The 55,733-nt window shown below is 38.6% G+C and overlaps 1 protein-coding gene across 1 annotated transcript; it reads left to right on the forward strand.

The window, feature by feature from the left end:
- Nucleotides 1-17,490: 17,490 nt before the first annotated feature.
- On the forward strand, nucleotides 17,491-40,001 carry EIF3E (eukaryotic translation initiation factor 3 subunit E). The gene is made up of 13 exons (XM_050305796.1): nucleotides 17,491-17,600; nucleotides 19,283-19,397; nucleotides 22,362-22,479; nucleotides 25,672-25,714; nucleotides 26,159-26,263; nucleotides 28,210-28,335; nucleotides 29,764-29,888; nucleotides 31,014-31,140; nucleotides 33,135-33,236; nucleotides 33,645-33,754; nucleotides 38,413-38,515; nucleotides 38,986-39,120; nucleotides 39,830-40,001. Exons 1-13 carry the CDS (start codon nucleotides 17,511-17,513, stop codon nucleotides 39,866-39,868), a joined length of 1,338 nt encoding a protein of 445 aa, XP_050161753.1. The 5' UTR covers nucleotides 17,491-17,510; the 3' UTR covers nucleotides 39,869-40,001.
- Nucleotides 40,002-55,733: the final 15,732 nt, after the last annotated feature.

A 55,733-nucleotide genomic window follows, 5' to 3' on the forward strand; every position in this document is an offset into this window, starting at 1 on the left:
TCATATTTCTCATGAGTTCAGCAGTTCCTTAAGTTTGATACATAGAAAGGTCTTGTTGCACTGATTATAGGCTGGTTGCCAGAAAGATCAAATAAGATATTTCAAGCTCCAACCACATGGATGTGCCTTATTATTTTAGAGGATGTACTTTTTTTTTCTCTGAGGATTTCCAGAATTTTAAAATTCTACTATATTAAGTAGATTTTTTTAATAATTTCAGATAAATTTGGGATGACTATGAGACTCAAGACAGAAGCCCACAAAACTGACACTCATTGTCTAACAGTGCTAAGTTCTTTGATATTAAATTTCTTTACCTTGTGTGACTATATATTCATAGAATGGCTAAGGTTGGAAGAGACCACAGTGGGGCATCTGGACCAGCCTCATCCTAGAGCACAGTGCACAGGATTGTGTCTAAAGTGTTCTTGAGGGAGACTCCACAACCTCTCTGGGCAATCTGTTCTCCAGTGCATGGTCAACTGCACAGTAAAGAAGTTATTCCTCATGTTCAAGTGCAACTTTTTGTGCATCATTTTCTGCATATTGTCTCTTTTCCTATTGCTCAGCATCACTGAGAAGAGCCTGGATCCATTCTCTTGACACCCTCCCTTCAGTTACTTACAGACATTGCTGAGGAGCCCTCTCAGTTGTCTCTTCTCAAAGCTGAGCAGGCCCAAGTACCTCAGCCTTTCCTCATAAGAGAGATGCTCCAGATCCTTAATCATCACCTGGACTGGCTCCAGGATCTCCAAGTCTCTCTTGTAGTGAGGAGTCCAGAACCGGACAGAGCGTTCCAGATGTGGCCTCACCAGGGCTGAGTAGAGGGTACATTTTCAACTGTAGATACATTAGATAGCAATTATTAATAAAATAGTGTTCAAGGTTTATTGCACACTTGATTAGCTGCAATCAATTATTTCTTGAAAAGAAAAAAATTATTTTTTTTGTCTCATGGATGAGCACCAACAGCCCACGTCTGCCCCTTAACACACACACATTTTGCAGTTGTATCTTCAAGTCTTCCTTATCTACTTGTACTTATTTTCTGTTGGACATACCATATGCTCTACATTTTGTCACTATTTACATAGCTGATGGGCTGGCTAACACATAAGTGTTGCTCTATTTGGCTGCCAGGAAATCCAGATGAAAATCAAATCTCTCATTCTCTAGCAGATGAACAAATAGGTTCAGGGGCTGTCTTCCATCCCTGGAATTATTGCAGATGATTCTTCCTTCTGGGGACTTTTTTTAAACTTTTAAACTTGACTTGGCCTGCAGGTTACAAAGGAACTAACAGGGTAAGAACTTGCACTTCTTCAGAGAACCGCTTAAAAACTGACTCACACGTGATCCCAGAAACAACTGCATGTGACAAAATGGCTTTTGCATGCAAGAATAACTGTTCATCTGGGAAGTTTAACTAAGGTTTTGCCACATCATGCTTACAGGAAGCAAAAGGAGGTAGCTCTAACAACCCACCTATCTTAGTACCTCACAACTTCTGCTATTTTAAATTCTTTAAAGCCAGTGAATTCCCCTGCTAAAGGCTCCACAACAGGATGCCAGTTCAAAGCTCCAGCAAGGAATAATCCTCCTTCAAGTCCTCCCTATCCACACATGAAGGGAGAATGTGATAAATAGAACAAGATATTTATCTCTTGTACAGTGCTACTAAAAATTGTAAATTAGGAATTTCTCCTAAAATAGAAAAATGTCCTGAAAACATTCTAAATTTTAGGTAGAAAAACAGAAAGATAAAATACTACAATAATACAACACAATGAAAAGCAGCCCTTAAAACAAAGCCGCTTAATCCTCTAGAGAAAAATATATATTAAGTGCATGATGTATTTCTTCAAAATGTGTGATCTGAGTAATCTCAAAGAGGATGACAGTGCTACAGAATCTAGACTATTATCTCCAATAATCTCCAATAATATAAACTATATAAACAAAAATATAATGTAAAACCAATGCTGTGTTCTTGCTTGTGTGCCATATGTGCACAGGAACTCTGAGTGCCACAAATAAATGATAGGAAAAACTGCAGTTTCTATTACTTCACAGCAACTTCAGAGCACGTAAACAGCACAGGATCAATGCCACAGTCTATTTTCTTTAGCAATGGCATCATTAACAATATCTTCAAAGGAGATGCTGGCATACACAACTCTATTTCAGTCCCTGAAAAGTCTCCCTATAACTTCCAAGAGATCTGGGCATTGTTTCATAAGAATTATATTTCCCTTGTAGACTGATTTGCATTTTATGCCCAAGTTAAACAGTATCAAAACCCCTTAGAGACACAAAATTTCCTAGAAACTATGTCCTGCTCTGCCTTTATTCACCAAAAGCATTTCTGAGTAGAGGCATACAAATATAATAAACTAAATTTTGGCAAGTTTTGCCCACCAGTTAATACCTTTTAAAGTAAAACAAGAGGGTTGGACTTGATGATCTCAGAGGTCCTTTCCAATCCATCTGATTCTATGATCCTAAGTGTGTTCAATTAGAACTGAAGCACTTCTGGGAATCTGAAAGGTCTACTGCTGAAACACCAGCACCTTTTTGTAGTAACTGCTAATTTATTGCACCACACAAGTTTTTCTTGGAGGAGCACAGAGAACAAAAATTTGCAACTCAGTTATATTTTTAATGAAGTATCAGCAAGACTTAGGGTTAACTCTTACTGGATGAGCAATGTGATGCAACATACACACTTCAGGAATGGCCATCCCTGTGCACGGCCTCCCCCGTCCCACCCGTGGCTGCATTTGGCACAGAGACAAAACAGTGTTGGCAAAGGCAGAAGTCCAAGAGGAAACTTGGACTCTCTAAAGCCTCTCTAAAGCCTCTCTAAAGAGCAGAATGAGCAGCCCCCAGAAACAAGTGCACAGGTACAGGCCATCCACAGAAGCAAGTATACGGTATAGAGCACACATACATTTGTAGATGCAAACCTCTTCCCATGCATGAACACAAAAACCTTTCAAATCCTTCCCCTGCTTGTTCTGTTCTGTTCAGAGCTCATCCTTCTCTTAGCAGACAAAACTTCAACGTAAAGCTCTACTTATATATGATCAAAAAGAAGTTTACTGTTAAAAGTGTTACCTGCATGCATGAACCCCTGCTAGTTTCATTACAGGAAGAAACCAGTGAGCATCATCTGCTCTCTTAGGTAACTCCACATGCATAAACATATATGATGCCCACTGCAACAACTACACTTTATTGAAAGTGTATGCCACGGCTTTTAGATGTAGATGTGCTTATACAATTTGAAATGTAATGTAAAAATATTATTGCTGTAGTTGTGCTGTGCTTCCTGACCAAATTTCCTTAAAAGGTGACACACCACTGACAGGATTTCCCTCCCCTCCACCAGGGATATATTCAATATCTTGGGAACACACTGCTATAGGCAATGGTTATTTTTGATAACAATATACAAGAATATATCCCAGAGTTTTCACTATCTGGATTTGTTCCCAGAATAATTTCAGGAAATTTCTAGGCCTTTCTCTACAAGTAAGCTTTTCTAAAATACTCTTTGGGATTGGACTCTAGAAGCAGATGGATCAGAAACACTGGAGTCCAGCAGGAAACAGATTATAAGCAAAGTCAGCATTTGCACACTTGTACTTCCTTAGGACTTTTTGTTAAAAACTGATGAGTTGTTGCTGAAAAAATAATGTCATCCATTTTGGTCTTCTGAACAGTCTCTTAGTTATATCCATGGTATCCAACTACATTTGTCCAATACCTTCATCCTTACCTTCACGATGTTTCCTGAGTTTGTGCTACTGATACAATGCTCTGCCTCATTTGATTATATAAAGAATTAAATTTCACATCACTTTCTTGTCCATGTTGAGAACACCAAAATGATTCCTGAACAAAAATGTGGCTCATTTTTTATCTGGAAAACGTAACTGCCCTCAGAGATGCAGTGAATGGGCTATTGCAGAAAATCAAGTCAGTGATGTACCAAAGGCTTATTAATTCCACTTCCCTCAGGAACTGTACCGTGTTTTGCTTGACATTACAAAAGATTGATAGGTGTGATTTATACTCTCCTGGAGGTGAATAAGGAAGCATATTTAAAAGCAGTACCATTTTCCAAGTCCCGCCCACTGAATTCTTCTATCTCACATATGTTTATCAAAACTTTTCAACACTGAAATAAAAGGATGGAAAATACAAACAGGAAAATGGACTGGCCAATATTTGGGGAATAGGTCTTTGGTTCTTACTTATTTCTGAAAGACTGTAACAAAAAGCAATTTTTTAAAGTATTTCATATTAAAATAAAATACTTATTTACTATATTGGGCTTAAACTTATTCTGTAACTACAGTAAATTCTTATTTACATCTGATGTAACTACAGATCAAGATTTACATGGAAACATTTGCTTGAACATAATTGCACTTTCAGGCATTCTCTCCCACTAATATTCAAACTTTAATCTCACAGTATTCTGACACAAACCACTGATGTAAAGCTAAGCAACTTGGCAGGCAGGAAAAGCAATATTTCAACAGTTCTTCAACTTCTTGTTGTCTCAGCACAAAAAAGCCCGTAGTTACTTTATGAAAAATATTATAAATCTCTAGGGTGTATAAAACAAATTGGTTTTAATGCTTTTAATGTTTTGGCTCATATTAAAAGCATGTGGAGATTAATTTCTTTCTTTCCGAGGGAAAAATGATTTAAGTCTGCCAACACTTATAGAAAAAGTTCTAATGCTCTTACACACTCCATAAAAACACTCAGACCCCAAAGTTATCTTTTAGCAACAATGTAGGTATCATGTGAAACACTAAACACCTAATAATTAAAATTTATATACTAGATTATTTTTGCAATCTTTGAGGTACTTTCATTCTAAATAAGTCCTTTTCATAAACCGACATTATTTTTAGGATACGATCATCCAGTTTGATCTGACATTAGAAGAAAAGTGTCAATAAATATATGCATTTTTATACTGTTTTACAAATGAATATTGAATAGAATACTGCCACCTTTTGGTTATGATCTGGCCTTAAAAATGAGTCCTCTTGGTAAAATTTCTAAAAACATTTGACATACAATGACTGTTCTGAAGAAATCAGTCTGTCAACAGGCTAATGTTATGCTTATCATTAACATATTGTTGATGTAAGAATAAAACTTGTCATACTTAACTGCATAGTATCCTATTATTTCTCGATAATGAGCAAGCACTTTCACAAGGGCTTTTGTCTTTCACAGAAAAGACGCGGGCATAGCTTTGACAGCAAGCTAATGGAATTACTACTTTACAATCATGGCAATTCTTCTACTGCTTAGAGTAAAATAATAATACCTTTGTGCAACTCGTACACTCGGCTTCATAAATATTGAATCACAAACTAATTCTCAGAAAATTCTTACTGGCGAATTGTTGAGTCCAATTATAACATATAAGCATTTTAAAATGCTTATATGGTGAAAGGTGAAAGGCTCATAAGTCTTTCAGTAACCTCTAAAAGAAGGACTCTAAAGTCTCTTACCGTGAACAAATGATGCTACTAGAAAAGGCAGTGCAGAAGAATACAGTGCCTGGGATTTGGGGTTAATCCCTAGCAAGTGTTCCAAGTCATTGTAGAGATATTCTCCCAACTGTGGGCTAATCAGGTTTCAATTTAATTCATTTATGCTGAATAAATTAAAAAAAGAGGATTTGATCCATCTTTAGGGAAGAGTTTGTTGATTAAAAAGTTCAGGAAAATAAGCACTGCCTTTTTTGGTTTCAGTATTTATGAACTGGGGTGACTGGTTATCAAGTTACACAGAAAGACTATCACTTTTCTAATGGCTACTTTAAATCAGATTTTATAAGCCTGCGACAGGTTTACTGTGAATTCAACTATCTAAACTCTCCAGTTTTGCACTGTCAGAAAAATAACTAGTAACTTGATGAAAAATACAAAGAAAAACCTAGATTGCTCTAATTAAAAGGAGAGAGGTTCTTACTCAACTCCCTGTAAAATGTTAATGCTGTAGTTAAGGGGAATATGATTTTCATTTGTAAATATTTTCATACAATTATGCTTTAAAGAACATGTTAAAGGGCAATAACCACAAATCATTTTGCTACTGCAAAGGCAGAGTTCTTGTATCAGCCTTTTCCCTACTATTGGAAATACTTTGCATATGGAAACTTTATTAAATCCTAACACAGCTAAGTAGGGGGAATTCACTAGACTGGAAGCTTAATTTCCATCTACAAGTATAAACATTTGAAACATATACTGACAACATTTTGGAATTGCAAAACATCATTAGCATCTAGAGAACAAACAGCAGGATACACAGTTTCCTATACTTTTAGCCACCAATACTGTAGTTTCCCCTTTTAAACCAATCTGATTTAAAATACCTGCATTTTTTCCAAGTATTGGCTTTTGGCACAGAGTTTTCATATAGAGACAATCCTAATTTTTTGACTAAAACTGTGCAAGCTCAATTGAAACTATTTATACCCAAAATTAGTTCTTCATAATTAAGGATGCATAGGAACAATTCACTTTAGATACCTTCTTCCCCATCTACCCTATTCAAAACTATTTTTAAGAAGATAATCTGAAGAGGACAACCAGGAATATTTACAAAACGCTTGCTTTTTCGAAGAAAAATTTTAAGCAGCATTTAACTGTGACAAATAGCCCTTGCTAACCTTTACAAATTTGCCTGTAGGGATAAAATGACAAATGACTCTCACAATGGGACTTATTAAACTCTTAGAATATTGCTCTAGCAGGGCCCTTCAGGAAATACTATTTCAGATTATATCAGCACTTCCATTTTTCAGGGCCTAATAACTAAGCTTGAAAAAAACAACCAACCAAAAAAAAAACAAAACAAAAATCCCACACACACCTTCCCTAGGGGACAAAACCTAATACATAACCTTATGAATGCACATTGCTTCAAAATTTAAAATCTTTAAGTTACACAACAGTCTTTGCCTGTATGTAGCTCGTGCTGCCTGTATTTCTGAAATAACAATATTGTAAAAGATTAGCATAGGCAACTGAAACGTTTTCAGTATTTTGGGAAGGGAAGAAAAATTGAACCTCTGTAAATATCTTAAGGTGATTTAGTATAGTGGGGAAAATGCTGTGCTGGCTGCAGGCAGTATTATCTGTTATGCTAATGCTCTGGTCCAAATCCTCTGTTTCTGACCCTCTGAAAACCACTGAAGTCAACTGACACATCCCATTGGCTTCAACAAGTCTGGATGAAACTCCATAAGATTGTATCATGCCACAGACGACTAGTCTACAGGATATAGCAGACATTTAGAAATACAAGTCTTGTTAGGCAAGGAGGGAAAAATTACTGAGATCTAAGACATCATGGTCTGTTTACTGAAAACAGTAATATCAATTGTACAGATCAACATTGTATTAGAAGTACAACAGTGAGAAAGGAAAGTCAGCTTTCCCTTCACCTTCCTGGCTGAGGCTGCTTTTAGATGGGGATTTTGAGCCAGCTCAGAGAGGCGACCACAGCACTAATGTGTAGCTATTGTTCTCAGAGAGAAGAGAAGCCCATGACTACAGGGTGATCATTTAACAACTGTGCCTAAACCGTTTCTCCTTCAACTGCATATTCCTAAAGCAGCCATGTTTGTTAGACATCTGCTAAAAAACTTAAGTGGCAGATGGATGTTATTAACAAGTTACTATCTTCTCTTCAGATACTCCTTTAGTAGCAATAATTTCTCCTCACTGCAGGCTGCATCTTCCCTTTTCTATACACTCTTTTAACTTGTTACAAATTTTTTCAAGATGCTCTTAAAACTAAGTTCGTTGAGAGTTCCAACTGTCGAGGCCATACAGTATGACTGATAAATAAGGAGAATAGAAGAGTTGGAAAATGTAAGAAAGGCTTAACATGGAGCTGGTAACAAATTTATAAAGTGTGCCTCAAAAATAAAATAAATAAATAAATAAAAAATCAAACTCATACTGAACTTTGCCTGCTCACTGCTTTCTGTATCCTACACCTTGCAGGTGGATACACACAAATGTGCTCTGCTTCGAAAACATTGAGTTTACCTCAGATTTTATAAGGCAGCAATCTTTCTACTGTGGCATCTTCTTGCCTCCTTGGATGTGTCCAGACTGGTCTGTAAGCTTTGTGGTGTCTCTCAGTCCCAGCTGTCTAAATATCCAGACTCTGCCTGTACACCTGTATTTCCTACTAAGGGAAAAAAATGCGCTTAACACCTTCTTCTGATATGGGAAAAAGATGACCAGGTGTGTGGAGAGTACAAAGCTCTTCATGAGCACATAGAATTTGTTTCCTTTTCTGCCCATGAGCTACTTACACCTATCTGTAATACTTCCACTCATGTCCTGTTATGTGACTTGCTCCAGCAAATGTTTTAGTTGCTGTTTCTCTTACTCATTTTCATCCCTATTTGGATCTGCTGTACCATCTCCCACATTGTACCCCACTAAAATTGTCCTTAGGTTATTTCTCTGAGCTGTCCTTGTGTAATTTATTATCTCCATATGATCGTCTAGTAATACTCTTACACAACTTTATCTCATGTATCAATCATCCATTCTACGTATTGTCCCACAATTATCACAATGAATGTAGGCTACTGCAGCTGTGGAAGAACAATGCCTTCAAAGACAGCTCTTGAACAAAAGGAGAGAAATGAACATCTTCACCACAACCCCCGCCCCCGTGAGAAATTGTGCTTTCCACTGTCTTAGACTCATTACCGACTGGAGGCCCCTACAACAATTAAGTACTCCAAGAGACCAGAGTGAGGTCAGATCTTTTCCTCTTTCCCTGGTCCTGCCACCAATCTATTGTGCTAGCTCTCAGTAAGTCTTTATCATCTCCCTGCTTCAATTTTCCTCCTCAACAAATGCGCCTAAAATGTTATCCCTCCTAGAGAAGTTAATTTGAGATGAGTACAGGGAACACTGTAAGACTGGAATGTTTTTCTTGTGGTTAGCATGGTGACGCAGTCCACTTCCCATGGACAAAGCCCGAGAACAGTGATGGTTTCTTTTTGTATTTTCAGGCATCTCTGGTGTGTTATTGTTGTAGGAAAAAGAAGAAAAAAAAAAACGAGTAAGCACTAGGAGGCAGGTGGTAACTGTGTCTATACCTGTGTGTATATCTGAAACTGAATTTTTGAACCCTCAGGAAGACTGCTGCTTCCTACTGGCAACCAGTACAGTCTGGCTACAAATTTTGATAACACTGTGACTGAAGAGTGGCACAACCCAACTGCTTCAATTAATGCAGAGACAGAACCCCCAATTAGGAGGCTGATCATGCATTGTGTTTCTACACAAACTACTTGAGAAAATAGGAGGCTAGGGGCCTCAAAGAAGGCTTCCCTGAAAAAAAAGACATGGCTTTGGAGAGAAGAAAAGGGCCTGGAAAGAAGGCAGTGGAAATCCCAGCTGGAGGAAAGATCCCAGGGGTCAGGGGGTATGTGTGGAAACAACTGCCAGGGGGTGCTCAGGCACCTTGGTCTGTAACGCCTGAGGCCAGCAGCCATGAGGAGCAGCACACCACAATCCAACATGACTTTGTCCCCAGCATTCCTGGACCAGCCATGATCTCTCTTCCGGGAAGGGAAGCCAAGACATACTGAACATAATGCTGTGGGCAAGCAAGTACGTGTGAGATAACCTACCAGAGTACAACCACTAACCCTGTTGGTTCTTGAATGAACCCAAGCAACCAGATCCACTATGGGCTGTTGGTTCCTCTCCTTGCCCATGAACCTGCAGCCTGCAGCAGAGTCCCATCCTTTCTGAGCAAATGCTGTCTGACACTGATGCACAAGGCCGTGGATTTGAATGATTTGAATACAGTTTCTTGTAGAATTTCCCATGGTGACTGTGACCATTACCATGACCTCCTGAAGACAGGTACAATAAGGCACCCAAACATGAAATACACTGCATTATACAGCATGCTCATCTGATGTCTCCAGATTGCCCTTAAATCCACATTATATACGCCAGAGGCTCCCACAGCAAAGGCACCTAGCACTACCTACAAGTATTCGCCACCACCCTTTCCCAAGCTACTCACTTCTGTGAAGCTACTGCGAGCAGGCAGAACTAGAATTGCCAGCCCCCGTCCTGTCCTACAACAGAATGGGGAAGGAGAATGGACTCCAATTAACTGAGCAGGCTGACAGCAGAGTGATTAACAACAATCCTCAGAAACGACCAATTATTCCTTCAGTAAATGCAGGTAAATATGCAGCTGTCAGGGAAACACACCTAAAGAGTGCCTCTGTTTTTAACTGTAAGTTCTTCCTAAGTTACCCAAAATGAATGTCCAGACCATTTGTCCACAACACCACACCTGCCTTGCCCACTTGCCCGGACAGAAACTCCACAACTCTCTTCTCTTAAAATTTAGTCTTCGTGCAAGAGAACACTACCTCATCCTTCTGGGAGATTAAATGACCCATTTGGCAACCTAAGCCAGTGGGCAGGTTTATTAAAAAAAGAAAAAAAAAGTTGTATGAGGAAAAACAATGAGAAGTAGAAGATACAACTCCCTTGCACTTTGTTCTGATTCTGAACTGGCTTTTGACGTGAAGTTTTTGGCCAGATCCACCACCTGATTACAAAGCTATGGATTTTGAACCTGAAAAAGATGGAATATGTATGAAGCATTAGAAATCTCTGTTTCCCTATTTATCCCCCTAAGCTCTTGGGGCAACTTACTTGAGCATTAGTTTATTGTGGGATTGATCCAACTATTTGTGCTCCAGTTAGTAGGGCTTCCATGGCTTATGCCATGCTTCTGTTAAGAGCTGTAGACCTCTGGGTTGGAGCTGACTGGTTCCTAATGAATCTAGATGGCAAGCAGGGCAGACAGTGTTTAAATTTGGATACTTTACAATCCTGTACTTATGAGCCAAATTCAAGGCTATGAATGTTACATATTTGCAGCCCTTATTAGAGCAATATAGTCTCCATAATGTGCATAATTACTAAAAGAAAGATGACCAATAATGCAGTAATGAAATAAAGAAACTAATGCAGTACTAAATAAAGCAGCAATAAAAAATTTACAATATAATCAAAGATGAAAACACAATGAAAATTATTTCCTTGCAAGCTTGTAAACTTCTGCAGGTACTACCTCACATACGTGAATGTGACAAAAAATTGTTTTACTCTCCCTTACTCAGAAGAAGCTCAAAGAAAATCTTTCAAGAAATGCACCCACTTGCTACATAATGCCTGAAGTTCACAACTTCACTTTTACTGAAGTCCTCATGAAACAAACATCCTATTGATTTTCTATGTATTAAAAAAAAATTTAAAATATTTTAAAACACTATAACTTGGAGATAAATATCTTAAGCTAAGACGGTTTCAAGCTACATATCCTGTGCAATGAAAAGGAAAGCAGATTTTTTAATCCAGTCAGAAAATGTATCTGAGACAAAAAAAAAAAGAGCACTTAATAGAAATAGAGGTCATGAAACTCATGGTTACAACCAGGTTTATGTCAACTTCAGATGGTTTTTAACTGATTGTTTAAAAAAACTTGGTAATACAAATATCTGTATCACCTTCAACTCAGATTTTCATGTACAATCATTCCACAAATGTTTAATATTTCATGACTGAACCTAAACTGATCCAATGGTCAAGGACAGAGAAAGAATATACAGTAAGACCTGCTGGCTGTTCATCGGCATGTAGTGTTCTTTCCATATGTAACTTATAAAATAATATTCACTACAAGTTGTTGCTCACTCATATATTGAAACTGTTTCAAAATAGCCTACTATTTTTCCCAAATACTTCCTAGAGATATAAAATATAAAAATATTTCCCACTGGGAAAATTTCCCTTTTTTCCTCTCCCTTTTATTTCGCTTATCTTTTTTTTTTTTTTAATAAATCAAAGGAGCAACAATTTCAAATTACTTAATGTATGAATAATTGCACCCCTTAATGTATAAAGTTATTTTGAAAAATAACCTTAGAACATGCTTATTTTGAAAAGCCTCATTTTTTCTCTGATCTCCAACTCAAGAATGCCTGAACTCCAATGGTTTTTCTCCAAATCTTTCTCCTGTGAACAACTTGGGATTGGAAAGCAAAGCTGTTTTTTTCATGCTCGTCCATCATCACCAACAATAAAGATCTGAGATTAAATTATGCCCCTTCCTCACTGATTCCAATACTCTGGGATAAAAAGCTTTACTTACAATTTCCTTTGACTTGTTTTGTATATTTAAAGTATACTATATCATACTTACAGAGCCAAATTCATTTATTCCTTAGCAATCCATCTAAGCTCACTGAAGTATTCTCTAATTCCCAGACACAGTTCTGCCTTACAACAAGCCTTTAAAGTCTCTCTTGAAAGCACAGAATTGGACAAGCTGGTAACACTGAAGATGCATTCGTTATTTTCAAATAAAATTATACTTCCTTCTACCTTTTCTTGTTAACTTGACAAATAGAATCAAAATTGTACCACAGGGTGGAAAAGTAGAGACTATTTCTGTGTAAAAGGTTCCCCCTTCCATTTCTTTGATATTACTGCATTCTCTAAAAAAATCACAGTAATAGACCAAGAACAAGCCCAAAGCCATGGAACAGATGGTTTTCTTCACAATTATAATTTTAACCCTATCATGTGTCAGTACATTATGATACATGATGTAATCTTTAAGAGGATGTCAGTCAGCAGAGACATCTACATGTGTAAGAGATTCACCTCTTTTATTCTGACAGTTACCTTTTATCTATGAGGTATGAGAATATTTTTCTCTACAAGAACATTTTTCCCTAGAAGTGCAATGTAAACGTGAAACCCCTTTCCCTATGAAATAACTATCTCATTGCTTTGTCTGTTCTTCCCAACCACCTTGGTGGAGGGTAGGGGAAATTGTTTCATTTACCTGTTTTACAAAAGCCTAAGTTTGGCTGAAACATTGACAAAGAATTTATTAGAATTGACTGACTGACTTCTATTCAAATGTTCACTTGATTCAAATTATCAGTGAACCTTGCAACACAATAGTTTCATAAACTGTTTGGGATTTTTTATAAGGGAAATATTTCCAAAAATACAGAAAATATCACATTGAAGGTTGAAGATATAGCCTAACACCACTCACTGGTAAAGTACCACCAGGTAAGCATTGCTGCCCTCAGCTTCTTAATATGATTATACTTTCAAGTAAGGAAAATCTGCTTATACACATTCCACTAGTACAAATGCAGAGTAACTCCACTAATTTATTTATAACTCCATTAGACAAGTTCTTTACTAATATCCTTAAACACTAATATCCTTAAACCAGAAAAAGTGTATCAAATAATTAAAAAGTTTTAATGTGGTACAGAATCATAGAATCAATTAGGGTGGAAAAGATCTCTGAAATCATCAAGTTTAACCAATGACCAAACATCACCATGGCACTGAGTGCCACACCCAGTCCTTCCTTAAATGCCTCCAGAGACAGTGACTCCACCAACACCCTGGGCAGCCCATTCCAATGTCTAACCACCCTTTATGTGAAGAATTTCCTTCTAATGTCCAACCTAAACCCCCCCCCCCCTTCCCTGGTGCAGCTTAAGACTGTGTCCTCTTGTCCCACTGTTTGTTACCTGGGAGAAGAGACCAACCCTCACCTGGCTACAACCTCCTTTCAGGTAGAGAGTGACGAGGTCACCTCTGAGCCTCCTCTTCTCCAGACTAAACAACCCCAGCTCCTTCAGCCACACCCCAAAGGACATGTGCTCCCCAAAGGGCATGTGCTCCAGATCCTTTACCAGCTTTGTTGCCCTTCTCTGGACCTGCTTCATCACCTCAATGTCCTTCCTGAACTGAAGGGCCCAGAACTGAAGACAATACTCCAGGTGTGGCCTCACCAGCACTGAGTACAGGGGAAGGATCACTTCCCTCATCCTGCTGACCACCCTGTGCCTGATGTAGGCCAAGATGCCATTGGCCTTCTTGGCCACCTGGACACACTGCTGGTTTGTGTTCAGCTGACTGTTGACCAGCTCCTCCAGGTCTTTTTCTGCTGGGCCCCTTTCCACTACTTGTATTTTGAATTCTTGTGTTTCCTCAGTATTTTTTTTTCTAAATAGTTTGAAAGCACATCAACATAATAATTTTTTTTTGACAATGATTCAGTGGAATTATGAGATACCCTTAATGTAAATTTGAGTACTATCCAGAAACAGTTGACAGCAATGAATTCTTGTAGATGTCACATTCTGGATTTTAGAAATATTTCTATTTTAACCAGTGTAAAAATTCTTATGGTATGCAGGATTTAAAACTCTTTTTCAGATATAAACAAAGTCAAAAGAAAAAAGACAGAAATATAATTTCTGAAAACAAACAGAATAAATAAAAAATGAAACAAGTTAGATAAGACTTGGATCATATCAAAGGATGTGGAAGAACATAATAGATGCAATTTCCCTTTGATAATGTGAGACAGAAATATATTTTATTATGATTTCCTAGTGATTATTTACTTCTAACAATTCAAAGAATGTTGGATTCCACTGCTGTGTTAACAATAAGATAAATGACAACCAATTATGTAAATGGAATTCTTTAGACAAAATTTCCTTGCTATTTAAGAATTATGAAATCAAAAAACCCAGCTCAAGCAAGATACATTCCTGTTGACTTTCTTAAAATGTTCTTCTAGATAATTCTAGCTAAGTGGCTTTTAATTCATGAACCAAACCAGAAATCTGAAGTACAGTGAACCAAATTTCCAGAAGGTAAGCACTTCACTAGGTTAAAGCACTTCAATCTCAATCCTGGTCAAAAATAAAATTTGGCCTAGAGGTTACTATAACTTCTATAATTCCTCAGTCAGGTGTCTGTGCAAGAGTTCAAAATAAACTCAATTTTCCTGCTATTCAATTAAGTCTGGCTAAGACTGTTTTACCATGAAAGCTTAAATGTACTTCAGAACAATTTTCACCAAGAGGGCTATAGCTATTTCACTAGATCATATGGCTAAAGCAGTTTAGACAAGCTCTTTTCCCAGAACAGTGGTCCTCAGCACAGAGTATATTTCACTTTGGGAATTTACAACAGTTTTCCTGACACTTCCCCTTGGTACAATATTGTAACAATCCTTTTCTAACAGCCTCTCCCCAGCTAGTTATTTACACCTTTTCTCTCGGTACTCGTTTCTTGCAGAGAGTCACTCACCAACTGGAACTGAGCACTGCCTGGTGCCTTGGATGCCTCAGCCTTTTGTGGTGCTGAGGGTCCTCCACTGGCAACTCCACAGCCCGAGTTCCACTGGCAGCTCTGTAACTTCACTGCCATGAGGAGGAACAACCAACAGCAAGTTTGGACAGGCCTTGGTGCAACCCATATAAGCTGCAATGGGCAAAGTAACACAGGGGGATAGTTTTCACGTCAGAGATGATGTATGTCATCAGCAATATGTAGGTACCTTTTCAAGTTCAGTGGTATCTACAATTACTATGAAAAATACAAGGTTGTCTTGCAGATAAAAGAGGGATTCTTTCTTACAGATGATGTTCCAAAAAGAGCATTACTAATACAAAATTCCATACACCACAGATTTACACACTAGTGTTAATAAGTGGAGTCATGTGAAGAACAGAATTAATTCACTCTGCCTACTTTTTTTTTCCCTTATGGGGCACCTTCTACCACTGTAATCATTGAGCTGCAATGAAGACTTACCCCTAAAAAAACAGCCTGTCATATCCTTAATTCTGTAGCCTTTACATCTTTCTGTTGAGATAGGGAGAACATCACTAGCTGCCTGAAGAATGGCCTCTAAAATGTAAGGCCTCCTTATTTCTCATCTCCCATTAACATTAAAAGAAACCAGCTAAGTTTAGAACTAACCTGTACTTCAACTATACTAACTCACTATTCTGCATAAACAGCTACTGTAGCTACCATAGGCAGAGTCTGTAGTTATATGAATCACTAAGCAAATTATTTAATGCCTCTGCCCAGGGAAGGAAAAGTTTCCTTGTGACAAAGGTTTTAGTCATGCTTAATGTGTAAAGAGATGAAGCCTGACTCACCAGAACAAACTATGTGTCCTTACAAAAATCAGTAGAAAATTTATCAAGTATAAAAGCAAAACATACCTTTTATATCTTTCAGCATTCTGGTGAGTTAACAACATAGTGAATGGCAAAATCATTTAGGTTGAAAAAGACCTCTTAAATCTAGGCCAACCTCACCAAATCCACTATTAAACCACGTCCCTAAGTGCCACATCCACTTCTTTAAGTACCTACAGGAATGGTGACTCAAACACTTCCCTGGGCAGCCAGTATTAATGCTTCCTTACTCTGACTACAAGAAATAGGCGAGTTATCATCAATATTAGCAATTCTTCCATTTCTGTTGCTAAACTCAGTAATACATTTCTGCACTTGCCCGGATTTCCCTGGGTAAGCCCCTGCTCAGCAGCTTCCCAGCCTCCTGACTGCAGCTCATCTGGCATGGCCTCACCACCGAGGGCCTGGAAAAATGGCCAACATGAACCAATACTTAATAACCTTTTCACTTGGTGCCAAGGAGAGCTCAGACGCCTTTTCAGACCCTCTTTACCAGATTAAACCAGTCAAGCTCCCAGACGGAGCACAAAGTGGGGGGGCGGGAGGTTGGACTCACACCTCACAGCTCTTCTATAACGCTTTCACGAGACATTCACCTCTCCAGAAATCCCTCTCTACTGAGCTTGACCTGCCACAGGACGCAAAACCTTTCTCCGCACCTGCTCACATTCCAGCCCGAGGTGCGGGCAGGGCTCTGCCCCGGCCCGACAGGGCCCCGGCCCTACATCACGCACCGGGACGGGCCCTGCAGCCGCCGGGGGCACAGGAGCGGGGCCGTCTGACCGGGACCGGGCAAGATCCGGCCGCTCCATCGCCCCCCTCCTCTGGCTCCTCACGGGATCCGGCAGGATCTAGCCCCTCCATCGCCCCCCTCCTCTGGCTCCTCACAGGAACCCGGCAGGATCCAGCCCCTCCATCACCCCCTCTCTGGCTCCTCACGGGACCCAGCAGGATCCAGCCCCTCCATTGCCCCCTCTCTGGCTCCTCACGGGACCCGGCAGGACCCAGCCCCTCCATCGCCCCCTCCTCTGGCTCCTCACGGGACCCGGCAGGACCCAGCCCCTCCATCGCCCCCTCCTCTAGCTCCTCACGGGACCCGGCAGGATCCAGCCCCTCCACCGCCCCCTCTCTGGTTCCTCACGGGACCCGGCAGGACCCAGCCCCTCCATCGCCCCTCCTCTGGCTCCTCACGGGACCCGGCAGGACCCAGCCCCTCCACCGCCCCCTTTCTGATTCCTCACAGGAACCCTGCGAGCCCCCCCTCCCCGTCACCCACACGGACCGCACTGCGCAGGCGCCGCCGACCCGCGCGGGCGCCGCGCGCACAAGAGGCGCGCCCCGCCCCCCCGCTGCCGCTGCCAAGATGGCGGAGTACGACCTGACCACCCGCATCGCGCACTTCTTGGACCGGCACCTCGTCTTCCCGCTGCTCGAGTTCCTCTCCGTCAAGGAGGTGCGTGGCTGTCTCAGGGGCGGGAGAGTCGGCTGCGGTAGCGGGAAAGCGGCAGGCTCTGCAGCAGCTGACGGTGTCTGCCGTGGGCCTGGCGCGCCTTCCTCCGGCGCCGCGCGGGCCGGGCCGGGCCCGTGGGGGACTCGGAGCTTCCGCGGGGAGGAGCTCGGGGCTCCTGCGCCTCGTGGGCCGAGGGCGAGGCGTGTGGGGCTGCCCCGGGCGGGACGGGAGCAGGGCCGACAGGGTCCTGGGGGGGCCGGTCCCTGATCCCGCTGCCCCGGCCGCCCGTGTGCGGGCAATGCTGAGCTCCCTCTGCGCCTCCTTCCCCGGGTTTAGCGCTGTGTCTTTGCCTCTCTGATGTTTGGGGAGGGAAGAGCCAAAACTCTCCCTCGCCGTGGCAATTGTACTCCCACAGCGAGGGACACCCCTGGGGCCGCGGAGCTCAGGGCGGTCTGTGGGCCTGCACCAGTGTCGCTAATTAACTCCAATTTGAAACCCTTGTCGTCACAAATTTGTGTTAAGAACAAATGCAAGTCCATTCTAGAATTATCTCTTGATGGTTTTCTTATATGTATTTTGAAGGTTTTATTGCTACAAAGAACCCAGTAATGCTGAAGGTAGTGTAGACTTATAAGAGCTTAGGCTGAAGTATCCGAAGTGCTCGTCTGAGCTGCTTTAAAATGAAAGCAAAACGTGTAAAATGATCTGAGTTTTGAATTTAAAATAGATGTTATTTTAGGGTTCAGAAATGAACTGGTAGACCATGCCTATACTGAGACTTAGTCTAACCGGTTCTCATGTCTAGCACGTGGACTTTCCTTAGTGTCTGTCATCTCGGGAGTATTTGTGCTATTTTAGCATTTGTAAGTCAGCTCAAGTTAGTTAAACAGCGTTATTTTTTAGTGTTAATCTTGAACAACACAGTGTTCAGAGCCCAGTTAAACTTGTAGGTCCTGTGTTTGGGATGTCCATAAATGTGGTGTCCTGAGCTGTAATACAGCTCTTGTGCGAACATACTTTGAGGAATGCTCCGCATCTGGCCCTCACCTTCATCTTGAAGACCTAACAGCAGTTTGCAACTCACTGCTAAATTATGGGATAGGATCTCTAAAAAACAGTTTGACAAATATAAAAGCACACCATCCAGTTATACAGCTACTCTAAATTTGTTCTTATGCTTTAGACCTAGCAACATATTTTAGATTAATCTGCGCTACAATTAAATTGTAAATTTAATTTTGAGCATCTCTTCTGAGATCCGCTTTAAATAATTTAACTTGTCTGCACTGTTCAGCATTTTATTTTGTGGAAACAATTCAATACTTTGAAAGAAAAATCTGACAAAGGTTTTATTATTTTTTAAAAATATATATGTAATTTTCTCAATAGGAATTACTATTCCTGTTAATAGAACATGTTACATTAAGTTAATGTTACTTAACTTCTAACTAGTCTTTGAAGTTCCTGCTTTCATAAATAACAGGAAGGTTTTGGTATACTGCCAAGATGGAAAATGTAAAAAGGCTTTATAGTAAGCACACTTAATGACAGAGGTGTGAGATTTTGCGTTTAAAACAATTCAGGTGTAAAAAACTCCACAAACTGTGCTGTAGAAATAATGACATAATCTGAATTGAAACTCTTTAATGCTATTCAAATAAATCTGTTAATAATTCCTGTTTCAGATATACAATGAAAAAGAACTACTCCAAGGAAAATTGGATCTCCTTAGTGATACCAACATGGTGGATTTTGCCATGGATGTGTACAAGAATCTTTATTCCGATGAAATTCCACATGGTAAGCTGCTCATTTAGATGTAAAACTTGTTTTACAACCTTTCTATCTAAAATAATAGATAACTAGTGGTAGTTTGCTTCTTGCATTCAAAAACTAGAATGCTGTTTAACTTTGGCCTGAACAAAAGGAGGTGCAATACTGAGATAGAATTACCTAATCCTGGGAAGTTTGGGTTTGTTGGTCTGTTAGGAACTTAATCTTTGAGTGATGTCTGAAGTATTTCAATGCTGAATTGGTAATTTCAGGCACTTGAAAGGTATAGCCTAATGTTGCACTGCACTAACTTTTCACCTGTCAGATTAAACACTATTGCACGATGATTTTGTGTCATTAGACTTATTCTTTAAAGCATCCAGTATGTTAAGACTAGAGTTCCTTTGTAAGGAGCTCCATTAATCTGTCTGTCTGTGGCTGATTTTTAAACTTGGGAGAGAAAAAGATGTTTCTGAAGATGCTTTTCTGAAGATGTTTCTTCAATTCTGTCAATGTATAGATTTCTGTTTGTCTAGAAGAAAATCAATTGTATATAAGATTATAATGAATATGAAATTTAATCTCTTACTATTTTATCCATGATTTTGGGAACTTTCCTATTTATGTCTTAAATTTCTGTCTTCTTGAGGAGCATCTTGGGAGGGGGAGAAAATAATGTTATCTTGCTTTCTCTAATTTCTATCCTTCATGAGTGTTTTGGGTTTTTTCCTGTTGTTCCTTTTTTCTAGGTTATTTTTTTTGTTTGTTTTGGTTTTTTTCCTGACCTAGTCTTTGAATATCCACCGTCTTTTTTTTTTTCATTTTGGGCAATTCCTCACCTTTTTCTGAACTAGTGGGACTACAGTCTGCCTTGCCTGCAGCTTAGGAGGAAGAAACTTGGCTGCTTTTGCATTCTGCTTCTGGGTCTTGCTCTTTAGACTGCAGAGATGGCAGTTCACCTCTTTGGAAAGACATGAAGAGAACTGATAGCCAGTGGGATGTTGGAGTCAATGATTTGACCAAACCTTTGCTGGCATTAGATGTTGTACTGAGCATATATTTAGTGGTGCATGGACTTGTGCTGAGAAGCAGTTGTAAGGATTCCTTCACTGTCAGGTTACTTATCAGTTCTGCTGATTAAAAAAAGGCCATATCAGGGCTGTAAAATCTTGAAGCTGAATATCACAGAGTCACAGAATGTGCTGAGTGGGAAGGTACCCACAGGGATCATCGAGTCCAACTCCTGGCTCTCCTCTTTCTTTCCCTGCTTCAGCTTTTCTACACTGTTAAAGAACATTACTGTTATCAGTAGTAAATAAGTGGTAAATTAGGAGTAAAATACTAAAGTAGTAAACAGCACAAGAAATAGCAAACCTATGTCTTTGCTATTCTGATTACAACCAATTACTTAAGCAGGTTGCCTAAGGTTGTAAGGTCACAACTGCAAGAAAGTTGAATGAATTTGGTCCCTGGGAGAGCTCTGCCTTCATTATAAACCAGCAATTTCCACACTTGTATTGTTTTTCTTATGCTCTTTTCAAACATCTCTAAGACTTTACATCATCAGTTTGGCAGGATTTTCTTATGTGATGACTTACCATTGTTTGGTCTGTGCCTTTTAGTCAGTTAACGTAAGCAGAGCTAGTTCTTGCACATGGAGTCAGTTATTCAAGGTGCTTGCTTGCACAGCTTCCTATGCAAAGGCCTTAACTTACTCTGGGATCTCTCTGGCATGTGCCATCCTCATGTATCAACACATCAGAATGTGTGTACAGGCAGGTGGTTCTTATTTGTGGAATCACTGGCTTCATTAGAAGTTTATGCTGATTTTATTTTTTTAAGGCTTCACTGTTTAAAGTACTCAAGGCTAAATTCACTTAACACAGTTATACTTAGAAATGTCCCTGTGCAATTTATAGTTGCTTTTGTCTTGTCTTCCATGAGATCAACTTACAATTACACACCCAGGAGATGTCGCAGGAAAACATTTTCGTATTCTTAGTAAGTCAACTGAATGTTTTTTCTTTCATCTGTTTTCCCTTCCTCTTTTATAATCTCAAGAGTCAACTGAAGTTGGAGATAATTTCTCCTTATTGGAACACTTCCTATCAGGCAAGTCATTCTTAGATTTAGGTTGGATCACCATTATGGTGTTGGCCACTTTGGATGTCCCGTTCAGATATCTGGGTAGTCAAATCACAAAAGAAATGTCTGATAGGTGCACCATAGCATTGAATTTTCTGGTGTGTGGCTTACTTTCACATTTTCCTGCATTTTTCTCCTGGGATTTGGTCTTGGCTTCTCTGATCCCATATGTTTTTTGGGTCACATAGCCAGTGTCAGGGGGATTTTTCCTTATTTTTTTTTTAACATATAGACTTTTCTGAATTTTATTTAAATCTTTATTTTACTACATTGATAGCACTTGGTCAGGAAGTTTATTTTACACAGATCCTTATTTCCTGCCAATTTTTCATAAGAGGCTTAATGTTCCCATTAGGCATGCAGAGTGTTGAAAATCATAATTTTGCAGATTGAGCTGCTTGAAATTTTTCCTGACAGTTTTCAGTTTAGTATTCTGGAAATGTGCTTTCAGAACCTGATCATCAGTCAGAAGAAAATCAATCTTAATGGCATCATGGGACTGTTTACTTTATCCCAAGTTTACGTGGGATAAGTGAACTTTAGTTAAAAAATTGGTTTTGCGTTAGTGGAAGCCTGAGGATTCCTTGTCTAATACAGACTCTGTTCCAGTTGTACCTGCTCTTTAGTGGTCTTATTAGAGCTCCACACAGGAGGAAAAGAACCAAATATTAGAAGCTTTTTATTAAGTCAAAGAATAGTGAGATACCTCTGGGTTTGTGACTTGACTAAGAGGACAACCGAGGTAGGAATAGGGAAGATGTGTTCAAAAGTCAGCACCATGTAATTACAGGTTCAGTCCTGTAACAACTTAAGACATTACATTAAAATATTTTTGTTTGTGTTTAGCTTTGCGTGAGAAGAGAACAACTGTTGTTGCACAGCTGAAGCAGCTTCAGGCTGAAACAGAACCTATTGTGAAGATGTTTGAGGATCCAGAGACCACGAGGCAAATGCAGTCCACCAGGTAACTTCTAACATGGTTTCTCAGTGCAGCTTTTTGGTACTCCTGAGGTGTTGATGATAGAAGTGCTTTCTGTGTAGCAACTGCAGAGAAGGACACTTATTTCCAGACAGTGTTTAAGCAGTGCTTGTGGTCAGATACTGAAATTGCTGGACACAATTTGCTCTTTTCAGTGCTTTTACCTGCTGTATAAAAGACATGTGTTGGTCTTAATGTTCAGGAATCAACTTGGGACCAGTGACAGTCATCGTTCAGTGCAGTCCAATCACAAGATTGGTTTTGGGGAGCTTGAGAGGCTTTTTTGTTTAAGTTTTGAAGGGATTTAGGCTTTTTTGAGGGGAAATACAGGGTAAAACAATTCACAGAATCTCTTTTCTGCCTTCCACAAAGGGTTATGGAGTGCCGTCTTAGTCTGGGAAGCCTCATGGATAAGCATCCATTAAGCCTCAAAGCACATACTTCTTTCAGGAGTTATGTCCTTTTGCCCCTTACCCTCCCCACCCCCAAATTGTTCCAACTTGTTGGTGATAGGTGGTGCTCATAACATCCAATTTCTTCTTAATTGGGTTATGGCAGTAATTAAAGTAGAATGAGTTGCCTGTACATTATATCTAAGGTGTATGAGAGTTCTGTCACGGTTAATCTTGAATTGGGTTCTGTAGGAATGAGTTCAGCTGTAATCACTGAGGAGCAGAGGGGTGGGCGGGTATTTGGCATAAATTACTGCTTGTTGCCTGTATGTAGGAAACATTGTTATTACTGTTGTAAATGTGTCTGACAAACTCTGGAATATTAATCGGATCCTTTCTTCAACCTCACCTGCCCTAAGGTTTCAAATAGAGCATACTGCACCAGGTAGAGCACCTATGACTCAACTTGAATTTGAATAAACTCGGGTTTACTGGCTTAGAAAAATATTGAATACACAGACTCTTCTTTCTAGTCTGCAGAAATCTTTATGAGTATACCTTTGTTTGGGAATAAACCCCCTGAAGAATATGGGTCCCTGGAGGGAGAGGTACTTGATTAGAATTTACTCTTTGTTTCAAACACAGATTATCATCCATTTTTTTCTTTCCACTCTTTTCTTTTTCTCCACAGTGTTTTCTCCACTCTTTGCATTGTTTTCAGAATTTGTTACAGAATAATTTAGAACTTGGTCAGTGCCGAAATGGTGAGGTGCAGTGTATTGTCTCGATTTGCACATGAACAACATGTCAGTAGGAATCATGAAATCTTAGCTTTGCAGCACATCAGAAAAAGTTTATTTTCTATTCTGATATCACCAGAATGTACTCAAGCTTCTGCTGTAAAAAAAGTTATCTTAGTAAGCTGCCTTTGTATGTAATTTGAGAATGGCTATTCATGTCAGATAATTACATTAAGAAAAGGAATTGCATTTACTTTATGGCTTGGGGTTGTGCAAAGCCAGGAGCCACTCACTTTTGAAAGTGTAGCTTTGAAAGTGAAAGGCCCAATCGCCATGAGTTAACTGCCTTGAAGTTATTAACTGGGACTGTCTTAAAGGAACAAATTTTTGGTATTATCACAGCTATTCAAATCTAATTGAGTATATAGAGATTTTGTACAATTCTTCCTTTGCCTTCAGCCAGTTTTCATAATAATACTTGACCTAGGAGAAAAATTACTAAAGTACTGTCATTTCTTGGGAAATGTGTTCTGTTACTTGACTTTTGATTCACGCAAGTTGGTCAGTGGTACTTCTTTCAAATTAAAAATGCCATTTTTGAAAGCTAGAGATACTGTCAATAAATACATGAAATAAAACTTGCCTAATGCTATAGCATATTAGCTCTACTACTCATATGCAGCAAGTTGGTTTTTTTTAGAACTGGTATGTGATTTTTGTTTGTAAAATGCCTGGAAACTTTGTAGTCCAGAAATTGGGGTTTTGGTTATTGGGCAGTAATTCTAATCCAGATAATTTGGGTTAGATAATAGTGGGTAGAGTCAGGCTGATAGATCTCCAGCTGCCTAGACCTTGAGCAGTGTGTTGTAGATAGGAGAAAGCAATTTTTGATTCTTTACCTTTTGCGAATTTCTGCTGGTGATTTGGAATCTGTATCAAATTCAGGGCTGCATATTATCAGGACTTTAGATCACGGCTTTTGACCCATGACAGCACTGCTTGGAATATCAAAGTTTGGGAAATGATGTATAAAGGAGACTTAGCAGGTGAAGTTCTTTCATGAATAAGCCAAAATATGTCACTTTTCTAAGTACCTGTTGGAGGACGTTGACTTGAGCATTGTAGAGGAACAGTCAGTATTCCTCATTCTTGAGATATCTTCTGGAACAAATCCATGAGATGACTTAATTGCTTTCACAAGTATTATTGGGGATTGTCATTCTTGGCTCACTTGGCAATGTGCCATTTCCTTATATAATCTCATACCATAAGTTCTAATTAAACAAACATCTTTGCAGTCAATTGATTTCAGAGTAAATGGGAAAATACTCCCTTGCACACACTTTTTACTGTATCTTTGTACCAATAGCTTGCCTCCTGGAGACTCAAAGTTTCCTTTGATCTAGATAATACTTCTTGTCCTTTTAGCATTAATGTTGAATAAAAGTTAGCCTTCGGAGATGTGATCATGGGTGAATTAGATGTTTAGGACTTACTAGTATGATTATTTTTTATAGTTGTGTTCTGCAGGTATTTGCTGTGGTAGAGGTATTCTTGCTAACCACTGTGCCTCAGTGCTATCAATGGGATAAGTTTCCTTTCTATTTCTATGTACTTCAGTGTTAGCTGGTTTTTCCCTGTCTCCTGCTAAAATCAAGGCTGTCTGGAGTAACTGCTCTGGAATGAGAACCTAAAAGTGGGAAGAGCTCTGATCCAGAATTTAACTTTCATACTGAAGGCTAAGGAAGCTGTCAAATCTAAAACAGCCTTCCATCCTTTCTTAGCTGTAGTTATTGTTGCAGGTGGCATTCTTTATTTAAATTTAGAATAATTTTAAGATTTTGAAGCTTCTTTGTGACACTTTAGGAATAGATAACTCGATGTTTCTGCAGCTGCTTTTGACCAACCACTGGAGAAGTATCACATAAAATTTATGCTCAGTTTTGTGCATTTTACCTTTAAAATTAGGTTGCATTGTGTAGTGTGTTGCATGGTGACTATCAGTTTGCTTTGAAAAAACAGCATTTTCTATCCTTTTATTCTAGAGATGGTCGGATGCTGTTTGATTATTTAGCTGAGAAGCACGGGGTAAGTGTTTTGTCTGTTGAGTTCAGTTGGAAGTATCTCCACTCAACTTCTCTCACAGCTGACACCTTTGAGCAATTATGGACTCGCATTTTGCCCTGTATCCTCTCAGTGTAGCTAATAGGCAGAATTCCTAGTGCTAACATATCTATGCCTTTGAAGTTCTAATTTTTATACAAACAAAGCTGAAATTTAGTGTTAGCTGCACCTGTGTAACTAAGATGGGCTTTACTTTGTAATACTTTTGTAATACCTTTTTCTGATATTGGTATAATCGTTCAGTCTGTGACATGGATTGAGAGCATAATAGTTTTTGACTATCTTTTTCTGTGTACAATGTCTTTGGAAAAACTACAGATTTTGAAGCTTATTCTATTATTGAAGTTGACTGTGACAGTATGTTTCTTTTTTCCTAGTGAATAAACCTTTTACTGTATTCCTTTTCAGTTTAGGCAGGAGTACCTAGATACACTCTACAGGTATGCCAAATTTCAGTACGAGTGTGGTAATTACTCTGGAGCTGCAGAATATCTCTACTTCTTTAGGGTTCTGGTAAGTTTTGGTTGTTTGTTGATTTGGGGTTTAGTTTTGGAGTTTGTTTGCTAGGTGGGTTTTTTTTCAATGCAATACTTAAACCAGTAAATTGTCTATATTAATTCTTAGAATGTAATACTTTTGAACTTTTCAAGGCAATTACTGTACACCAAAGTTGACAATAATTGTAAAAATTTTCAGTATTGTCCAGCAGTTGTGTTATTTTTCAAACTGAATTCAGAATTGTTCTTTAAATTTGTAGGTTTTGTGGTAACAATTACAGAATACAGCAAAATGAATACTTGTTTTTGTGCACAGACGTAATCAACAGTAGTGAAAAGCTGGCAGGTGGATTGAATGTAATTGGTGGTAGTGGTGAACTGCCAACTTCTTATCTGAACTTTCATCTGTCTTCTCTTGAATTTTGTGATGGATTTAAGCATATAAGTCATCTCCCTAGGAAATGTAAACAGCTTAAATGAAAAATGTAGAGCCAGATCCATCATCTCTGAAACAACTCTTCTCATGTTGTTGTAACCCATATCATTTGTTACTGCTGGGAGTGAATTTTGAGAATGAAGATTTAATGTCTTGTAAGAATCTCAACACAATAAAGTTATTGTTGGTGGTCAGTGAATGTGCTGTTTTACTAACAAATGGAAATTTAACGTAACTGCTTGAAAATCCAGATACTGTAGCTAGAACAGCTGCAGTACCTAAAAGCAGTTATTGTGAATAGCTTAGCTGTAGTTATGTGATTTGGAACCAGCACAGAGCATGTGAACCTGCTAAACTAAAAGTATCTGCTAAATTGGCACCTTGGTTGTCTGGAAGATACAGACTTAGAAGCTCTGTTTCCCATGGATATGTGGAGTGATTGCTGAAAACGTGTGGTGGTTCATCTGTTGAGGCTGTCTAATCTCTATTCCCATCCACAAGTAATCTTGACTCTGAGATACTGCTAGAGTAAGCCGCAATAATTCCTGTAATTAACTATCATTAAAGAAGAAAAATTGGGAAATGTGTCTTTAATTAGAAGAATAGGGTTTAAAGTAGGAACAAGTTGAATTCTTAGTCTAAATTTTGATGCTAAAGCTGACTTTCAGTGTTATAGGTTCATGTTATGTGCTGAGAGGGGAAATGAAAGTTAGATATGTAGGTTTGTGGGCAGCTGTCCTTAATTCTGGGCTCAGCATTATGTTCTTCTATGTCAAGTAACTAATTTCAGAAAGTGAAGTGTTGGTTTTGTGCTGGTAATAGCTTGGTATAGGACTTTGTTACTAATTCTGGTGGGAGAAGATTTGTTTAAAGTTCTAAGTGATGTAACATAATCTATGAAAGAACTATTGTAACCAGTCTGAGAACAGAATTTGACACTGTGAATGACCTAGTGTAATTCATTCCTGTATAAAACTAACACAGCTTGACCTCAGGGCTACCCTTCCAGGAAATAGAGTCACTGCTGCAAAGTTGCAGTTTCACTGGACATGTCTGTAACAAGGATGCCTTTGGGCACAGCATTACCAGAAAGGACTTGCAATGCTAGCTTTTTTTTTAGGTGGTTACCTACTATCATGAGTTCTTGAGGAACCTGCTTTGTAATAACCTCGTTTTAGTAGTTTAGAAGTGTTTTTATATGGTGGAAAAAAATACTTTTGGAACCAGTGTGTCACCTGGTGCTCAACCATTTCATTTTTTTTAAAACTTAAAATGCAGCAGTATGAAGCTTTATCTTACTTTGACAGCATTTCCTAGTTTCTACTTCAGAAGTTTTACTGCTGTTTTCTCTGCCTAAACTGCCTTTTTTTTTAAAAAAAAGGCACTTAATTTTGGAATGTTAGGACCATGCAAATTTGATACTTTGTATATTAAAAATACAGCCAGAAAATATCTTTAATTTTAAATGTAAATAATGATATTAAAAAATACTAGTAGTGTGACTTTGTTGCTGTTGTTGAAAATAGGTTCCAGCAACAGACAGAAATGCTTTGAGTTCCCTTTGGGGAAAACTGGCATCTGAAATACTGATGCAGAATTGGGATGCAGCCATGGAAGATCTCACAAGACTAAAGGAGACCATAGATAATAATGTAAGTAAAATCTTGGTCATGTTAACAAGGTGAAATGTTAGATGTGCTAGTATTCAAGTTTTATTATAAATCATTTACAGTCTTTTTTAGAAGTATTCACCACCTTTTCACTTGATACTCCTTATTAGCAGTGGGAGAGTCAAAGGGTGCTCATGGAGAAATAGTGAAGCCTTCTTTTTCAAATTACTTTCTTCTTAACACCGTAAAAAGAAGCTATATTTTCAAAGGTATTTCAAATATATTTCCAATAAACCAAAGAAATTATGAGGATGAGTTTGAGGGCAAGATACTTCTACAATTCATTTTCTGTTAAGAATAAAATGCATGTGAGTAGGCAGTGCTGTTATCTCATGAAGGCAGTGCTTTTGACAAAAATAGGAGACAGCTTGTTTTGAAAACAGTTCTCAGCTATTCAGCTTTCTTACCAGCTTCTGAGTTAGATGAGAACTAAGAACATAAGGGGAGAATAGGACTGCAGTACTAATTAAGAGCAACTGAGGGGATTAGGGATCTCTCAGTCTTCTTCTTTGCTCATGGGCCTTCACTGGCCAAAAATGGGAGTTTTACTCTCCTGAACCAAAAGCTTGAAAAGGTGTTTGGTGTTTTAGTTTTTGGTGTCCCCCGATTGTTTTTTGTCTATGTGGCAGATAACTAATGTTAATAAATTTTCTTCTGTAATTTTTTCACCTTTATGATTCTATATGGTTATAATAGACTACTTGACTGATGCATTAAACTCCCAAGATTTTTTTTTTTAGGATAGAATCATAATAGTTAGTTGTCATGCTCTTTGGAGTGATGATTACTTGCTATGTCCATTCATTCTTAACATGTTGCTTTGCAGTCTGTTTGAAGTGCTGTTGAAATTTGGAGCTAGTAACAGCTACTTGGTCCAGCTTGGAGCTGAACCCTTATTTGTGCGTTATCAGCTGGTTTAAATGAAGATATGTTCTTATTTCTTGGCTGAAAGCAATTATGGCATTTCATCATTGTCTGAGGGTGAGGGCAATAAAAAGCTTTTATGAGGCTTTAAAAAGTAAAACAGAAAAACTGGAGAAGCCAAGTAGTTTCTCAAATCACATCTGAAGAGGGAATACAAGAAAAAAATTCAGAATTAAAAATGGAAGTCAGAACTTAGGTTAGTATGGTGGCCTTGGAGAGCTAAAATTTCTGCTTTTGCCATAAGAATGCAAACTTTGGCAAATAATTTGGAATATAATATTGGAGAATTTATCTTGCTTATAACTTTCAGTAGATTTATTTGAGATGACAAGGTAAAAAGCTGGAGGTCAAAGTCAGCCTGAGAGTGGGGATAGTTAAAAGGAGGTCGTGGAAAATCACAATATTTTGAGCAATTAGAGGTTTCCATGGGTTAGTGTTCAAGCAAACTTTGTGTTGTATTTGACTTAAACTAATGTTTTCTTTCAGTCTGTCAGCTCTCCACTGCAGTCTCTTCAGCAGAGAACGTGGCTCATCCACTGGTCTTTGTTCGTGTTTTTTAATCATCCTAAAGGGAGAGACAATATCATTGACCTTTTTCTCTATCAACCACAGTAAGTTCTGTTGTACTATATGGGGGGAGTGTCTTTAAATCAAAATAAAGGCAGGTGATTGAATATGCAAGCTTGTTGACCTTAGAACTGCAGGGGAAAGTACTGTCCTATTACAATTTTATAAAAGGTATTTCAGAAGTATTCTTGAGGAAAAGCTGAGACTAAAAATGAAAATTGAAACACTCAATTTGTGAGAGGACTGACTTACTTTATGTAGATCTAGAAGTCTTGAACAGCTTAACACTGAGAAATTAGAATCATAGAGTGTCCTGAGTTGGGAGGTACTCCTAAGGATTATAGTCGATTCCAACTCCTGGCTCTGTACAGGACAGCCCCAAGAATCACACCATGTGCCTGAGAACATTATCCAAACCCTTCTTGAATTCTGTCAGCCTTGGTACTGTGACCACTTCCCTTGGGAACCTGTTCAGTGTCCAACCAACCTCTGGATTAAGAATCTTTCCCTAATATCCCACCTTAAACCTTCTGTGACACTGCTTCATGCTGTTTCCTTAGGTCCTGTTGCTGGTCACAAGGGAGCAGATGTCAGTGCCTTCTGCTCTCTTTCCACTCATGAGGAAACCATGGACTGCAATAAGGTCTTCCCTCAGTCTCCTCTTCTCTAGGCTGACCAGACCAAGTGCCCTCAGCCATTCCTCATCCAGCTTCCCCTCTAGAACCTTCACCATCTTCCTTGCCCTTCTTTGGACACTCTCTGAGACCTTAATCTTTAATATTGTGGTGACCAAAACTGTACACAGTACTTGAGGTGAGGCTGTTCCAGTGCAGAGACAATCCCCAGCAGGATAGTCCCCTCCCTTGACTGGCTGGTGATGCTTTGCCTGATGCCCCCAGGACATGGTTGGCCCTCCTGGCTGCCAGGGCACTGCTGACTCATGTTCAACTTGCCATCTACCAGGACCCCCAGGTCCCTTCTGGCTCTTCAGCCTCTCATTCCCCAACTTGTACATATATCCAGGGTTCCCTGTGGTTACCCAGGCTTTTCATTTGTGTGTCAGGATCCCTCTGCCTTTGAGGGGATCAACAGCTCTTCCCAGTTTAGAGTCATCAGCAAACTTAAGAATACCTTTGAGTCCTCCATCTTATCTGTAATTTATTTTCTAGGTATCTCAATGCAATTCAGACAATGTGCCCACATATCCTCAGATATCTGACTACTGCAGTCATAACGAATAAGGATGTTCGTAAACGGAGACAAGTGCTGAAAGATCTGGTCAAGGTTATTCAGCAGGTAAAGTTTGAAATATCTGATACTTTCTACCATTTTAATGAGACTTCATAATAACTTTCTTCTAATAATATATGCCTGGGTTAGGACTTCAGGTATTTTGATACTTGTTTTTTGTCAGTGAACTGATTTTTCACTGAAGTAAAATACACGTCAGTCAGTGGGAGCACAGTATAATTTTTCCCTCCTTTCATGTAAATGAGCAATGAGTAAAATACAGTAAGGACTCTATTTTCTTTCTGTATTGTTAAATGCAGAAAATTCAGTGAGGTATGTGAAATGGCTTTGCATCTGATTCTTCTTTTTGAGCTATCCCTACAAGGAATTGTTGTGTGAATAAGGGTTCTTTTTGCATTTTAAAACCACTAGATTGTGTGTGTTGATTTGCATTCACATGCATTTTCTTGAAATGGGTTCTGTTGTCACAGTTACATGAGGATGTAGACATGGACAAGAGCAGTAAAAGAATTGTGCTTGATAGCGATCAGTGGGGTTGTGGCCACGATTTTTAGCTGAAATCAGCATGCAACTTGTATAAAAGCCATCATGCTTGTATCCAACTTGATAATGTTGTGAATAATAATTATATATATATATGCATATACATGTGTGATGGTGCAGTTATTACAGTTAAATTCATTTCTATCATTGAGGTAACTACCTATGCAAAGCCCAGTCAGTGCAAGGATCAAATTTTAAGCAAACATTAACCTTTTCTTAAGCATTAGTGTTCACAAAGGAAGTAACATGAGAAGCTATAAATTGGTGTTAAGAGTCATATCTAAAATCTGATTGTAGCATCAAGCTTCTAATGTAATGTGAACTTCTAATACTTAAATCATGTTTTACAACTTCTTTCTTTTTTGTTTATTTTGTACAATTGGCATGAATAAAAAAGGTCATTAGTGTTCCTCTTGAAAATACCAACTTGAACTTTGTTTTTGAAATTTCTTACCAGATATTTATTTCTTAGTACTGTTCTACTCTGTATGGTTCATTATATTAAATCATGATGTGGTAGAGATTTTATACATGGAAAGTGGATCAGACAGGATAACTATTTGTGTGGTAGGCTGTTTGCAATAAGAGATTGTTTATACTTGGAATATCTTTGAATATCGAACTGATAGGTAAGCAGTTTGTTGTTCATCTCTGTTAAATTTAAAAGATTATTAATCCAAGAGTATTTTGGGTATTAGGTGTTAATTATTACTTATTAATGGTTAACAAGTATAGTTTTGATGCATAAAACACCCTTAAAACTGAATTTTAAAACTAAATAATCAGACCATAAATGCAGTTTTGTGGAGAAGGAAAAATAACTTTCATCCATAAAGAAAAACATCTTACTCAATAATTCCTTTAATCTGCTGATCTTACTGTATGCTAAAGCAGATATTGACAGATATTGATTTAAGCTGTCTTAAAATATGCATTAAAGACACTTAAGGGGATGTTTAATTACATCTATCCACAGTTGTGTATAGATCTAGTGTTGTCTCTGCCTGGTAATTTAGAATGTTGAGTAACTTCTGTAATGCCAAAATAAATTAGGAGCATTTTGTGTATAAAAAGTAACATTTTTACTAGCTATGTTGTCCCTGTAAATCAATAATCATTCAGTTTAAAGAATGAAGGATTTGGCACTGGAGTTGTCTTTGAGATCAGAATCTAGGAAGACTCTTCTACCATATTTTAGAAATTTGGAGGTTTGATAACAGGGCTGGTTCTAGTCTCTTCACACTTTACTAACCCAAAGATTGCAGCATTAAATGCTGAAGGTGGAACTACACCTCTGGTTGTTTACCCAGACTACTGGGAGGAGGCACATTGTTGCAACTTTTAGAAAAGGAATTGGGAATTTCAGGTGTTGTTTTTTTTTTTAAGGTGCTGTATGGACTTCTTTCTACTATTAATTTTTTTAAATAATATAAGGAATACTTGAGTGACAATATGGCCTTGATTTCTAATATTGTTCCAATTTTTTTTCTTGACAGGAGTCCTACACATACAGGGACCCTATCACAGAGTTTGTGGAATGCTTGTATGTTAATTTTGATTTTGATGGAGCACAGAAGAAGCTGAGAGAGTGTGAAACAGTAAGATTTAAAACATTTATAGGACTCCTTTTCCTTTAAGTAAAGACCTTTAAAATTCACAATGGCCAACTAATTTGTGTGAAGGGGTATTTGATTCCATTGCCTGTGTTTTCTAATGAATTTTAATTCATGATTGTTTGGCAGGGGATTTTTTGACGACTCATTTTGTAACACTTAAACAAGACTTACTGGTACAGATATAGTTTTAACATTATATTTAAGAAGTTCTAGAACAAGGAGCAAATGGGTCGTCATGCATTTGGCTGAGCTTCAGGCTTTCCACATCTTGGAGTATAGCAATAATTTTTTCAGATGTACTGTAACTAATCTTAGTTATTGACTGTGTCTGCCAGCAAATTACCACTTCCATGTTTGTTCTCAGTGTTCCCTTTCTGCTTACACTTGCAGGTGCTTGTGAATGATTTCTTCTTAGTGGCCTGCCTTGAGGACTTCATTGAGAATGCCCGTCTCTTTATATTTGAGACTTTCTGTCGCATCCACCAGTGTATCAGCATTGGGTAAGAGAACGCCTTAATTTGTCAGTGCAGAAAAATCACTCGTGGATGACAGTTTGACAGTGTAAACTTTAGTAGTAAAATATTCAGTTGTCATATAAAAATCCTAACTGAAATCTCATTTGGATAGTTTCCTTCATAGTTTTATAGCTCTGATGTGATTATACTTAAATTACAACAATCGTATTTCAAAGTTAAATTATTGTGTTTAACTTCAAAACAACTTCCCTCCACCACTCCCAACCGCCCCAAACAAGCAGTGCTTTCAAGATAAAAATTGGCCATGGTGTTAAATTGGATTAATGGGAACTTTTGTACCCAGTGTCACCCACGTCCTCATTCAGTGTCTTCATTTCGAGCTCAGTTCCGCACATCGATGTAGAATGTTAATATTAAATAAATGCAAATTGCAAATACAGTAATTGCATAAATGTATTTGTATTTGGTTGATACAGATACTCATGTCTGTCTTATTGGTATGTTCTTGGAAAATTACAAGAATCGTATTACTTTTTCCATTAATTAAATAGAAAACTATAGATCTTATTCTCTGGGGCACAAAGCGAGTGATCCAGCTGTAAGAATTATATTCTAATTAGCAAATATGTCTGTTGTTCACTCAGATAAATTTTATAAATGCAGACTTTTCAGATAGATCAGCTCTGATGCCTCTCTTACAAAAAACTCCCCTAAGCAGGAAGATGCTATGAGTACTTGAGCTCTCTTTCCACTTGGCCTTTGCTGCGTTCCCCATATTTCCACATCCCCTTAAATTAAAAAGGAAAAAGTGAAGTGAAAAACTCTGAATGCTGTAAAAATCTCAGTGGTAGAGAACAGTGCAGAGATCCTTGAGAAACAGAAATGAAGGCTACTGAATTGATCAAACTCAAGGGAGTCTTGTTACCGACTTGCATCCAGAGCAGATGTGTGTGTGTGTCTAGCCCTCTGAGCAAGTGAGTTAACACTGCATGATTTCAAAAGACAGGGACTTGAGAGGAAATTGTCTTAGTTTTGCAAACTTGCTGAAAGGATTGCTTTTTTTATGTATAGGTATGGTTGGAGAAAGGATTGATTCTTACTACTTTTAATCTCTAGTCAGTGGGTGACGTTTGTCATAAGTGCCTTTGGAAAATACTTTTTATCCTTTGTATCAGCTTAAGGTAGTCAATCTCTTTGATGTAAAAGGGAAACAGTGAATTTTGAGCATTTTAGTCAGCGGGGTGTATTGGGTTTTAAGCACAGTCTTAATAGTAAATGAAACTAGATGCTGTGAATAGAACTCTTCCATACTTAATGTTCATTTTTATAGGGAGGCTAATGCTTAATCTAAAATGACTTTAAGGAGAGTACTGCACATTTGGGCATAAAGGGTTTTGGATAAGCATTTGGAAGAAAAAAATCTAAATATACTTCTCCTAAGGATGGGATTTCGGGAAATAGAAAACCCAGTAGTGTCTTGCTGTTCTCTGAAAATTATTTTTAGTGCTGTGGATGCTGCTCATATTCAGGTACAAGTTTGCAATGAAACTAGGTGTTCAAGCTTTTTTAACTGGATACTAGGTATCTTTCTAAGAAGTCTGATTCTCCATCCCTCTCCAGTCAATGAGTAAAGAGTCTGGAGTATGTGTGTTAGGTATTTTTCAAGTCTCTGTCAAGATATTGATAATTGTGTGCAGCATACCAGTGATTCATTATGGCAGAAATAGCAAGCTTTATTTAACAAATCAAAGTTTATGGTAGATGATTGTCACTTACTTAGTGTGTATCACTTATTATACAGTTCATATTTTTTGTACTATCTGTGGTATTTCAGCTTTAAGTGTGATAGAAGATGGTGTAGTTGGCTGTCCTTGTTAGTGTGTGATTCCCAAATATAGGTAGCAATGTCCTTATTTTAGAAGCATTATAGTGTGTTCTGAGGAAAGTGATAGATTTTTTGTTGAGACATTTATCTCAGACTGACATGGGTATTCCTGCCACGTATCACTGAGGTAATTGCACATGGAATCAATCTTCAGTAATGAGGTGATTCTCAGTAGGTCATTCTGCTTTCAGTGATGGACATGAGCCTTAAATTTCTTTGCAAGCTGTAACAATCATTAGATTTGGGCTGATTAGGGCGCATAAGTATTACTTAGTGCATTTCAGACTTGCTTTTGAAGAAATTAGCCAGCTGAAATGCTCTTAATTGGATGTTTGACTGAGGCATCATTCTTGTATTTCTTTGTCCACAAGTGATTTCCACTACTGTTCCTGGAGCTGAAAACTAGGCAGTTATACCACAGTGCTTGATAAGTACTGTTTAACTATTCAGAAAGAATTTGAAAACAATTAGTGGGAAACCTATTCCTTATATTAAATGGAAAATAAATGCCTGTTTAATTTTTTAACTACTTAACATCTGCTAGGCAGCTGACATTTTTCCAAAGAACAAAGCTTTATCGGTTGTAAGTAAAATTTTATACATCTCAAATCATCATGCAGTTGGTTTGTTTGAAATATCATGTTTAATAGGGAGTAGTAGATGAAGTTAATTCTGTTTTGGTTAGTTTGATATGCCTGTATTTAATTGAAGAGCTTCCTTCTTTTGTGCTGCACACACAAGAAAACTATATAGAAGATGGGCTTGTTTGTATATGAACATGTGTGATGCTCGGTAACATTGCCTTTTAAGTAAGGGAAAGTAACAGGTGCCCTAGCATAACCCAAATAAGTGATTTTCCTTATAAAACAGAGGGACAGAAATTATTTAAAAACTATTTTGCAACTGTTTTGGAGAAACTACCCTTTGAGATTAACTGTAATTTGAAATGGTAGAGTAGTCTTTGCATATTTATAAAATTATTCCATTTTTATTGAATTATAGTGGCAACCTTTATAAACAGTGGTAACTTATTATCTACTGGGCGATATAAAATACTTTGTAGTTTCTAACTTGGAATGCCTCTCTAGAAGTCTGTGCCCTCTTTCCCTCCAGTTACACAGGGACTTTATGATAAGAAAAAAGTAAAATACAGGTGCAGTAGGTTGGAAGAGACCTCTGGAAGTTATCCATTTTAATCCTGTGTACCCAGTTACAACTTTGAGCAGGACCCACTGCAGTGTTCCATTATGCTGCTAGTTGATTCTTGACTGTGTCCAAGAATGGAGGTTCCACACTAATCCCAAAGCTATGTTGCTGACATAGTGTAGTGGCAGTAGCCTTCTGGAGGAGGTGTTACTTTATTTCAATCTTATTGGTGTTTCTAAAAGAGAAGTATGAGAATTACACGCACCGCATTCTTTCAGTGTGAAATTTCTTCCATTTTCAAGTCAAGTGCTTAACATCACTGATTTGGGGTAGTAAAGCAATTTGTAGCTTCTTTCTATTGAAATACCTCCTTTTCTGCCTAGGTGACTGATAATTCTGGAAAAATTTACATCCCTGGTAATTTTTGTTCTTGCCTGACTTTACAATTGTTAATTCAAACTCAGATTAACAATTAACTGGAACAGTATCAACTGAGGTTGGATTTTATTTCTTCTTATTTTCCATTAGCTCAGAGGCTTTGTTACCCATTTGTTGTGTTATTTTGCTGAAGTGACTCAATGCAAGTCCAGTACTTTTTTTTTTTTCTGGTCACCTTTCTTCATGTTTATCTGTGACAAAAAATTGAATTTGCTTTTATAGTTGGGAGAAGGGTGAGAGATCAAGGCCACATAAGAGAGATTATTGCATAAAGAAGAGTATGTAGATACTCAAGCCAGGTAGATGAGGTAACAGTTGATAGATCATAAAGTATTTCCTTGACACAAATAATCGTCAAGAAGTAAATCACTTGAATTGGAGGAAAATATGTTCAAGCAGGATCTTGTAAAATGGTAAGAAATTGACCTCTTGTGCAGCTCAGCGTAGCCAGCTGGCTCTGTGGTCACGGCCGTCGCCCTTACCTCATGTTTGTTACCTTAGTCTGAAAGCTGATGGAAGAATGAGCGTTACAAATGCCCTGTATGAGCCAACTGCCAGCAGGAAGCTACAGGAGTTAGCTGGAAAGCCACAGGAAATGCTATTAGAAGGAATTATTTCTGGACAAGAGTGCTTGTTTCATTAAGAATTTTTCCTTTCTCGGTTTTCCCCCACCTTCCTTCCTTGAAATTGCAAGAAGTCTGAAGTTTTCTTGCTAAACATTTTCCTGGACTAATTAGTCAAAACTTTCTTGACCACTGACTGCATTTAAATAAGAATAAAAGCAGTTCTGCTGTTTGTTTTATAATGATGGTGGTGGTTTTATGTTAGTGATGAAATTACTGAAATGGAAACGAAGAATGTTCATGTAGGCAAGGTTTAATAGGAGTATGTGAAATTGTGCAGGTCAAGATTTAAATACCATTTAAGTATGATGTAGTTCAGACTAAGTATATACTTCAGGATATGAATTTCTTCCTTGCAGTGTAAAACAGTGTAAAGCAGTGGAGGTGAGAGATGTGCAGGAGAGCATGTATTTAAGTTTTAAAGTCATTTCAGTCAATAAAAGCTTTCTAGCTATGCAGTATTTATTGAATACAAATCTTGGACTGTGCCAAATTTTGTGTGTGTTTACCTGTATTCCATAGTCCCTAGTCATGTTTACCAACATCAGAGAGGTTCTGTTTCACCATTTGATAAGTTTGTTATCTTTTAGAATGTTGGCAGATAAACTAAATATGACTCCTGAAGAAGCAGAAAGATGGATTGTCAATCTAATTCGAAATGCACGATTGGATGCCAAATTGGATTCAAAGCTGGTAAGACTGTACATGGAATCACAGAATCATAGAATAGTTTGGGTGGGAAGGAATCTTAAAGATCATCTAGTTCCAACCTCCTGCCTTGGGTAGGGACACCTCCCACTGTACCAGATTACTCAGAGCCCTATCCAACCAGGTCTTGAATACTTCCAGGAATGGGGCATCCACAGCTTTTCAGGGCAGCCTGTTCAAGTACCTTACCACCCTCATAGTAATCTAAACTAAACCTCCTCTCTTTCAGTTTAAAGTCAGATGGATACAAATGAATTTTTCATTAGATTTTTTCATGGGCAAAGAAAAACAGCAGAAAACAGAACTGTCCTATATAAAGTGTGTTGGACTTCATTTGTTGTGTTTTGATCATGTGTGTAAGATGAGCTGTGAAAGTTCTGAAAGCAGAGCATTACATTCAAAGCTTTTGCATTCTGTGTGATTGTTGATTTTATTCTGTCTTTGCTGGGTTCTAGGGCCATGTGGTCATGGGCAACAATGCAGTCTCACCTTACCAACAAGTGATTGAAAAGACCAAAAGTCTGTCTTTTCGTAGTCAAATGTTGGCTATGAACATTGAGAAGAAACTGAATCAGAGTGGGAGATCTGAGGTTGGTATAAGCTGTTTTTCTGAATTTCTGCTATCTTCCTTTTGTGAGAGATAAATTTAAGTATAATTCTTAATTATATTCTAGAGAATATAATGAATCATCAAAAGGTTTAAGTAGAACCACTGAAAATAAAGTTGGCAGGATGACCTGGTTTTGCCTCCTTCCACATTGCTATATGGGAAGCTCTCTGAGGGAGAACACCACTGTTAAGGTGATCCACTAGGGACCCAACCATACATCTTTAAAACAAACAGAAAACCAGCCAGACAAAACAAACCACACAGTAAAAGAGCTTAAACATAAAAGTCTTATTGGGCTTCCTCACTGCTTGGCTGAAATACTGATGGAAGTTGAACAAGCAGTGGTGCAATAGTTCATTCTGTTAATGGGAAGTCACGTGAAACTTATGTGCTACTGTTTTCTTTTAAAAATATAGCTACAAAATTATACTTAGATTTATATTGGAATCTTCTAGAACTTTTCCTTTTTGAAACTACTAGCTTGGAGAACTCTAGCTGTACAACTCAATTCAGTATGCATTTCTGCTATATCAACACTTGCTTTAAACTTACAGGGTATCCTTCACTAGTTACCAGCATTCCCACTTCATAGCCATATACAATGTTAGAAATCTTAAATTAGTGTCTTATACATTTTAGTAACTATTAGATAACACAGTAATTTATTCTAATCCTTATTCATTTTTTAGGCACCTAACTGGGCTACTCAAGACTCTGGCTTCTATTGAAATACTTCTGCAGTGAGGAGAAATCAGTTTATTTGACTGAAAAGCACATAAATATGTAACTTTTTTGAGAAAAGGTAACTGTGTTAAATTTGATTTAACATAATCTGAATAAAATTGGCTACTTTTAACAGTCTGTGTGTCTCTGACTTAAATACATCCTTATGTTTTATAGGGGCTTTTCAGCATCATATTATTCTACAACATTTTGGGTCACATTTTGCAAATTTTATATGTCAGTTCTGTTAGATTTGTTTGTACCAAAGGACGCTTTTGCTTTCAGAGCTGTCTGAGTTTGGAAGCAGGAATTTATAGCTTTTTATTATCTACTGCAAATGTTGCGTTTTAAAAAAAATAAAAGTGGGTACTGCAAACAAATGGATCCACACTGAACATTTGGTCAAACCAAAATCATCTTCTATATTTCATGGGTTTGTTTGTTAACAGAAGAATCTTCAAAGAGCAAAGGCATGTGTAGCCTGTATCTTTTATGAAACTTAATATACTCTACACATAGAGTAATTTGGGGAGACCTCTGTGTCCATGCTTTGGAATTTTTCATGTTTGAAATCTCATTTTTTATCTTACCCAGTGTTGTAAGCTTTATGGAGTAGAGTTTTTTTGGTTGGGAGGGGGTTATAAAAGGCCTGATGAATGAGCTGCATGTGGTTTAAATATTTTATTCTGAAATCTGAAGGTCTTAAGATTATTGATGCCAACACAAGGGAACAAAACTCTTGTTCAACTGTTGGAATTAGAAGGGACTGTGTGAGTTTCTGGGGTTTTCAGCTACTGTTGCACTGCAGAACATACCATAGCATCTTTAAGAGAAAATCAAAGATCCCTTTTTAGAATTCTGTGAACTCAGCAAGGGACCACTGAGATGAATGAGGATGTTGTAAAGTTGTCTCTGCATGAATGTTCTGCATTTAAGGTTGAGAGGAAAAATCAGTTACTCATCTTTGCCTTATTTCACCTGTGTACCTGTTTCCCTTTTCATTCCTTAAGTTCTGGGATTCATCTACATATGTAAAGTTGTTTTAACTCAGTAACCCTCCTGCTTACTGTCTGAAATTACATGTTGGCTGGGAAAGGAGAAACTGAGAGAGCTCAGTAATGTTCAGGCTTAAGAAGGCCAAGACCAGTTTTTACTGTTGTCTTCAGTCCCTTCAATGGGAGCGTTCACAGCAAAACTGGTCTTCAAGGTGCATGGAGTCAGGATGAGTGGTAGTGGGCATAAATTGACACATGGGAAAACTCCAATTAGATCTAAGTGGGAATAAAAAAATATTTTTAGTTTTATACATTGAAGATGATAAAGCACTGGTATAGGTCACCCAGAGAGGATATGGAGTCTCCACCTTTGGAGATGTTCAGTTTAATAAGTACCTGACCATCCCAATAGACTTGGAGCTGCTTTGAGGAGGGAGTTGGACTCTGACCTTCAAAGGTCCCTTCCAGCCTAAATTAATTTATGATTTAATGTCTTATATTAAAATGCATACTCATAATTTATTCAAAAATGTAATACAGCATAGTAATGGTTTCTAGCACGTGATTTAATCTGTCTTCTCATTGTGTGACTATTGTATGTCTAATTCTGTAATGCTCTCAGTTTTAAAAGGAGAACAGGGAGGAAGGGGCAAAAAATCATACCTTCCTAACTTAGAAGGTAGTAGATGTACAGGGCATCTGCAAGAATTGTTCTACCACTACCTAAAGGACTGTAGAAGAATAGGTAAAACAGGTATTTTTGGGGTGGGGATGTAATTAAGTATTGTTTCTCTAAACCTTTTTCCTAGGAAGCATTAAGTCTCGGTAACCAGCACATTCAGTAGGCACTCTGGTTCTACAGGCAGCTTCGCTGACACTTTTTTTTCTGTGTAAGCTCCTAGGCCAGTTGTTCTTGCTATCACACAACACTTCTTTTGAACAAACCCCTTCTGCTGCAAAACTGTACTTTTGAAGAACTGATCTAGCTATAATAAACTGGAGCTTTTGTACTTAAATTATGTCTTTTGTCTTATGACTGTCAAAGCAGTTGTGTTGCCTGAGCAGTTGGAGTTTAGGAAGTGGAAATAAGCAGTTAAAGTAGATTGCTGCTGAACTACAAACACCAGAGCAAAAAAACTGGTTTACAGCACACGGAATCACTGTATTTATGGATAGGATTGGTTCCTTTGATGGGGATGAAGACTGAATTGGAGGTGAAGTTAAAAAGTTGCTTTTGGAGAACAGTTTCCTAAGGCTGAGCATGCTTTATGCCAAGTTTCTTATTGTTCCTCAGGTTTTCTCTCAAGGGGATTGACTAAATTTCAAACTAGATTCAGTAGATCGTTACAACCCCAAAACACTCAGTTTAGAACAATCCAGATTGCATAATAGCCATGATCCCTGGTAACACAATCACAGAAGTGTGGTTGTGTAACAATTAAAGAATTTTTAAATGAGATAAAATTGGAATGTTTCTTTGTAAACAACAAGGAATGGACCCACATGCAACTTTCTCTTTGACAGGAAGAATTTACTTATAAGTACAGTTTTGAAATGATCTCAGGAGTACAATACTGTGTTACCGTAGCTTTCTCTTCTGTTTTCCTAACCCTTTATCTACCAGGTGTGTATGCACTGAAAGGGTACTTGCAGATTGTAGCACTACTGAAATGCTTGGTAGTCTCCCCTCTCATACTGAGTCACACATCAGTTACATTAAGTTTTTAGGTTTGAGAATTTTGTGTAAATGTGTAAACTTAAAAGGCAAACTTCTAGTCAGAATGATAACAGTACCTTCTGTAAAAGTATTGGGCATCATATTGGGCATTGAGATACCTTATTGTCATCTCTACACTTCAGTGCCTTCACCAATAAGCTGCTCTGAGTGTCAAAGGGTCTCCCATTAAGGGGTTCAGTCCAGCTCACAAAAAACTTCATCACTTTTACTACCTTCACATTCAGTAAAGACAGAATCATTACCTTTTTATTTGGTCCTTCTTAGAAAGCTCAAGGGATGAAGTTTGTTCAACTTGTAGATGTAAAATTAATGCTTTGTGGGTTGATTTTGATTTTTTGGAGGGGGTGGTGAGTGAGAAGCTTCTTGGTTTTGCATCTAAATCCTGGTGCAGTCATCACTGAAACAACTGATCTAAGCATGGAGGTTGGTTTCAGAACAGGAGTTCAAAATAATTCATGCCACTTTGCAGAAGAGACATTTGCTAGTCAGTTCACTGAAATAGAAATCATGAGAGATGTAAAGTTCAGAGCAAACTATATTCAGTGTTGACATCTCAGGTACCTGCAAGTATGTTGTACATAATGTTTCTAATTTCTGAAGTTATGATTTCAGATGAATGGGGTTTTAAGCAAATGATTTATTTTTAGTACTTCTCTCAGTCACCTCTTGTTGTCTCTGCCTACAAGTTCTGAAAATGTTCATGTCATTGTTTAAAATAAAAAAACCATAAAGGCGGTTATGTGGTTGGAGAGGAGTGCATTTGTTCTGATGCCCACCTGCTGTTATGCACTTAAGGTAATGTTCCTGAAAATCAGTTCTTGTAAATTGATAGATCTCCCCTGGTTTTGATGGGTGAAAGGGTGAACCACCTTCTGCCTGCCCCTGCCAAAGGTCACCCCACAGCTTTTCCTCATGGCTAAATGTGTGCTTAGCCAGGCTTGTTGCCGTAGGGATTGGTAACTCACCGTCTTCCTTGCATGGAGAATCCAGAAGATCTTCACAGAATCACTGAGTTATGATTGAATTGCACGGGAAGGGGAGAGCAAAAGGGGGAAGGCAAAGGCCACAGTGTGAGTTTGCAGTACGTTGGCAGTACATTAAACTTACTTTAAGCACAACAATTGCAAATTCTGTCATAACTTTCTATTGACTAAGCTTTAGCAATCTCATTAGTAGCAATATTTTATAAACATCCAAGAATAATTGTTCTCTAAATTACATGAAGATAAGGTCCACTTTGTGCCTCTTGTTTTGGCTTGGTTTTTACAAAAATATTTGTAGTAACTGCTAAAAGAAGCCTTGGAAAGGAGAGAGGAAGACCATCTTAAGACTTCCTTCTCTTTCCTTTTTTTTTTTTGGAAGGGAGAAGGGTGGAAGGTGGGAAATACTTGTACTTCCTGTGCTGCAAGGATTCTTTTAAATGAAGTTGTTTCATTTTTTCAGTAAATTTCTTGAGCAGTTACAATGTTATATTGTCAGGTTTTCCTTCTTTTGTAGGAAATAAAGATTGTCATTTTCTCTTTAATCAACTGTAACATGTAAAGCTATGCATGTCCACAAGTTGAAATACTTAGTCTATCTTATTTAGAGATGTGTTGCTGTGTTTGTGATTATTTTAATAAATTTTTTATAGTTTCAATAAATGACTCCTCAATTCCGATTGTAGACGTGCCATCAGAAATTAAGCCTGCAAAAGCCATTCAAGGATCTTTAATAAGAGGGTTGTGATAAGGGGAACAGTGCTGCTTCTGGTAAAGGGCTCCTTTTATAGCATGTACAAGTGGAAGAATGGCATGAGGGATTTCTAATCTTCCCTACAGTTATTTATTAAACCTTTAATATCCATGAGGAAAGCAAAATCAGATGCCTGTGAGCTGTACATAAAGGTTTAAACTTAATCCCACCTGTAGCTTGGAAAGGCAGACATTTTTTACTCCAAGTCGTCACTAATTTTTATAGCCTAAGACTCTGTTGTGCCAACAAAAGGCACTGACTGCTGGAATTCTTGTGAGTCAGAAGGAGGAATATGCAAACGTAGGAGGTCAGCAGAAAGCACTGAGAGCACAGCATGGCTGCAGAGTGGACTTGGCTTCCCTGATCCTTTTGCAACTGTCAGCAGAGGATTTGGAGTGGGTACTATCTTGGTAAATAAGATGGCAACAAGTAGATGCCTCCCTCCTTAGAAGAAGGCCATGCACCAAGGATTTCCCAGGCCGGTGGGTACCAGAATGGTAAGGTGGTTGGTTCCAAGAATAGGCCACCCCTAAACTAATGGGAGGTGCATGTGAGCTCCTTGCAGCTGGATGCATGAATAAGAAAGGATTGCAACAGGAGCCAGGTTGTGAGAGAAATTCATTGCCATGTACGAGCAACCAGCTGACTGGCTGTAAGCTTTCTTCTTTACTTGTATGATCGAACCCTGACTAAATAAACTAATCTAAAGGTATGGACATGTGAATCTGCAAGCCTCCTAGTTAATATTTTCATTTGTGTGAGTATGAGTAATGCTTTGCAAAGAGCAAAACCACCACTGATGTACAGCTGTCCAAAGCTACTCCATTAAGTTGTTCACGTAGAGGATTCCTATGGTTCCTTAACAGCCTGGGTGAATGAGTAAGTGCAACTTCCCTGACTACACATCGCACACACCTTCGGAAGCAGTCTGTTTGTTTTTTGCTCAGTGCATCCTCAGTGATAGGAGAGTATTTTGAAGTCAGGCAGTGTACAATCACTATCTCCCCTTGTAAAAGAGCGGTAGGCTGCGTGCTAGCAGACTAGACCAGACATAGCAGGCCTCACCCATCTGCATTGTGCTGGGGGAAGAGTCTCAGCATCTTCCATTGTGTCCCAAAGTACACAAAGTAGACCTGTGTGAAGGTTTGTGTCCATATGTGCAGTATGGCCACTGGACAAAGATGAACTTAAGTAATGGGTGAAATCATAATGCAGTATATACAAATTCCACAGCTGAAGGGTTTTAAAAACCTGTATGAATTAGGTGATTGTCATGTTGGATCTTGCCTTCCTAGAGTTAACCAACACTAAGATGGCCATGAAGAGAAATTTTAATGCAAAGAACATAAAAGTTGAAGCTTGTTTTGGTAGGTTGAGCTGCTTGTTGCAGTGAACATCCACTGTAAATGTAAGAACTTTCATTTAAAAAAATGTGGTGGTTGTGGAAGCTTGCACACACTGCAGTAGTAGTTTGGCAAGGTGCTGGCCCTGTTGCTCAGCTCCGGCTGCCTTGGCTGAAGTGGCCAAGGGCAGGAAGCTGCACTGCATGAGTTTGTAAGAGATGGGTCCATGCAGATTATACTCCTCTAATAATGATCCTGGGCAGGATATATCACAGGTCAGAAGTTACAGTATTTAAGGAAATGTGCTGTGACAAAGAGACATTCATTGAGCGTGTAGAAGTTTTAACCAAAGTGATTGAATGGCTACTTGCAGAAGGATTAAGATTCTACATATGGCTTGGACACAGATTTCTTGTTTAATCTCACAGAAAAGAAATGTATAATTTGTGTTCCCTCTTAGGAATTAGAAGTCAAAGTACCTTTTTGGAGCTTTGGGATGTTAGTTTAATTGTTTCTGTGTGTTTTTTTATTGTTCTGTGGTAGAGGCCACATAAACGCAATGTGTTATTTGATAATAATTGAAGATAATACGTAATTTATGGGTTTTTTTCCTGATTTCTACTGCTTTAAGGAGCATTTTTGCTTCCATGTTGTCTATTTGATTTATTTTTGAAGAGACATCTAGACAGTAAAAGTTTATTCTATGTCAAACTGCAGTTCATCCTTCTCACTTACATGAACCTTGTGTTGTTTGATTTCCTTGATATAAAAGCCTTTTTCTAATGATTTTTTGAAAAGAACAAAGAATTTTTGTTTATAGTGCAGGAATTTTTGAGGTTTAAGCAATATACAGAATAGAGAGCAACCTGTTTGATTCTTTTCTGCAGGTTTATTTTAGACCTAACTACTACTATTTGTTTAGTGCCATGCTTTCCTTACTGCATAAGGAAAAGGCTTATTTCAACTTCTTTTACTCTCTATTCTCCATTTCATACTGCCTCATGAATCTCCCTGGAAGATCTGAAACTCACTCAGGGCAGACAGCTTCCAAAGCTTTGAAAACTTTTATTGGAAATTGTAGGAAAAATACAGTCCAATATGTTGTATGATTTGAATATAAAACAAGTGTTACCAAGAATGGGAAATGTCAGATAATTTCTGTGAGTCTCCAGGAGGTTCAAATTAAGTTAGAAGAAACAAGGACACTCATCTATTTTGGCTTTCAACAAGGTTAGGTATTAGTTTCTTGTACAAATTCAGTCAGTGTTTTCAAAGAATATACAGTTTCAGCAAAAATTACTTGCACAGCTCAAAGGTACTAATGATTTGCAGTATCCCCGCTAAGTAAACAGAATTTATGAGAGGTCAAACACTTGTGATTATTGAGTTGTTACTGGTATGGCCAACTACAGATTGCGGAACTTAATTTAGACAGCTGCATCATTTCAAATCTTGGCTACATTTTGTGGAGTGCTGTAGGAGCCATTTGGATCAAAGGTGCTTTGTGTCAATAGTACAGTGAAGGAATACCCCTGATGTGAAATGAGCTTTCCATTTTGACTTCACTCGATCCTTCACTTGATCCCCCCCAAAAAACTATCTGACTGCATCTTGTGTATATAATTTATCTGTCAATTCTGTCAAAAAGGGGAGCTTATGTTACTTGAAGGGCCTTCATGCCAATTCCAGAATGAAAAGCAATGCACGCTGCCAGTACAGCAATTGCCTGCAGGCTTATTGAATTTCTTTCTTCACTCCTACTCACCACCAAAACCAGCTCAGGAAAAAGAATAAAATAATACAAAAAAACTCTAAAAACCTTGTTAGAAGTCAGCAGAACTGAAAGCTGATAAAATACTAAATTCTTTTTTCCTGAGGGGGGAAAAAAAAAAAAAGGCAAAATTATATATTAAACATTGTTAATGGGCTATCATGTATTGCTTTGCTCATGGATAGAGGGAGACTCAGCAGGACTGTTGAACGTGTAGGCAGAGGGAGCCACAAAGAGGTATATGTTATGTTATTTTAATCCCCCATATTCCAGTGTCCCATCACATTCTCCTTGTCTTCATTTGCCCTACAGCTTCTGAGTTGGTCCCATGGAGAGAGCCAGCACAGCCCTCCCCTTTCACTCCCTCTATCTGTTAGTGCTACACTTGTGAGAAAAGTAAACAGGATAGAGAAGGATATCTATCAGCTGGCAGGCTCCATCTAAGTAACTAACAGCATCCATACATCAGTTAAATATCCATGATGCAGGACCTCAACTCAACACTGCTGGTTCCAGAGCAGCAGGGAATTTGAGATGCAGTATTTTCCCCCTGTGGGATTTATTGTTCTCATAATGAGGAATCATTATGGACTCCTATGAGGGAGTAAAGACAAAGAATGTGAAGGCACGAGGGAAGTCTCCACTCCAGAAGAATGCTTGAAAGTGATGTCCAAAGAAACAGGATATGGCAAATGGAGGAGAAGCCTGGGAAAAGTACAAAGACTCTGAAAGAACATGGAGCATGTTGTGGGAAAAGAAAGAGAAAAGAAGCTGTCAGATAAGAAGAATCAAAAAGCACTAGGCAACATTAGGAAGAAATCAGAGCAGAGATATGGACAAGATAAAAATTCTAGATAGCCCCAAATACAGGGGAGAAGCATTAAACTTGCATCAATATGCAGGGTTCATCAGCAAATGACATTGGTTGAAATGTGATTTCTAAATATCTGTTGGTGGTAGTTAGTGGTAACAATTGGGATGTAAAACCTGGACAAAGCACGATGGGAAAAGAAAGAGGATAAAATATGCTCTGCTGTTTGTCTCTTAATTTTATCTGTTTTCTGTGTATTGGCTCATTAGGAATCCCGCCTGCCTGCCAAGAGACAAACCATTTTGGTTTTGCATAGTTGCAGCCATATGGGAGAAAAGAGATACAGTGTCCTCCCTGAAAAAATTTGTTTTCTTTCTAATGTAAGATAAGATATTTTGGGCACACCGTGCTGCTTGCATAGAAATATTACAGTTGAGGAGTTAAATGGCAGAAACAGAACTGGAATAATAAGTTTGAGGGAAGTAGTCTAGTTGGCAGCTTATTGGAGGTTTTGGTTAGTATTTATGACAATCCAAAGGTTTCTGGTACCACAAGCGTCTTTCTTTTCTTTTTGGTTTATTTGTGATGAGAGAAAAATGACAGAAAAGATCCAAATTTAAATTTCCAACATACTTACATTTTTTCCCTTGTTTTTGAAATGGTGATTTATTAAGTGACACCAAAGCAGGCTTGCCACTGGTGGAGCAGCCCAGTGCAGCTCCCCTATCCATCGGACAAAGGCTCAAGGCTATAATTTGCATAGGAGCTCTTATACAAAATGCCACAAATAAATAACGTGATGTGGGGATGGCCGGGAGCAAGAAGTCACTGCAGTCCAAACCTCCCAGAGCTAAAGAAGAAGTCTGGCTGAATGATCCCTCATTTCAACAAGGGTTTTCATACTGGGCAGCCTGCCAGGAACCTTAAAAATCAGTTTATTATTGCTAGATTGATCTAAAATGATGATAAAATTTCAAGAGCATAGTTGCTCCAAGCACTAAAGGTGGCTTGTGTGTCTCAGTGCTGTCAAATGACCTAGATAGAACTAGAAATGTAGCTGCTGTGTCATTCAGGAGCTTCCAACTCCAGACCTACTTTCAGGACCCTTCCACACACTGGTTCCAGATGCATCTGTCAAACTGGTGAATGGAGATTGTACTAACTTCACTGAAGAATCAGGGCCTTAAGCTTATTCTTTACATTACCCTGATATGCCCCTTAAAGCTTTAATAAATAGCTGTGTTTGAACAGGGCTTGGACAATCGAAAGCATTTGCAAAGTTAAAGATGTACTTCACAAAACAGAGGTGTGACCATCACCTCTGAGGGTGTACCCATGCCAGCCTGAAGCTACTGGTCAAAGATATTAGTAAAAATGAGTATGCTACATTGCAGGACTTGGTGCAGATGAAGAATCTCAGGAAGGTCTTGGTGTCTTCAGCAGGTGTGCACAGCCCACAGTGAAGTCCAAACCACTGGTGCTCTGCTAGCACCTGTCTGCTGGCTTACACTTGAGTTTCACTTGCAGTGCAGACTTTAACTGTGTGTAAAAATCCCCTAAACTATAGCAATATTAGGATTGCCCTGTAAATATCAGAAGGTAAGGATGTGCCAGGGTTCCTACAGCAGTATTGTCCTAGCTACATGGTGTGTTCCCAAAACTGTCTTGCTTTCAAGGGAACAGCACAGCTGTCTATACTTCTATGTCTGGCATCAAGCCTAACAGAGGTTTCCTTCTGTGTTTACTCAGATCCTCTAAGACTGAGAGAATGGTGTTTTCTTCATTTATAATTTTTGGTTTCAACCATAATTATTGATAAAAAAAGAAACCAGAAGGAAGAGACATGTTAGTTAGCAGAAATGTGTAAGAACACAGTATTCGACCACCTTTCTTCAGCCAGGCAGTGGGATCACAGTAAACGGGGAATCTCTTTCATAACCACTAGTATCTGTGTGTGACATTACAGGTTGAATTAGTGATAGAAAATCCTCTCACTTTCAAGTGCCTACATCCAATATTTAAACCTGCTATGCCTGCCATATCTGCATTCTAACCCTTGAGTCTTCTAACCCTTGAGACTTCTGAATTCCCCATATAGCTAAATTCCTAAATTCATACATGCAGGCTGAGCTTTGCAGGAGCTGATGTGTTCTTTCACCTAGATTCCATCAGACATGATAGGCACTCTCTGAGACCTAGCCCAGCAGGAAAACAAACGAAGATGAAGAGGGATATGTCTGCTTTATAGCCTGAACACATGCCCAAGATACTCAATACCAAGCTAACATCCCTCTTTTTCCTGATTTAGAACAAGGATTTAAACCTCAACATCTCACCTCTCAGAGAGCACCAGGGTGGCTTTTCCTTCTTCTATTTTTGCAGTTCCTAAGTGATTTTTGGATCAGGTCTGCCCTAGCAAGCTTGAGAGTTGTTACCTTGTAAACAATGTTTAAGTGCTATCTCTGAAAAAACAAAACCTAACTATTGATTGAGAAGCCAGTAACCCAAACACAAGTGCTTTCTATAGCTTGTATACAAAACAGTGCAGTTTATGGAAAGGGTTTTTTTATAACCAAAACTCCCCAGCAGTGTAAACAGTAAAAAAGTGACTTAAGTATCAGCTAGTGCTATCTGGAACATACGAGATGCTGCAACAGCAATCATTCTTAGCGTAGCTATGCTAATTGCTTACTTCAGGTGTTTGGTTTAAAGGGTGGCTTTTTTCTACTATTCATTTGAACAAATTACACAGTATTGCAAGATTTTGTATGATGTATGTCGATTTTCATTAGCTGCTCTAGCATGTTTTCTGTGTTAAGGCACTACTTGCTTTTATGAAAAAGTCACTGCTTACAGAGTTTCTTACTGGAAGGTTGAAAAAGCAAATCATAAAAATTAGTATGTCATGTGTATCACAGTGTCACCAGTTGCAGACAATTTGGGATTTAATTAAAAACGCTGAAGTGTGCTCAGCCAAATTTCTCAGCCAGTATAAACAACACTACCAGGTTAGATGTTAAAATAATATTTGTCATGACATTTTTAAATATTCTTTGTTCTTCTGGATTGTATGTTTGTGGCAGTTTATCAGCCTGATTAGACTGTCCAGAACCAGGTCCTGGTCTTTTGTCCTCAGGCTTTCTAAGCAGTCTCAGACTTAACACCTCAGAACAAGTGTCCATCTCACTTGGCCTTTCTGTGCCAGCTCAGAAGGATCATCACTCATTTTCCCAGTTCAAGAAAGACATGGACTTATATCCAGCAAAAGGATGATATTTCAGGGACTGGAGTATCTCTCTTATGAAGAGAGACTGAGAAAGCTGGGACTGTTTAACTGGGAGAAGAGAAGGCTCAGGAGGATCTTATCCATATGTATAAATAAATACCTGATGGGAGGGGAGGAAGAAGAGAAAGCCAAACTCCTCAGTGTCCAGTAACAAGGTGAGAAGCAATGGTCACAAGTTAAAAAACTAAATTCAATCTAAACACAAGAAAACCCACTTTTTAACTCAGTATGATCAAACACTGGCATGGGTTGCCTAGACTTCCTTGAACATATTTAAGCCATTCAAAAGCCATCTGGGCTTTTTTCTGTGATAATCCCTGTGTACATGAGACCACTGAATGTAAATGTGCCAGTACCGAACACTGCAACTCACCCATATTTAATAAAAACTATGACATGGCCATGCAGCTGTGCCAGAACTAAAGTTAGGCACCAGAAAGATCTCCACTAGTACAAACCATCCACACAAGAACAGTAGCTGGAAATGTCTGAAATAAATTGCTCCCAACAATTTCAGTATGATTGTGGCCAGGACCTGGCACAGGACTGACTAGGGCTGAGTTCTTATGAAGGTCTGGAAGAAAGCTTGGTTTGATGGGTCCTCTGGAGATGGAGAAGTGTCCTACTTCTGTTGTGAACATCTGAGTCATACCCTGGGCACAAACATGAATGGAAGGGATCCTGGAGGAATCATCTTCATTTAAAGGTAGTTTGCATTTTGCATTTTTTTGGGAGCAAAGAGTAATATAAGAATGATATATGACCAGAGAGAGTGAGAAAAACATCAGTGCTATGGAAAAGTCTGCTCTAAGTCTTGCCAAGAGGGTTTCATGCTTCTACTCTATTTCTACTATTACCACTGGTAAGAAAGATGATTTGCTGCCTTCCCTACCCATAAGTTCAGGATTAGCTCTTCACAACTTCTCGCCTCTTTCCATATTCCTTTCTAATAATGGCTCATTTTACAGTTGTGAGCTGTGAATTTCCTTTGTTTTGGCAGCTGCTGGACACCCTGCTGCTGGCTGGGCAAGAGCTCCTGCTCTGTGTCCCCTCCATGGACAATGCCATTTACCTTTCTGCAGACCTCTTCCCCCGGGCAGGTGGGGCTCGTTAGCCCTTAAAGGCAACCCACCTACGTCCTGAGGACCTCGCTGCCACCGTCCAAGCTCGCTTGGCCCTGGCAGATGAACCTTAGGATTAAAGGGTGGGCTCAGTTCCGCGCACACTGTGTCTCACCTAAAAAATCCAATGCGCAGGCTGGAAGGTGTAAAGACCTTCCCCGGATCTTCACTCGTGAAGACTGGCCATTATTATATTAGACCTCTTCCAAGCCAGCAGTGGACAGTTTGTTTAAAAAGTAAGCAGAATAGTTTTCTGACAAAACCATATGTTGTTGTCCTGTCAGCCTAGCCTTGGACATCTTCTGTGTCCACTGCTTTTTACTCTATGTAAATCACATCCAGGCACAGAGAGAATTTGAATTCAAGAATTCAAACGTATGCACAGGCATGGCAGGCGTTTCTTTTTACAAAAACAAGTGCATGGAAAAACCTATCTAGCTGGACTGATTTTATGTGCTGTTCCCTGCCTTTCTTTTTGACCCCCTTCCTGCAGATGACTATAGTTTAGTCATCAAACATCTGACAAAAAGAAATCTGTGGTGTTACATGTAAATTATAACCTGGGATAGCAAGGCACTGTTCAGACAACCTTTCACAGAACGGCAGACTCCTTGGCTGACCCAGCAAGGAGTCACTTGGTATCAGTGTATCAAATGACATCAGAGAAGCAGATACCAATGCAAAGCATCTTGGTCTGAGTTTCCTTTAGCTTGGATGAGAAGACACCACAGTCTGAAGGCTGCCTGAGGTGTGTCAGAGTGCCTGAGTGAGGTGCAGCAAACTGCTAGTGCTGGTTCACTTTTTTACCACTCTCTCATCCTTGGCATGTGAAGGGCATTTTTTAAAAGTCATGAAACTGTAAGTAGCTGTAAGCCAGAGACCTCTGTTTCCACCACAAAAACTTGGGGAGCAGGATGTGTCTGATAAACCACACTGGCAGGGCTAGGGGTATAGACAGAAAATAGTGATACACATTTTGTGCTTGTTTTGCATTAAAAGTTTGAGAATGCACCTGTCAGAGAGGGTCTCAGCCTCCCAGGTTTGAGGTAGAAACAAAACTCTGTTCCTCCAGGATCCTTGAAATCAAGCTAAATGGTGCTACAGAGTTCAATGCCTCCAGCTGGGGAGCAAACTAAGAAAGGGTTTTTATTATTGTTATTTCCATTTTGGATTTAGGAGCAGCAATTCAGGTGAAATTTAGTTGTAGACATTCAAATATGTTCTACTATCTTTAAAATTCTTCAGGGATTTAGCAGCCCTAGTTTCTATTGTGTATATACATAAGGGATAAGATATAAGGTATCTTACCTTTTCCTATTTAAAAAAATCTTAACTTCTGGAGGTGACCCTTTGCTAAGAGGGCAGCAGTAGCACAAGATGAATTCTCTTTTAAAAATCTCTTGCCTGAAATTGTCCTGGCCACATCCCTCTGCAATCCTCATGAGGGGTAGATGAAATAAGGATTTTGACACAGCAACAATTGCTTACTGTGCAAGATGTTGTTCCCCAGAAGTACTAAACAGTGGGGAGTGGCCTTGCGCCCAGCAATATTATTAGTTGTATTAACCAAGCCAGCTATCAGTCAGAAATATTCATCTGCCAGCTGTGGGCCAAACCAGCACTGGGGTGAAGGAAGGTTTGGGAGTGATATGAGGGCATTGCAGATAATCCGTAGTTGTTTTTAGACAGAGCCATGTGATTTTTAATATTCCCTTTGTTAATTGTCATGGTGATTAAAAAAAAAATCCAAGCTTAGTATTTTCCCCAAGGAGAGAAACTGACATGAAATAATGAAAATCATCACTGAGGTCCAACTGATCCGAAAATATAACTTAAATTGATGATAAAAACTTCAGTGTTGGGTTCAGGGAAAGGAAATATCTGCATTTGGCATGGCCTCACATATTCTTCTGCTTTAAAGGACTCAGTGGAGAGGAAAAAAAAGTCCATAAGAAAGTAGAAATTAAATCTTCTAGATTATCATATGTATTATTCTGCCAGTGCATGACTGAGTCCTTTCATACTTATTTAAGCTTTTCAGTCCCTAAGGAGCATGATTTATGGGCTTTCTGCTGATCATCAGAAGATAGGCATGGTTAAAGACTACAACTACTTATGTGCTGTGGTTCATGCTTTTGGCTGCACCAGTCCACTTCTCAGCCCCTCGGGTACTGTTGAAATGGCAGACATCTCAGCTTCTCTGCCCTATTTTCTAATTTAATTTTACTCTGAAGAATGATGACCTTAAATTTGCATTTTTTTCCCCCTTAGCTGTATTTTACTATAAGGACAGAAATAAGTCAAATTTTTGTTCCAGAAGAAAGGTATGATACACCTTTCCAAAATTTGCAATGAAATAAAAACTGGCATTCATCTCCATCATGAATGGCAGGGTATAGAGCCCAAACAAAACAGTATTCTAGTGTGGTTTATGCACTTTTAAAAAATTAAAAGCTGTATTTTGTGGCTTTCAAGTTCTGAAAATATGTCCTCAGTTACATCTGTGCAGTTCCTCTGACAAAACTGAATGTAAGCTCTTTTGTTGCCCTTTCACTAAAAGTCTTCATTTCTGTGCTTAGATATTTGTCACAAGAAAATGTCAGGGACTGGAATTCTCAGTGCAGTGAGACCATGCACACCTTTCCTATTACTGTCACTATCTACTGCTTCTTTGGTCTAGGATCACTTACTAATCCAGGCTTTTCTCTGAGCTGGGCTACAGGAGGTGACAGTGTTTCAGAGAGAATGCTCATGAGTTCTCTTTTAGTTTGCTTTCCTGAACTTTGTTTGTTAGATATACAAGACAAAGTGTAATCAATGATGTGACAGTGGAGAAGTAGAATATTCTGCAGATTATAAAAGTGTCTTGAACATATGTTTTTATATTAATGGGGACAATTTTACTTTTGAAACTCAGTGTAGATTAACTACACAAATTATCAGGATTTTATCTAAGAAGTCTTAACTGTCCAAAATTCTTTTTAAACTCCCTTCTTTATTATCATTTGGCAGAGATACTTGTTGTATATTCCAACAAATATTGCAATCACTTTATTGCTAAATAGATATGC

This window comes from Myiozetetes cayanensis, unplaced genomic scaffold (genome assembly GCF_022539395.1).
Source record: "Myiozetetes cayanensis isolate MyiCay16 unplaced genomic scaffold, myiCay2020 scf1, whole genome shotgun sequence".
Lineage (NCBI taxonomy): Eukaryota > Metazoa > Chordata > Aves > Passeriformes > Tyrannidae > Myiozetetes > Myiozetetes cayanensis.

Coding starts and splice junctions, on each gene's coding strand:
- EIF3E (XM_050305796.1), top strand. CDS start 17,511: ATGGCGGAGTACGACCTGACCACCCGCATCGCGCACTTCTTGGACCGG. Junction 29,889..31,013: donor CTTTTTCTCTATCAACCACA/GTAAGTTCTGTT, acceptor TTTATTTTCTAG/GTATCTCAATGCAATTCAGA. Junction 39,121..39,829: donor ATCAGAGTGGGAGATCTGAG/GTTGGTATAAGC, acceptor TTCATTTTTTAG/GCACCTAACTGGGCTACTCA.